The following is a 72,089-nucleotide window of genomic DNA, read 5'->3' as shown; positions in this document are numbered from 1 at the left end:
GGTCCCCGCTGTTTCAACCACTGAACTGAGAGTCATAAACTGTGCATGACCAAACTTTCGCAACGTTCAAGAATCCTCACCTCCCGTAAAGGGAAGCTCTGTTATGTTCAATTGTTATGCTATTTCAAAAATTTGTGTGTTTTCTGTTAACATGTATTATTGTTCTTGTTTTCCCAGTCCCGGAGTACTGGATTTAACCGGGGGGGAGTGCAGCACCCCAGAGTCCTGGTTGTTGCAGTGCTGTGGCTCCGCCACTACGGGGAGCTATGGTGCGTCTGATTGCACTAGGGAGTTTCTCTGATCAGGTACACTCACACCACACTTCACACTCCGGCCACCAGGGGGGGTGGTCCTATCTAGTAGGCCACTCCTCACAACTCTGGTAAAACTGGGGGTTGGACAGGAAGACAGGGAGAAGTAGCTGGGAAGAGCTAGTGAGAGGACCTGTCAGGGATGGGATCCTGGCAGACTCCTCAGAGCAGAACTAACCAGTAAACAACGGGAATACAGAAAAGGAGAAATACCAGAAGGGGTCTTGCTGTTAGACCGAGGCAACATCCTTCTGAGGCGCAAACAGTCGGTGGCCGGAACGCCGAGCAAGTAAGAGACTTTAAGTACATTGCAAACCACGGCAGGACAGCTAACTACAGGTTGGCTGTCTCACTTAACACCTAAGCAGACAACGGAGGCAGCTGTGGGAGAGGGGCGACTCTAGGGTCCCGGAAGAACTCCAGGCCTACCCCGTCATACGGGTGCGTCCTACCATATCAACTGGAGGACGGAGAAGGAACAGTAGAGACAGAAAGAAACAGTTGTGAGGACTATCCCGGGAGCTCAGCAGGGAAGAACTACAACACACAGCGCTAGAAGGTAGATACTGATTCCCACCTGTAAAGAGAGCTCCTGATGTGTCGTTGGACCGGCCGGTCTCTGAAAACCCAGTTAACAGCGCTCTGGACTGAGGTCTCCCACATCTTCCGTAAAGAGGTAAAGAGACTGCAACCTGGTGTCCTCGTTATTTACCGCGACCTGCACCCCACAACTGCACCGCTATACCACCGTTAACAGCACCTATTTGCAACGGACGTCCCCCACTGACAGACAGGGCCACGGACCGGGTCTAGCCACCGTGACAACCCCAGGACTGAGATCCCAGAGGCCCGGCTCCGGGTACCCCTCGGCCCTGCGGCGGTGTGGGGGCGCTCCGCAGTAGCATCATGATAAACATTAACTTCAAGATTGTCACCACCATGACAAACACTAGTTTCACGGCTGCTACCATCATGAGGAACATTTGCTTCATTTTTAGTATCATCATAAGGAACATTAGCTTTATGGTTGTTATCAACATGATGAATAAAACTGGCTGCAACCACCATGACGAAGAGTATCTTCATGGTTGCTAATATTATGAAATAGAAATTAACTTCATGATTTCTACCACAGTGATGAACATAAGCTTCACGTTTGGTACAACCATGGCAAATTGTAGCTTCATGATCTACTTGGTTGTTTCTGCCAATAGAAACTTCAGACTTTTCAATGAACCCCCAGGTATCTCATATTACTGTTGACCTGAAGCATTTTCACACCTTGTTTAGTTGTATCCTAGAATTCTCCTACAAATGACCCCCAAATATTTCTTAGATGTATCCTCCACTCCTGTTAAATAATATCCTTGAATGTTATTTTCAAAAATTAGATTCAGATGATTGAGCCTATTTTCTCAGCAGGAGTCCTCCTTGTTATTTTACCAATTATTTTCCATTTTCTTTTTTTCATGGTAGATCTATTTCAGGTTTGTTTGTGAAGATCACAAATGTTATCCTTCTAAAATCTTGCATTAGTTCTACTTGATTAATCTTTAATTACATAATTTACTTTTAAGTCAAACTTTTCAGAGTTTCTACATTTATTGAGTTTTCCTGAAACTTTGGTTGGATGGAAGGAAATGAAACCTCGTTGTTACCAGGTCATGATGTTATGACTTATTTGGGAAGGTGGAACTTCATAACTGTTACGTACGTTGTTGTGGAACCATTGTGCCACGGCCCGGGGAGAGCCTGGAGAGGCATAACTAAGCAAACACCTGGATCTTCACTAAAGCCCCTGATTGTGTGGTTAGACTTCAGCCCAAGTGGACACCAGGTGCTACTTCAGGACAGACCCTGGAGAGCTGTGGCAGCTGACCCCCAAAGGGGCAGGGAAGTAGGACTGGCCATGAACTGGATAGCAGGAGGGGTGCAGCTGGTAGAAAAAGCATGTACCAGATCAGGAATGGACAGCATGGGTTCAGGAACACAGGCCGGCCTCAGGTACAGGATCACAGGTGCAGGTTCAGTCTGGACTGGTGAGGGTAATGGTATAGGTGAAGAGAAGATGGATCAGGCTCAGGACTTGGTAGAAGGAGGATGGACTCAGGAACAGGATGCAGCAGGGTGGACAGGCACCAGTTCCCACAGGGCAGGCAGGGTAGGGCTAGGTTCGGACAGAGCACAAGTACAGTGATCTTACAACTTGGTAGCTGAAAAAAAACTGAATACTAAAGTTGCTAAGGCAACTCCCAATAAGGGAAGGTGCCTTAAAAATCAGATGTCTTACAGTTATTGACTGACGACGTTTCCTTTAAGAGGTAGAGTGCATTATCTACGCGCATTTCCAGGAGACCTTTGTGCTGTGAGAAGGTCTTGGGAGGAGGCAGATGGTGAGGGAGCCTGAATGGATAAGTGAACACACCAACTTTCGTGCAAGGAGGGGGAAGGGGATTTGTGCAAAGGTGCCTGCACTGTTCTTATACTAAGACATAGGTCAGGGAGAACAGCATGGACTGGAGGAGTTGATGCAGTGAATTTGGATATGCAGGACAACATGTGGAACAACCAGGATCAGTAGAGATGGATATGCTATATGGCATATGGATAAATGGAAAGAGATACAGACAGAAAGCTGAATATATAGACAGTACCTTGGAATAGCAAAGCCATGTTTACCGGCAGCAGCTTAGAAATGTAGAAATGTGTATACAGATATCTTGATGCAACAGAGCTGAATGTCTATAAGTATCTGGGAACAGCAGAGTTTATTGAACAATCAGGCACCTTGGAGTAGTAGAACCAAATGTGCGGACAGCACCTTGAAACAGCAGAGCTGTAACGACATCAGGAAGCAGAGCTGATTGCATAGAGAGATCTTGGAATAGCAGAGTTGTCAGCAGTAACGATGTTAAAACAGAGCCTTGTGTCTGGAAAGCACCACCTACAATCTCTACCTATCTGGCAGATAAAGGTCTCACCTCTACAACCTCTATTTATTGGGTAAATAAAGGTCTCATCTCTATGACCTCTATGGAGCGCCCCCATAGGGCAAGGGGTTACTCGGTACCAGGCCCTTCGATTCTCGGCGGGGATGTCAAGGGGGCTGACCCGGTCTGTGGCCCTGGTAACGTCCGTAGATAAAATGGTGGGGGAAAGGTCTTTAAAGGGATAATGTTCATGACGCCACCTGTGGTATTCGGTCAGGGTGACCGACGCTGCTTAGGGGTCCGCTGGGGTAATGAAATGGCAGCTAGATGATATACCTTCCCACAGGTGAAGTGTATCCCCAGGGCTTCCATTAGTGTAGATGGTGATGGTGGTTGATGTAAGGCGCAGTGAATAACGAGGACACGAGGTTGCAGTCTCTTTACCTTTACTGAAGGCTTCAGTGTCCACAGTCCAGGGCACCAGCTCACAGGGCAGGCAGAGTCCGGCCAGTCTGAAGGCAAATCCAGAGTCCCCTTATCCAGGTGGAATTCAATAGCCTTTCTCCAGCACCTGTGTGTTGTAGTACCTCCCTGCTGAGCTTCACGGTAAAGTCCTCACAACTATTGGAGATGTTGAGTCTCTTCCTCTCTGTCCCCCTGATGTATAGGATAGGACAAAACCCATATGACTGGTGGCCTGAGGCTTTTTATAGGGACCCTACGACTCCCCGGCCCCCACAAGTTGCCACCATGCCTCATGGGTATAAGGTCGGGCAGCTAACGTGGAATTAACTGTCCTGCCAGTCTCTGAAGTAAAGCATAGAGATCCTTACTCCCTCGGTATTCTGGCCACCGGGATTCTTGCGCCTCAGAAGGAGGCAGCCTTTTACAGGGCAGAACTCCCTCTGGTTTTCCTCTCCTTTTGCTATGACTTAATTTCTCACTCACTGCAAAACACTTCTCTTCTGATGTCTCTCTCTCTTAGGATGCTGCCGAATGTGGGGCAGGCGCAGTTCTGTTGACCCTCGTCCTCCGCAGACCGCAGTCTGGAGCTGACTGGAACCCACTCCAGCCAGCTTCTGCCAAACTCCATCGGGTTCTGACTAACTTCCTAACCAAACCACCAGTTTTACCTAACTGTGAGGAGTGCCCTAATAGATAGAAGCGTAGCTCCCCCTGGCAGCCTGAAGTGTGAAGTGTGTTGTGTGTGGTTTGTGATACCTGGACAGAAGATCTCCTTTATTGCCTCCAGATGTAATATCACTCCCCCTAGTGGAAGAACAACATTACTGCAACGACCAGGACTCTGGGGCCCTGCACACCCCTCCCGTTAAATCCAGTACTCCTGAACTGGGAAAAAGAAAACAACAATACATTAGCAAAAGACATGCAAACTTTTTGAAATGCTATAAAACAAATTAATATAACTATGCTTCCCTTTATGGGAGGTGAGAACACTTAAATGTTACAAACAAGAACATATTTACATTGTGCGTACATCTTTAAATTAAGTAAATAACAGTTGTTAACTAGCTATGAAACACAATTACCCGAACAGGTATACTATCTATTATCTACTAAATGCAAGGACCCTCTAAGGGTATACTATAAAACTTCAAAGTGCAAATCAACATTTTCTTCATTCTTCTACACATGCAGGACTATCTGTCTACCCCCACGGGCCTACTGCATTTTCTTCAGCTTACTCACATAAAACCTCAATTTTTATTTAAAGTACATCATTAAACATTTTCTATTCTTAGCTACATACTACAGTATCAACTATGTAAACATTATTACTATCTAACTACTCAAAGCAACATTATCACTCTTAGGCAAAGTGCAACAAGTAAACATTCCCTTTAAGGGTGAAACAAGTCTTTTTCTGAGGTAGTGTAAACAATCAAGATGCAAGTCAATCATCAACTATAAAACAGCAGGAACTTTCACGATGTCATCAGGAACAGTCTGTTATGGACCTGGTGGTTAGGAGCACCCGGAATGACCTGATGAGTAAACTAGTAATCGGAACAAGCTCTGGGAAAGTGGAAACTCTGCTGACCGCAAACTCTACTCCTATCACACACACTAGAAATAGCCGTGGAGCGTACCTAACTCTCCCTAGACGCCTCTTCACAGCCTAAGAGCTAACTACCCCTAAAGATAGAAATAGAAGCCTAACCTTGCCTCAGAGAAATTCCCCAAAGGTAAAGGCAGCCCCCCACATATATTGACTGTGAGTTAAGAGGAAAGTCACAAACACAGGAATGAAACAGGTTTAAGCAAAAGAGGCCAGACTTCACTAAATAGTCAGAGGATAGAAAAGGGAACTATGCGGTCAGCACAAAAGACTACAAAAAACCACGCAGAGTAAGCAAAAAGACTCCCCACACCGACTCACGGTGTGGAGGTGCCACTCTGCACCCCAGAGCTTCCAGCTAGCAAGGGAATATCATGATAGCAAGCTGGACTAGAAATTAGCAGTACTAAGAAATATATTCCGGAAGTAATAACAACAAATGAACTAGCAAAGACTTAGCTTCTGCTGGAGTAGACAGGTCCTCAGAGAAGTCCAAGAGAGATCTGAATCAATACTGATACATTGACAGCTGGCATGAAGCAACGATCTGAGTAGAGTTAAATAGGGAAGCCAGCCTAACAGTAAACGAGGTCAGCTGAGAAAGCAAACCTCAGAGACCAGCAGTTCCGCTCAAAGCCACCAGAGGGAGTCCAAGAGCAGAACTAACCAAAGTACCATTCATGACCACAGGAGGGAGTCCGAGAACGGAATTCACAACACAGTCTCTTCGAAAAGCTCTTTTTGTAAAACCAGTAGAGACCACCTTTAAGAAGGTGCAAACTATTTACAGGCAGTTTGTGAATCATTCACCGTCCATGATCCAAATGTTCTTTAAGGCAACGATAAAACTTGTGCAAAACAGGTGCAACCGAAACATAGGATCCCTTTAAACAGGGGACCCCTTTAAGAGTTAACCCTGGACGGGTTTAAACTTGAAAAAGAAAATGTTTTTAAGAACTATTTACATTCAATCAGTGTCTCGAGGCTTATTTGGATGGCTTCCAGGGCTTTACCTGGCACATAACCCTTCTTGGCCTGGGAAGGGTAGAATCCAGGGTCACACCTAGCGCGGGATAAACGCCATTGGTTTGTCTTTCGTGGATTGTCATATCATGCGCAGCGATGGAGGTCTGCGTAGCTTGAGTATGGGCATTTGCTGCAGCAGAGGTAGCGGCTGCTGCAAGATCAGTCACTGGAACGGGGTCAGCAGCTGTGGCAGGAGCAGTTGCGGGAGCGGGGTCGGTCACCGGGGCAGGGTTGTTCCTCATACCTGCTTCAGATGTGGTCCCTTCGGGGCCGGTCTGCTCTATCTCCGCTGGGGTCTGGAACGCTGGTTGCAGGGCCTTGTGCTGCGGTGTTGTCATCTCTGTTTGCAGCATCTTGCTTTCTGGCAGGGCCTTGCTTTCTGGCTTCGGAGCGCTGGAACTTCTTTCTTCCTCCGGACCAGATGAGGCTACCGACAGGCATCTGGTGAGGCTCCCGATGGAGGTCTTCTTCCACCCGGCCACAGCTTCCAGCTCCTGGCACACGAGCTGACAGGTGCGTTCTTCCTCATTCTTCCGCAGGAGGTCTGGATTCATTGTCGGTGAAGGGTGCAGTTCTTGCAGGCCCTGGCTGGGAGAGTCATCGTGCTCCATCCCACTCTCCTTGGTCCGCTCACCTCCCTCCGCCATGTTGGTTTTCGGCACCCCCTCTGTTATGACCCCAATGGCAGAGGGTCTCAAAAGTACATACCAAGTCTGCAAACACAAAAAACCAGCTCATAGGGCAGTGGTAACTGGGCTGACCATATATCTAATCCTAGCACCACAAATAGCAGCAGCCGGGGAACGTGCCTACATTGGTTCTAGACGTCTCGCGCCAGCCGGAGAACTAACTAACCCTAGAAGGGAAAAGATAGACCTTTCTTGCCTCCAGAGAAAAGACCCCAAAAGTTGGATACAAGCCCCCAACAAATAATAACGGTGAGGTAAGGAGAAAAGACAAACGTAAGAATGAACTAGATATTTAGCAAAGAGAGGCCCACTGACTAATAGCAGAATATAGTAAGATGACTTATATGGTCAGCAAAAACCCTATCAAAATTTCCACGCTGGATATTCAAGAACCCCCGAACCGTCTAACGGCCCGGGGGGAGAACACCAGCCCCCTAGAGCTTCCAGCAAAATCAGGAATCACATTTAGTACAAGCTGGACAAAAAATAAGAGCAAAGCAAATAACCAAAAAACAAGGAAGCAGGACTTAGCTTAATTTTGCAAGATCCAAGACCAGCAGACAGGAGCAAACAGAAAGGAACTGATTACAACGATGCCAGGCACTGGACTGAGAAACCAGGAAGTTTATATAGCAACACCCCTGGACTAACGACCCAGGTGGGTGCCAAACTGAGGAAAGACAATCCCAGAGTCATATCACTAGTGACCACAAGAGGGAGCCAAAAAAGTCTAATTCACAACACCCCTCCTTCCTCACATCACAGTCTTGGCAGGGGGCGGGCATATTTTTCGCGCCGCTCTGCTGGACTCGCCCACGATGGCACGCCCTTCTTCCTCTCCTGCGCTCTGTTGTGAACTATACTTTTTGGCTCCCTCTTGTGGTCACTAGTGATTTGGCACTTGGATTGTCTTTTACCAGGTTGGTGCTCACCTGCTTCGTTAGGCCTGGGGTGTTGCTATTTAAACTTCCTGGATTCTCAGTCCAGTGCCTGGCATCGTTGTAATCAGTTCACTTCTGTTTGCTCCTGTCTTCAGGTCCTGGTTCTTTGCAAGATAAGCTAAGTCCTGCTTTCGTACTCTTGATCATTTGCATTGTTCATATTTTTTGTTCAGCTTGTACAATATGTGATTCCTGTTATTGCTGGAAGCTGTAGGGGGGCTGATATTCTCCCCCCACACCATCAGTCGGTTTGGGGGTTCTTGGATATTCAGCGTGGATATTTTGCAGGGTTTTTTGCTGACCATATAAGTCTTCTTACTATATTCTGCTATTAGTCAGTGGGCCTCTCTTTGCTAAATCTAGTTCATTCTTACGTTTGTCTTTTCTTCTTACCTCACCGTTATTATTTGTTGGGGGCTTGTATTACTTTGGGGTCTTTTCTCTGGAGGCAAGAGAGGTCTTATTTTCCCTGATAGGGGTAGTTAGTTCTCCGGCTGGCGCGAGACGTCTAGGACCAACGTAGGCACGTTCCCCGGCTGCTGTTAGTGTTTGCGCTAGGATCAGGTATATGGTCAGCCTAGTTACCACTTCCCTATGAGCTGGTATTTATGTTTTGCAGACTTTGCTGTAATCTTTGAGGTCCCCTGCCATTGGGATCATAACAGTATGCCAGGCCCATAAATAGTTAATGCATTGCTGAAGTGGGATTAAAAGAAAAGAAGTTCTGAGTTTTTTTTTTTTTTTTCTTCCTCCCCTTTATCTCTGAGTGGCTTGAAGCTTTGCTGCAGACATGAATGTTCAGACCTTGATTACTAGTGTGGATCAGCTTGCTGCACGAGTGCAGAGCATTCAGGATTTTGTTGTTAGCAGTCCTATGTCTGAGCCTAAGATACCTATTCCTGAGCTGTTCTCTGGAGATCGATTTAAATTTAGGAATTTTAGGAATAATTGTAAATTGTTTCTATCTTTGAAACCTCGTTCGTCTGGAGATTCAGCTCAGCAAGTCAAAATTATTATCTCCTTCTTGCGTGGCGACCCTCAGGATTGGGCTTTCTCGTTAGCGCCAGGAGATCCTGCATTGGCGGATGTTGATGCGTTTTTTCTGGCGCTCGGATTGCTTTATGAGGAGCCTAATCTTGAAATTCAGGCAGAAAAAGCTCTACTGGCCATCTCTCAGGGCCAGGATGAAGCTGAGGTGTACTGCCAAAAATTTCGGAAATGGTCCGTGCTTACTCGATGGAATGAATGTGCTCTGGCCGCAAATTTCAGAAATGGCCTTTCTGAAGCCATTAAGAATGTGATGGTGGGTTTTACAATTCCTACAAGTCTGAATGATTCTATGGCGCTAGCTATTCAGATTGATCGGCATTTGCGGGAGCGCAAATCCGCTAAACCTCTGGCGGTGTTGTCTGAACAGACACCTGTCTCAATGCAATGCGATAGAATCCTGACTAGAACCGAACGACAAAATCATAGACGTCAGAATGAGCTGTGTTTTTACTGTGGTGATTCTACACATGTTATATCAGCATGCTCTAAACGCCTAACCAAGGTTGTCAGTCCTGTCACCATTGGTAATTTGCAGCCTAAATTTATTTTGTCTGTGACTTTAATTTGCTCATTGTCTTCCTACCCTGTTATGGCATTTGTGGATTCAGGTGCTGCCCTGAGTCTTATGGACTTGTCGTTTGCCAAGCGCTGCGGTTTTGTCCTGGAGCCTTTAAAGGTTCCGATTCCTCTCAGAGGAATTGATGCTACGCCACTGGCGGAAAATAAACCGCAGTATTGGACACAAGTGACCATGTGCATGACTCCTGAACATCGGGAGGTGATTCGTTTTCTTGTTCTGCATAAAATGAATGATTTGGTCGTTTTAGGTCTGCCATGGTTACAGACCCATAATCCTGTTTTGGATTGGAAGGCTATGTCTGTCTCAAGTTGGGGTTGTCAGGGAATTCATTGCGATTCTCCGCCGGTGTCTATTGCTACTTCTACTCCTTCAGAAGTTCCTGAGTATTTGTGTGACTATCAGGATGTATTCAGTGAGTCCAGGTCCAGTGCTCTTCCTCCTCATAGGGACTGTGACTGCGCTATAGATTTGATTCCTGGCAGTAAATTTCCTAAGGGACGATTATTTAATTTGTCTGTACCCGAGCATGCCGCGATGCGTTCTTATGTCAAGGAGTCTTTGGAGAAGGGGCATATTCGTCCATCCTCTTCCCCTCTCGGTGCGGGATTTTTTTTTGTGGCCAAGAAAGACGGGTCTTTGAGACCTTGTATAGACTATCGGCTTCTGAATAAAATCACTGTTAAGTTTCAGTATCCGTTGCCGCTATTGTCAGACTTGTTTGCTCGGATTAAGGGCGCCAAGTGGTTCACCAAAATAGATCTTCGTGGTGCGTACAACCTTGTGCGCATTAGGCAGGGAGATGAATGGAAAACTGCATTCAATACGCCCGAAGGTCATTTTGAATACTTGGTGATGCCCTTTGGGCTCTCTAATGCCCCTTCAGTGTTTCAGTCCTTTATGCATGATATCTTCCGGAAGTATCTGGATAAATTTTTGATTGTGTATCTTGATGATATTCTAGTTTTCTCGGATGATTGGGATTCTCATGTAAAGCAGGTCAGGATGGTGTTTCAGGTTTTGCGTGATAACGCTTTGTTTGTGAAGGGCTCAAAGTGTCTCTTTGGAGTGCAGAAGGTTTCCTTTTTGGGTTTTATTTTCTCCCCTTCTGCCGTGGAGATGGACCCAGTCAAGGTCCGAGCTATTCATGATTGGACTCAGCCCACGTCTGTTAAGAGTCTTCAGAAGTTCTTGGGGTTCGCTAATTTCTACCATCGCTTTATCGCTAATTTTTCTAGCGTTGTTAAACCTTTGATGGATATGACCAAGAAAGGTTCTGATGTGGCTAATTGGGCTCCTGCAGCCGTGGAGGCCTTCCAGGAGCTGAAGCGCCGGTTTACTTCGGCACCTGTTTTGTGCCAGCCTGATGTCTCACTTCCCTTTCAGGTTGAAGTGGATGCTTCTGAGATCGGTGCTGGGGCTGTTTTGTCGCAGAGAGGCTCTGGTTGTTCTGTGATGAGACCATGTGGCTTTTTCTCTAGGAAGTTTTCGCCTGCTGAGCGGAACTATGATGTTGGTAATCGGGAGTTGTTGGCCATGAAGTGGGCATTTGAGGAGTGGCGTCATTGGCTCGAGGGTGCTAAGCATCGTGTGGTGGTCTTGACTGATCACAAAAATCTGATGTATCTCGAGTCTGCTAAGCGCCTGAATCCTAGACAGGCTCTTTGGTCATTGTTTTTCTCTCGTTTTGACTTTGTGGTCTCATACCTGCCTGGTTCGAAGAATGTTAAGGCTGATGCTCTCTCTAGGAGCTTTGTGCCTGACTCTCCTGGAGTCTCGGAGCCAGCTGGTATTCTTAAAGAGGGAGTGATCGTGTCGGCCATATCTCCGGATTTGCGACGTGTGTTGCAGAGATTTCAGGCTGGTAGACCTGACTCGTGTCCACCCAACAGACTGTTTGTTCCTGATAAATGGACCAGCAGAGTCATTTCCGAGGTTCATTCCTCGGTGTTGGCAGGGCATCCGGGAATTTTTGGTACCCGAGATTTGGTGGCTAGGTCCTTTTGGTGGCCTTCCTTGTCACGGGATGTGCGGTCATTTGTGCAGTCCTGTGGGACTTGTGCTCGGGCTAAGCCTTGTTGTTCTCGTGCTAGCGGGTTGCTTTTGCCCTTGCCCATCCCGAAGAGGCCTTGGATGCACATTTCCATGGATTTCATTTCTGATCTTCCGGTGTCTCGGGGAATGTCTGTCATCTGGGTGGTGTGTGATCGTATTTCCAAGATGGTCCATTTGGTACCCTTGCCTAAGTTGCCTTCCTCTTCCGATCTGGTTCCTTTGTTTTTTCAGAATGTGGTTCGTTTACATGGCATTCCGGAGAATATCGTGTCCGACAGAGGATCCCAGTTTGTGTCCAGATTCTGGCGATCTTTTTGTGCTAAGATGGGCATTGATTTGTCGTTTTCATCTGCCTTCCATCCTCAGACTAATGGTCAAACGGAGCGAACTAATCAGACACTGGAGGCTTATTTGAGATGTTTTGTTTCTGCGGACCAGGATGATTGGGTGACCTTCTTGCCATTGGCGGAGTTTGCCCTTAATAATCGGGCTAGTTCCGCTACTTTGGTTTCGCCATTCTTCTGCAACTCTGGTTTTCATCCTCGTTTCTCCTCGGGTCATGTTGAGTCTTCTGACTGTCCTGGGGTGGATTCCGTGGTGGATAGGTTGCAGCGGATTTGTAATCATGTGGTGGAAAACTTGAAGTTGTCACAGGAGAAGGCTCAGCGTTTTGCCAACCGCCGCCGCGGTGTGGGCCCCCGACTTCGTGTTGGGGATTTGGTTTGGTTGTCTTCTCGGTATGTCCCTCTGAAGGTTTCCTCTCCTAAGTTTAAGCCTTGCTTTATTGGTCCTTATAAAATTTTGGAAGTTCTTAACCCGGTTTCTTTTTGTTTGGATCTTCCGGTGTCGTTTGCCATTCACAACGTGTTCCATAGGTCTTTGTTACGGCGGTACATTGTGCCTGTGGTTCCTGCTGTTGAGCCTCCTGCTCCGGTGTTGGTTGAGGGCGAGTTGGAGTACGTGGTGGAGAAGATCTTGGATTCTCGTCTCTCTAGATGGAGGCTCCAGTATTTGGTCAAATGGAAGGGCTATGGTCAGGAGGATAATTCCTGGGTGGCCGCCTCTGATGTTCATGCGGCCGATTTGGTTCGTGCCTTCCACGCTGCTCATCCTGGTCGCCCTGGTGGTCTTGGTGAGGGTTCGGTGACCCCTCCTTAAAGGGGGGGTACTGTTGTGAACTATACTTTTTGGCTCCCTCTTGTGGTCACTAGTGATTTGGCACTTGGATTGTCTTTTACCAGGTTGGTGCTCACCTGCTTCGTTAGGCCTGGGGTGTTGCTATTTAAACTTCCTGGATTCTCAGTCCAGTGCCTGGCATCGTTGTAATCAGTTCACTTCTGTTTGCTCCTGTCTTCAGGTCCTGGTTCTTTGCAAGATAAGCTAAGTCCTGCTTTCGTACTCTTGATCATTTGCATTGTTCATATTTTTTGTCCAGCTTGTACAATATGTGATTCCTGTTATTGCTGGAAGCTCTAGGGGGGCTGATATTCTCCCCCCACACCGTCAGTCGGTTTGGGGGTTCTTGGATATTCAGCGTGGATATTTTGCAGGGTTTTTTGCTGACCATATAAGTCTTCTTACTATATTCTGCTATTAGTCAGTGGGCCTCTCTTTGCTAAATCTAGTTCATTCTTACGTTTGTCTTTTCTTCTTACCTCACCGTTATTATTTGTTGGGGGCTTGTATTACTTTGGGGTCTTTTCTCTGGAGGCAAGAGAGGTCTTATTTTCCCTGATAGGGGTAGTTAGTTCTCCGGCTGGCGCGAGACGTCTAGGACCAACGTAGGCACGTTCCCCGGCTGCTGTTAGTGTTTGCGCTAGGATCAGGTATATGGTCAGCCTAGTTACCACTTCCCTATGAGCTGGTATTTATGTTTTGCAGACTTTGCTGTAATCTTTGAGGTCCCCTGCCATTGGGATCATAACAGCGCTCCTCGTGGCGCGGCAATGGTGGCAGTTTTGGTGGGAATTTTGGCGGTAAACGGCAATACACAGTCCTTAAGCAAATCACAGTTCCAACACAGTTCTGGCACAGTTCTTAGGCGCACATGACCCGATTTTCAGGCTTAAGTAGATCCTGTTCGTGACGCCAAAATTTGGAGCGCCCCCATAGGGCAAGGGGTTACTCGGTACCGGGTCCTTCGATTCTCGGCGGGGATTTCACGGTGGCTGACCCGGTCCGTGGCCCTAGTGACGTCTGTAGATAAAATGGTGGGGGAAAGGTCTTTAAAGGGATAATGTTCGTGACGCCACCTGTGGTATTCGGTCAGGGTGACCGATGCTGCTTAGGGGTCCGCTGGGGTGATGTAATGGCAGCTAGATGGTATACCTTCCCAAAGGTGAAGTGTATCCCCAGGGCTTCCCTTAGCCTTGATGTAAGGTGCATTGAATAACGAGGACACAAGGTTGCAGTCTCTTTACCTTTACTGAAGGCTTCAGTGTCCACAGTCCAGGGCACCAGCTCACAGGGCAGGCAGAGTCCGGCCAGTCTGAAGGCAAATCCAGAGTCCCCTTATCCAGGTGGAATTCAATAGCCTTCCTCTAGCGCCTGTGTGTTGTAGTACCTCCCTGCTAGGCTTCACTGTAAGGTCCTCACAACTATTGGAGATGTTAAGTCTCTTCCTCTCTGTCCCCCTGATGGATAGGATAGGACAAAACCCATATGACTGGTGGCCTGAGGCTTTTTATAGGGACCCTACGACGCCCTGGCCCCCACAAGTTGCCACCGTGCCTCCTGGGTATAAGGTCGGGCAGCTAACGTGGAATTAACTGTCCTGCCAGTCTCTGAAGTAAAGCATAGAGATCCTTACTCCCTCGGTATTCTGGCCACCGGGATTCTTGCGCCTCAGAAGGAGGCAGCCTTTTACAGGGCAGAACTCCCTCTGGTTTTCCTCTCCTTTTGCTATGACTTCGTTTCTCACTCACTGCAAAACACTTCTCTTCTGATGTCTCTCTCTTAGGATGCTGCCGCACGTGGGGCAGGCGGAGCTTCGTGGACCCTCGTCCTCCGCAGACCGCAGTCTGGAGCTGACTGGAACCCACTCCAGCCAGCTTCTGCCAAACTCCGTTGGGTTCTGACTAACTTCCTAACCAAACCACCAGTTTTACCTAACTGTGAGGAGTGCCCTAATAGATAGAAGCGTAGCTCCCCCTGGCGGCCTGGAGTGTGAAGTGTGTTGTGTGTGGTTTGTGATACCTGGACAGGAGATCTCCTTTATTGCCTCCAGACGTAATATCACTCCCCCTAGTGGAAGAACAACATTACTGCAACGACCAGGACTCTGGGGCGCTGCATCTACTTAATCTGCAGATGAACTTTTCTCCTCAATGACATCTACCTATCAGGTCGATGACGGTTTCACATCTATGACCTGTACTTACTGAGTAGATGAATGTCTAACTTCAATTACCTCTACGTATTAGGTCTAACCCCTGCAACCTGTAATTATTGAATATGATGAAGATTTTACCTCTATGACCTTTAATCAGGTAGATGAAATTCTCACTTCTATAGCTCTACCTTGTGAAGATGAAGGTCTCACCTCTAAACCTCTACTTACTGGATAGATGAAGGTCTCGCTTCATAAAGCTCTACCTATCGGGTAGATGAAAGTCTGACTTCTATGACATCTCCTTATCAGGTAGATGGAATTCTCACCTCTACAACCTCTACCTATCAGGTAAATGAAGGTCTCACATCTATGACCTCTACTTATCGGATAGATGAAGGTCTCACCTCTACATCCTCTACCTATAGAGTAAATGAAGGTCTGACCTCTACTTATCAAATAAGATGGAAGTCTCACCTCTATTTATTGGTTAAGATGGAGGTCTCCTATCTACCACCTCTACTTGTCAGATAAGATGAAGGTCTCCCCTCTATTACCGTTACTTATTGAATAAGATGGAGGTCTTATCTCTATATTCTCTACCTATCGAGTAGATGATGGTCTGACCTCTATTCATCAGATAAGATGGAAGTCTCACCTCTATAACCTCTACTTATCTGTTTAGATGGAGGTCTCCTATCTATGACTTATACTTGTCAGATAAGATTAATGTCTCCCATCTATCACCTCTACTCTTCAGATAAGATGAAGGTCTGACCTCTATGACTTCTGCTTGTCAGATAAGATGAAGGTCTCCATTCTATTACCTTTACTCATTAAATAAGATGGAGGTCTTACCTTTTTGTCTTCTACCTATCCGGTAGATGAAGGTCTGAACTCTACTTATCAGTTAAGATGGAGGTCACACCTCTATGACCTCTACTTGTCAGATAAGATGGAAGTCGCACCTTCACAACATCTACTTACTGGGTAGTTGAAGTTCTCACCTATGTAACCTCTACTGATTGGGTAGATGAAAATCTCACAGCTATGACCTCTATTTATCAAATAAGATTAAGGTCTCATCTCTATGACCTCTACTTGTCAAATAAGATGAAGTTCTCACCTCTATGACTTCTACTTGTCACATAAGATGGAGGTCTCACGTCTATGACCTCTACTTAGCACATAAGATGGACACCACATCTCTATGACCTCTCATTAAAGGATAAGATGAAGGTCTCACCTCTATGGCTTCTACTTAATAGGTAGATGAAAGTTTCACCTCTACGACCACTACTTGTGAGATAAATAAAACTCTCACCTCCACAACATCTACTTACTGTATAGTTGAAGTTCTCACCTATTTGACCTCTACCTATTATTATTATTTATTATTATGGCACCATTTATCCATGATCCTTTACATGTTAAAAGGGTATACATAATAAAAAACAATGTATTGGGTAGATGAATGTCTCACTTCTATGACTGCTACGTATTGGATAATATGAAGGTCTCACCTCTATTACCTCTACTTATCAGATAAGATGGAGGTCTCACCTCTATGTCTTCTACCTATAGAGTAGATGAAGGTCTGACTGCTAATTATCAGATAAAATGGAAGTTTCACCTCTATGACCTCTACTTTTAGGATAAGATGAAGATTTAACCCTCTATGACCTCAACTTGTCAGGTAAGATGTAAGTCTCACCTATATGACCTCTATTTATCGAATAAGATGAAGGTCTCACATCTATGACCTCTATTTATCGAACAAGATGAATGTCTCACCTCTATGACTTCTACTTATCAATTAAGATGAAAGTCTCACTGCTATGACCTCTACTTATCGAATAAGATGAAGGTCTCACATCTATGACCTCTACTTATCGAATAAGATGAAGGTCTCACCTCTATGACCTCTACTTATCAGATAAGATGGAGATCTCATCTCTATGTCCTCTACCTATTGGGTAGAAGAAGGTCTGATCGCTAATTTTGAGATAAGAGAAGTTTCACCTCTATAACCTCTACTTATAGGATAAGATGAAGGTTTCAACCTCTACTTATGGGGTACATGGAGGTCTATTACCTTTACTTATCAGATAAGATAGAGGTCTTACCTCTATGAGCTTTACTTATAGGATAAGTTGAAGGTCTCACCTCTACATCCTCTTGCTATCGGGTAGATGAAGGTCGGACCTCTACTTATCAGATAAAATGGAAGTCTCACTTCTATGAACTCTACTTATTGGATAAGATGAAGGTCACACCTCTATGACCTCTACTTATTGGATAGATTAAAGTTTCACCTCTATGACCTCAACTTGTCAGATAAGATGAAGGTCCCACTTCTATGATCTATACTTATTGGATAAGATGAAGGTTTCCCCTCTATGACCTCTACTTATGGGTAGATGAGGCCTCATCTCTATTACTACTTAGAGGATAACATGGAGGTCTCATCTCTATGACCTCTACTTAACAGGTAGATGAATGTCTCACCTCTAGGATCACTAATTGTCAGATAAGATGAAAGTCACACCTCTATGACATCTACTTGTCAGATAAGATGAAGGTCCCACTTCTATGACCTCTACTTCTGGATAAGATGAATGTTTCACCTCTGTGACCTCAACTTAACAGGTAGATGAAAGTCTCACTGCTACAACCACTACTTGTCAAGTAAATGAAAGTCTCACCTCCACAAAATCTACTTACTGTGTAGTTGAAGTTCTTACGTATTTGACCGATTGGGTAGATAAAAGTCTCACCTTTATGACCTCTACTTATTGAATAAGATGAGGTTTTCATCTCTATGACCTCTACTTATCAGATAAGATGGAAGTCTCACCTCTATAACCTATACTTATAGGATAAGATGGAAGTGTCACCTCTATGACCTCTACTTATCGGATAAGATGAAGGTCTCATCTCTATGACCTCTACTTACAGGATTAGGCCGGAGACACACTGGTGCGAGATACGGCCGAGTCTCGCTGGTTAAAAGCAAGCTGTGGCACCTGCACTCCGGAGCTGAGCGTGCAGCTGCATAGCAATACATGGAGCTGCACGCTCCGCTCCGGAGTGCCGGTGCCACAGCTTGCTTTTAACCAGCGAGACTCGGCCGTATCTCGCACCAGTGTGTCTCCGGCCTAAGATGGAAAGTCGCATCTCTACCTATACTCATGCAGTTGGGAAGTTTTGGAAAATATGAGTTTAAGAATCAGCTATGGTCATAGCACAATTTTTACCTGGTGGCTTTCTGACCCTATTATCTCGAAAGGTGGTGGTTTAGGCAATAATGTGGGTCTTAACGGACAATGCCAGGTCAATGCTCTTGTGTCACTGCACCAGTTTGTGAAATATGGCACCACTCTACAACAATAGAGAATTCATACATAATACAAGACTATTGATAAATCAATAGAAAGTAACCATTGAAGCAGCTGACGACATCTCTGCCAAGGTGGTGTCATGTCCATGTTCTGTACACACGTGAAAGGTTTTGATCTTCTCAGATCGGCTTACATTTCCTTAATAGAGGGGCCTCTGGGATTCAGGTTGTGAGGCTCAATAACAAAAGAGCATCCAAGTCACTGGAGCTGCAGTGTAGCTCCATAATGATGGCTGCCCTTTACCTCGTGCCGGCTGCTTCACCGCACTGATTGAGAAAAGGTCACTGTCTTGTTGAGTGGATCAGGATGTATAGAGTGAACGCGAAACGCATAAAGAGAGGATCACACAGGTCCACAGATAAGGACGGTAGTGTCTGAGTGCCATGCATAAAACACAGGAAATGCTACAGTATATATGTACAGCCGGTATAACCTAGGCATCTCCTGTATATAATTATATATGTACAGCTGGTATAACCTGGGCATCTTCTGTATATAGCAATATATGTACAGCTGGTATAACCTGGGTATCTCTTGTGTGTAATTGTACATGTCCAGATGGTATAACCTGGGTATCTCCTGTATATAATTATATATGTACAGCTGGTATAACCTGGGCATCTCCTGTATATTATTATATATGTACAGCTGGTATAACCTGGGTATCACCTGTATATAATTATATATGTACAGCTGGTATAACCTGGGCATCTTCTGTATATAACTATATATGTACAGCTGGTATAACCTGGGCATCTTCTGTATATAACTATATAGGTACCGCTGGTATAACCTGGGCATCTCCTGTATATAATTATATATGTACAGCTGGTATAAACTAGACATCTCCTGTATATAATTATTTATGTACAGCTGGTATAACCTGGGCTTCTCCTGTATATAATTATATATGTATAGTTGGTATAACCTGGGCATCTCCTGTATATAATTATATATGTACAGCTGGTGTAACCTAGGCATCTCCTGTATATAATTATATATGTACAGCTGGTATAACCTAGACATCTCCTGTATATAATTATACATGTACAACTGGTATAACCTGGACATCTCCTGTATATAATTATATATGTACAGCCGGTATAACCTGGGCATCTCCTGTATATAATTATATATGTACAGCCGGTATAACCTGGGCATCTCCTGTATATAATTATATATGTACAGCTGGTATAACCTGGGCATCTCCTGTATATAATTATATATGTACAGCTGGTATAACCTGGGCATCTCCTGTATATAATTATATATGTACAGCTGGTATAACCTGGGCATCTTCTGTATATAACAATATATGTACAGCTGGTATAACCTGGGTATCTCTTGTGTGTAATTGTACATGTACAGATGGTATAACCTGGGTATCTCCTGTATATAATTATATATGTACAGCTGGTATAACCTGGGCATCTTCTGTATATAACTATATATGTACAGCTGGTATAACCTGGGCATCTCCTGTATATAATTATATATGTACAGCTGGTATAACCTGGGCATCTCTTGTATATAATTATATATGTACAGCTGGTATAACCTGGGCATCTTCTGTATATAACTATATATGTACAGCTGGTATAACCTGGGCATCTTTTGTATATAACTATATAGGTACAGCTGGTATAACCTGGGTATCTCCTGCATATAATTATATATGTACAGCTGATATAACCTGGGTATCTCCAGTATATAATGATACATGTACAGCCTATATAACCTGGGCCTCTCCTGTATATAATTATATACAGTATGTACAGCTGGTATAACCTGGGTATCTCCAGTATACGTACAGCCGGTACAACATAGGTAGTGATTGTGATGCAGGGATATACTGTGCACCTTGCTAATTTTGCCTATAAGTGGCTTTTATTCCTACGTTATATACACCCGGAGATGTCGCTGAGCTGAGATTTTGCCGCTCGTCGTTATCTCCTGGTATAAATAAAGAAGATTAATCTGGAGGAAAACTGGGAAGCGATAAAACAAGCCGGGGATAATGTTATTTGATTATGCATTGTACCGGAGCCGCACAACTCCAAGAGGGAACCGCAGATTTATTGAAGAACGTTCTTCATTCTGGTTTAGCCCAAATAACCTGTCGGCACCGACTCCGCGCATCAACGGAAAAACCAATCATCTTAATATGTTGACTCGCTCAATTAACAAAAAGCTGGAATGAAGAACGATCATGATTGTCTGCAGCAAAGGTAGCAATTATGTATTGTAATAAATCCGCGCCAAGTCTGCGCCTGCCGCATTCCACCGCCCATAGATCATCTCCCGCGAACATCGGCTGCTTGGAATCATTTATCTCCTGATAAGGTAATAATGGCCATTAACCAGAAACAATCAGCATTTCTAAGACGTCTTCAGAAAACATTCTTTCCACAGGTCGTATATTGTGCTGTAATTATCCCCCATCCGGTAATTAATTTAAAGGGATTGTTCAGAGGCCGATCCTACTAATTACGAAGGGTTCACTCATCCTAAGACCACCAATATTCATTTTATTCATTTTTTTCCCACAGACACCATAAAGAATAATGGAAAATATCTGATATTTGATATATTATTGTTTCTCTTGCACAAAAGTGTAGCCTTTGGCTCACTGGTAGTGTTTCTGCCTTTCATACTACAAGTTGGGAATTATATATATATAGAGAGAGAGAGAGAGAGAGAGAGAGAGAGAGAGAGAGAGGTGTCCACGTAGCTCAATGATATGCTGGGATGTCCTTTCACTTCACTGTCGGTTTTTGAAGAGAGAATCTACAAAAGGCAGCGAGAGAACATAGAACATTCACTGATTGGACAGTGACAAAGGGCTGTAGATTTTGTATCTATCCCCTCTATAACTTTCCCCATTTATACACATGCACATTTATATACACATTACACACATTTATGCACACATTTCAATAGCATTGGGTCTGTTAAAAAGAGTGCTATTGAGTAGTTTGTATCCTGTGCTCACTGGTAGTGTTTCTGCCTTTCATACTACAAGTTGGGAATTATATATCTACTAGATGTTTCCAGCCAGCTAACGCTCGGCACTCTCATTGCTATCTAATTAACGCTGCAGGTGATTAAACTAAAGTAAATTTGTAAAGTTGTAAAGCGCTGCGGAATATGTTGGCGCTATATAAATAAAAATTATTATTATTATTATTATTATTATTATTATTAAGTAAATAATGACAACATTCAATAGCGCTTACGCAGGTGGTAATTTTACTTAAAATTAAGTTAATAACAATAGTGTTGTGATGTGTTGGGGGAGGGATTATGTGTTGTGAGGTGGTATGGGGCGGGATTATGTGTGGTAATGGGGTGGGGGGGTGGGATTATGTGTGGTAATAGCGTGGGGGGGCGGGATTATGTGTGGCAATGGGGTTGGGGGCGGGATTATGTGTGGTAATGGGGTGGGGGGGCTGGATTATGTGTGGTAATGGGGTGGGGGGCGGGATAATGTGTGGTAATGGGGTGGGGGGCGGGATTATGTATGGTGATGTGGTGGGGGGCGGGATTATGTGTGGTGATGTGGTGGGGGGCGGGATTATGTGTGGTAATGTGGTGGGGGGCAGGATGATCTGTGGTAATGTGGTGGGGTGGCGGGATTATGTATGGTGATGTGGGGGGCGGGATTATGTGTGGTGATGTGGTGGGGGGCGGGATTATGTGTGATAATGTGGTTGGGGCGGGATTATGAGTGGTAATGTGGTGGGGGGCAGGATTATGTGTGGTAATGTGGGGGGGAGATTATGTGTGGTGATGTGGTGGGGGGCGGGATTATGTGTGATAATGTGGTTGGGGGCGGGATTATGTGTGGTAATCTGGTGGGGGGCGGGATTATGTGTGGTAATGTGGTGGGGGGGCAGGATTATGTGTGGTAATGTGGTGGGGGAACGGGATTATGTGTGGTAATGTGGTGGGGGCAGGATTATCTGTGGTAATGTGGTGGGGGCAGGATTATGTGTGGTAATGTGGTGGGGTGGCGGGATTATGTGCGGTGATGTGGTGGTGGGCGGGATTATGTGTGGTGATGTGTTGAAGTGGCAGGATTATGTGTGGTGATGTGGTGGGGGGCGGGATTATGTGTGGTGATGTGGTGGGGGGAGGGATTATGTGTGGTGATGTGGGGGGCAGGATTATGTGTAGTAATGTGGTGGGGTGGCAGGATTATGTGTGGTGATGTGGTGGGGGGTGGGATTATGTGTGGTAATGTGGTGGGGGCAGGATTATCTGTGGTAATGCGGTGGGGTGGCGGGATTATGTGCGGTGATGTGGTGGGGGGCGGGATTATGTGTGGTGATGTGTTGAAGTGGCGGGATTATGTGTGGTGATGTGGTGGGGGGGCAGGATTATGTGGTAATGTGGGGGAACGGGATTATGTGTGCTAATGTGGTGGGGGGCGGGATTGTGTGGTGATGTGGGGGGCAGGATTATGTGTAGTAATGTGGTGGGGAGGCAGGATTATGTGTGGTGATGTGGTGGGGGGCAGGATTATGTATGGTAATGTGGTGGGGGGCGGGATTATCTGTGGTAATGTGGTGGGGGCAGGATTATGTGTGGTAATGTGGTGGGGGGCGGGATTATGTGTGGTGATGTGGTGGGGGGCGGGATTATGTGTGGTGATGTGTTGAAGTGGCGGGATTATGTGTGGTGATGTGGTGGGGGGCGGGATTATGTGTGGTAATGGGGTGGAGGGGCAGGATTATCTGTGGTGATGTGTTGGGGGCGGGATTATGTGTGGTGATGTGTTGAAGGGGCGGGATTATGTTTGGTGATGTGGTGGGGGGCGGGATTTGTGGGGGGGCGAGATTGTGGTGCGTATTGTGTGTGGCAATGTGGTGGGGCGGGATTGTGTGTGGTAATGGGGTGGGGGGCAGGATTATGTGTGGTAATGGGGTGGAGGGGCGGGATTATGTGTGGTGATGTGTTGGGGGCGGGATTATGTGTGGTGATGTGTTGAAGGGGCGGGATTATGTGTGGTGATGTGGTGGGGGGCGGGATTATGTTTGATGATGTGGTGGGGGGCGGGATTTGTGGGGGGGCGAGATTGTGGTGCGTATTGTGTGTGGTAATGTGGTGGGGCGGGATTGTGTGTGGTATTGGGGTGGGGGGCAGGATTATGTGTAGTGATGTGGTGGGGGGTGGGATTATGTGTGGTAATGTGGTGGGGGCAGGATTATCTGTGGTAATGTGGTGGGGGCAGGATTATGTGTGGTAATGTGGTGGGGTGGCGGGATTATGTGCGGTGATGTGGTGGGGGGCGGGATTATGTGTGGTGATGTGTTGAAGTGGCGGGATTATGTGTGGTGATGTGGTGGGGGGTGGGATTATGTGTGGTAATGGGGTGGAGGGGCGGGATTATGTGTGGTGATGTGTTGGGGGCGGGATTATGTGTGGTGATGTGTTGAAGGGGCGGATTATGTGTGGTGATGTGGTGGGGGGCGGGATTATGTGTGGTAATGTGGTGGGGCGGGATTGTGTGTGGTAATGGGGTGGGGGGCAGGATTATGTGTGGTGATGTGTGTGGCGCGGAGTTACTGTGCAGGGGGCGGGATTAGCGAGTAATCACGATGCCTCTTATATATATAGATTGAGGCATCCACTTAGCCCAATGATGTTCTAGGATGTCCGTTCACATCACTATCCAATATTTGGGGAGTATCTACAAGAGAACATAGAATAATCACTCTTTGGACAGTGGAAAGAGTTGAAAAATATATATGTGCCCCCTCCGTAACTTCCCCCATTTATACACATCCACATTACACACATTTATACACACGTCAGTAGCATTGTATTTGTAAAAATAATATATATTGAGTAGCTTGTAGCCTGTGGATCACTGGTAGTGTTTCTGCCTCTCATACTACAAAGTGAGAATTGAATGTAAAGAATCATCCAATTCGCACAGTGATTGTTGTCGGGCATTGTGCCTTATTAAAATCTCTGCCTGTATAAAGAGAGAGATGCGGATTGGATTAATTCCTGAACCATTAGAACCCCTTGGATTAGGAGGGGAAAGATAGAAAGTGGCGATCCTAACCGTTCAAAGAAAGTGCAAAAGGGGTGATACTGTACTCAGACTTCCCATGTTAAAGAAAATCTTTAATCTGAGGGCAGAATAATCTAGGGGCAGACACCCTGATTCCAGGGTGGTGTTGCTTTACCAGTGTGTTATCAGCAGGAGATTATCCCTTCTTTCTACTGCTACTGATTTCGGGGGATATCTCCCCTAACCTTGGTCTACCATCCCCCAACCCCTCCCCCACCTCACATCAAAACCTTACTAACTTGATTAACATTAGCTGTACTCCTTCATTTCCCTCTTTTAATTGTGCCCTCTGGAATTCACGGTCTGTGTTCAATAACCTTCCTTTCCTGAACAACTACTTTATGACCAACTCTCTTAATCTGTTGGCCCTCACTGAAACCTGGATTCAGGATTCTGACACTGTCTCCCCTGCTGCCATTTCTCATGCGGTTTACACTTTCCCATTCCCGCGAGGCCTGCAAACAGACTTGGTGGTGGAGTCGGCATACTCCTGTCCCCACAATGCACTTTTCCAGGTTATCCCCCAGTTCCATCACTCTCATTCCCTTCTTTTGGGGTCACACCACATCATATATCAGCCCCCAGGCTCACCCACCCACTTCCTTGACCAATTCTATGCCTGGCTGCCGCACTTCACGTCCTCAGAGCTCCCAACCCTTATCCTGGGAGACGTCAATATACCCATTTACAGTCCCACTACCACATCTGCATCCCAGCTTCTATCACTAACCACTTCTCTAGGCCTCTCACAGCTCTCAACCTCTGAGACACACAAAGACGGTAACACCCTTGACCTGGTCTTTGGCTGTGTTCCATCTCTGACCTAGATAACTCACCTCTTCCCCACTCCGACCACAACATTCTCTCCTTCGAGCTCACAATCCCTTGCCCAACCCAGCACACTCCTACCTACCACACATTCAGAAATCTACAAGCCATTAACCCTCACACACTTTCAGACTCCTTACACTCATCACTGTCCCCAATCTCCTCTTTTTCCTGTCCTGATCTGGCTGTACATCACTACAACGACACTCTCAAAAGCCCCCTGGACCTATTAGCGCCCCTCACCCTCAGAACCTCCAAACACAGAGTAAAACAGCCCTGGCTCACATCGCAAACTTAAATTCTCAAGCGATTCTCTAGGAGTGCTGAACGCTTATAGAGGAAAACCCGCACACCAGAAGACTTCATCCACTTCAAATTTATGTTAAGAACCTATAACTCTGTCCTTCACATCACCAAACAGACCTGATCTCCTCATTATCTAACAACCCAAACAAACTCTTGACACCTTTTACTCCCTCCTCAGTCTGAAAACACAGGCCCCTGTCACAGACATCTGTGCTGATGACCTGGCCTACCACTTTATAAAGAAAGTAGAGAATATCCATCAGGAAATCCACTCCCAGCCACCTGGTGCCATGACTCCCATCCCTCCCCACATCTCCTCTGGTTCACTCTCCACATTTGATCCCATCACAGAAGAAGAAGGCTCCTCTCTTCTTCTCATCCTACTACATACACTATTGACCCTCTTCCCTCACATCTCCTCCAGCCTCTCTCTCCAGTCATCACTACCCACCTAACTACAATCTTCAATCTGTCTTTCTCCTCTGGCATTTTCCCCTCCTCCTTCAAACACTCTATCATTACTCCATTATTAAAGAAACCTGCTCTCGACCCAAATAACAAATAACTACAGACCAGTCTCCAATCTCCCCTTCATCTCTAAACTCTTGGAGTGCCTGGTCTACTCCTGACTTACCTGTTACCTCACTCTCTCCTAGATCCATCACAGTCCAGCTTCCGCCCCTACATTCTACAGAAACTGCACTCATCAGTGACCAATGACCTTCTGACAACAAAATGTAATGGTGACCACTCTCTGCTCATTCTTCTTGACCTCTCTGCAGCTTTCGACACTGTTGACCACCCTCTCCTACTCTCTAGGCTCCAGTCACTAGGCATTAAGGACACTGCCCTCTCCTGGTTCTCTATCTATCTTTCTGACCGCTCCTTCAGTGTAGCGTTCGCTGGCTCCACTTCTTCTCCTCCTTCTCTCACTGTTGGGGCCCTCAGGGCTCAGTCCTTGGCCGTTTTCTCTTGTCTCTCTACACGGCCCCAATTGGATGGACCATCAGCAGATTTGGCTTTCAGTACCATCTTTATGTTGATAACACACAACTATACATGTCATCCCCTGACCTTACCTCCTCAGTACTACAGAACGCCACTGTCTGTCTGCAGTTTCCAACATCATGTCCACTCTCTATCTGAAACTCAACCTCTCCAAAACTGAACTTCTTCTGCTCCTGCCATCTACTAACCTCCCTAAATCTGACATTTCCCTCTCCGTGGGTGGCACCATAATAACACCCCGGCAGCAGGCACGCTGTCTGGGTGGTATGTTTGACACCAATCTCTCCTTCACCTCCCATATACATAACATCTCTAGAATCCACCCTTTCCTCACCATGGAAGCAATAAAGACCCTCACTGTTGCCCTGATCCACTCCTGCCTGGACTACTGTCATGCTCTATTAATTGGCCTCTCCCTTACTCGAGTTTCCCCTCTCTAGACCCATCCTTAATGCAGCAGCCAGGGTTGTCCATCTGGCTAATCGGTACTCGGATGTGTCCACTCTTTGCCAGTCATTGGACTCTACATTGCGGCCCCCCTACATTTCCTCCCTCATATCTGTTTATCGGCCTACTCACTCGTTATGCTCCATAAGCGACTTTTGACTAACATCTGCACTAAGCCGTACCTCCCACTCCCGGCTTGAAGACTTCCCCCAAGTTGCACCAATCCTCTGGAATGCTCTACCCCAAGAAATTAGATCTATCTACAACTTACACAGTTTTAGGTGCTCCCTCAAAACACATCTGTTCTATCAAACTCTACCGCAGCAAATAGCACCACACATACTGGCTGATGACTACCTCATGCAGCCTTTATCTATCCCCCATTCCCTCAAGACAGCTGGACCACCATTGTAAATAAGACCCTGTACTTTGTCTCCCCCACCTCATTGTAGATTGTAAGCTCTTACGGGCAGGGTCGTCGAATTTTGCTTTAATTATTGCATTATCTTTATGTTTGTTATTTATGACTTGTATATGAATTGTTAAACTAAAGATTATTATTATTATTATTATTATTATTATTATTATTATTATTAATAACTATTTGTTGCGTGCCAGGAAGTCCAGAATATAGATTGTCAAATTGATGAGATACAAAATGACAGTTGGTGCTTATAAGATTCTATGGAGAAAGGAAGGGGGAGGAGCCAGACAGGAACATTCCGCTGGAACGGCAGTTAGAATTCAAACTGTAAACATCGGACGTTCCGTCTCCTCGCTAGCAGAAAAAAAATAATGGGATGTTACATTGCGTTTCCAGCCCTGTGTAAGGGGTTAATAGCGGCAGGAAATTCTCAATTGAGCTCTTTGCAGCCAAATTCTTGTTCATTAAAAAAGTTTAATAATATGCATTTTTTTTTTCTAATAGACCCTGTGTTTGCAGCCGCGCCGGGGTCCATGGGGATTGAGAAGCTTTCATTAGCAAGAGATTGGCTGCGAAGAACTAAACACACTGCTTTCTGTATCCATAGCAACAGACGAAGGGAGGAGGGGGACGAAGCGATGTTTCGGAGAACGGGACTAAGAGTTAGGTAAGAACAGGGGCGGGGGGATATTAGAAGAAAATGGAAGTCAGGGGCTTCCAGAAACAATGGGCTCAATGCAGACAAAATTATAGATGTAGGGAAGGGAAATTAGCGAGAAGCGGTTTTTGGCTGTGGGTCTGGATCTAGTCGCTGCCTCCATTCCTAAAGTACAGACACCAAAAACTGCACCTGATCCTGGAGGGAATATGAATTCCCAGAGAAAAGTGCTGGTGCCGTGTATCAATAGTCAGCCCTTCTTCCCAACGTGAGGGCCGCGGTCAGGAGTCGTACATGATCTCAAGGCTTTGGTCTGTTCCTTCTCGCTACTTCTTAGGAAATAGTTCAGCAGAAAAGATAGTCACTAGCAGCAGCGAAACTAGAGTCCCATGGACCCCCGTGTAAAATTGTTTGCCCCCCTTGTAATAATGTCCCAGATTTTGGCCCCTTCCTATAATATTGTCTACAATCCTGGGTCCTCCATTCTGGGCCCCCTCTTGGTGTAATGTCCACAGCCTGGGCCCTTTTCAGTAATAATGTCCCTCATTCTGGTATAATGTCCCCGATCATGGCCCCTTCCCGTAATAATATCCACAAATCTGTGTCCCCTTCCTATAATAATGTTCATAAAGTCCTCCATCCTGAACCTTTTCCAGGTATAAAGTCCCACAACCTGAGTCTTTTCCTGGTATAATTTCCTCCATTCCGAGACCCTTCCTGGAGTAATGTCCTCCATCCTGAGCCTTTTCCTGGAATAATGTCCCCCATCCTGGGACCCTTCCTGGTATAATGTCCCCCACCCAGATCTCAACCCTATAGAAAACCTTTGGAGGGAGTTGAAAGTCTGTGTTGCCCATCGACAGGCCCAAAACATCACTGCTCTAGAGGAGATCTGCATGGAGGAATGGGCCAACATACCACAAACAGTGTGTGCCAACCTTGTGAAGACTTACAGAAAACTTTTGACCTCTGTCATTGCCAACAAAGGATAGATTACAAAGTATTGAGATGAACTATTCTTAATGACCAAATACTTATTTTCCACCATAATTTGCAAAATAAATCTTGCCAAATCAGACAAAGTGATTTTCTAGATTTGTTTCTCATTTTGACTCTCATAGTTATGGCCTACCTATGATGTCAATTACAGGCCTCTCTTATCTTCTCATCTTTTTAAGTGGGAGAACTTGCACAATTGGTGGCAGACTACATATTTTTTTCCCAACTGTACTCCATCAATAAAGGGGGGGTGTGAGCATGGCTGACCCCTAAAGACTGTTGACAGCTAGGTACAGTTAGGGCTAGGTTAGGTTAGGGCTAGGTTAGGTTAGGAATAGAAAAAGCACAAAAATTGAGCTTGACTTAAGTTGGTACACATGCAGCACATAAACGCATGTTCACATTGGCCATAAAACATGTAAAAACTACAAGAGAAAAAAAATGAGAAAAAACCCTGCTGTAAATAAATAAAATGCAAAAAGTGCATCTAAATAACACAGAATTTTAAGTAATACTGTTTTTGATCAAAAATAAAATAAAATCTATCCCACCACGACAAGGTCACCCTGATCGAGACAGTCCTTTTCTGAGTAAGGTTTTTAATATTAGACAGAGTAGGACTGCCCGATCAGGGTCACCTTGTCTTGGTGGGATGGCTTTTATGCTATTTTTGATCAACAACAGTATTACTAAAACTCTGTTATTTCGATGCACTTTTTGCTTTTTACTTATTTACAGTAGGAATAAGTTAGGTTAGGGATAGGTTAAGTTAGGGATAGGTAATTTTAGGGTTATCTTAAGTTAGGGATAATTTAGGATAATGTAGGTTTAGGGCTAGGTTAGGCCTAGGTTAGATTAGGGCTTGGTTAGGTTAGGGCTAGGTTAGGTTAGAGATAATTTAGGATAGGGCTAGTTAGATTTGGGCTAGATTAGATTAGGGCTAGGTTAGATTGGGGGCTAGGTTAGGTTATGGCTAGGTTAAGTTAGGGCTAGGTTAGGTTAGGGCTAGGGTAGACTAGGGCTAGGTTAGATTAGGGCTTGGTTAGGTTAGGGCTAAGTTAGACTAGGGCTAGGTTAGATTAGGGCTAGGTTAGACTAGGGCTATGTTAGGTTAGAGCTATGTTAGGTTAGGGCTAGGTTAGATTAGGGCTAGGTTAGATAAGAGCTAGGTTAGGTTAGGGCTAGGTTAGGGATAGGTTAGGTTACAGCTAGGTTAGGTCAGGGCTAGGTTAGGCCTAGGTTACATCAGGGCTAGGTTAGGTGAAATTAGGGCTAGGTTAGGTTAGGTTACGGCTATGTTAGGTAAGGGCTAGGTTAGGTTAGGGCTAGGTTAGGTCAGGCTAGAATAGGTTAAATTAGGGCTAGGTTAGGTTACAGCTATGTTAGGTCAGGGCTAGGTTAGGTAATGGCTAGGGTAGGATATGGCTAGGTTAGGTCAGGCTAGAATAGATTAAATTAGGGATAGATTAGATTATGGTTAGGTTACGGCTAGGTTAGGTCAGGGCTAGGTTAGGGCTAAGTTAGATTAGGGCTAGTTTAGGTTAGGGCTAAGTTGACAATAGATCCCTATGTTGATGGTCATGTTTATTACAAGGCCTAAACATACAAGTTTTGTATGTTCTGCACTACACCTGCAAGTGTCCAGTGTGCATTCCCTTCATGTCAATTATTGATGGAGCATACTCAGTTGACCTATTTTACCCTTGAAGGGAACACCTTCTTGACACTTAGCAAGTTACTAGCATGACCATCAAGTGAGCTGTGTGCACACTGCGATATCCCTCACTGCATCTACTGGAATTAGCAGGATTTTAAGGGAATTAGAGCTACTGACAGACCCCATTTCATATATGCTGAGTCTCAATGTCAGAAGGGAGCCAGTAAAGCTTAATATAAAACTGTATTTCCCAACATCATTTCTGAACACATAAACTTCATCTTGCATCTCGTTACCAACATCACATGTAACCAGTGAAGCACCAGGGGAATTATCTAAAGCACCTGCCTCACCTGAACAGGTGTCTGGATGAAACCATCACCTAGAAAGGGGGACTGTTGAGGGGAGATTTAAAAAACACAATCTCTATGCAAAAATAAATCATTTCTGTTAACCTTAGAAAATTGGATCCACTTCAAAAATTCATAAATAGAATGAAATATCCTAAAATATCATCAGAAGGGAACATACATCACATACGTGGTGCACAGGACCCCCGGGGTGAGACAGGAGCCGCCCCAAGCCACACCCCCAGGTATCAGGATCATCAGTTTTATTGTACATCCGGAGAAGGTGGAAGGTCGATAGTCTGATCCAACGGAGTCCAGTAAGTAGCATGGCGGGGACGGTAGTAGAGCGAACCTGATATCAGCACCATGGACAGCAGCGATCATAGACCATAGTGGATCTAACCTGATATCAGCACCATGGACAGCAGGGATCATAGACTATAGTAGATCTAACCTGATATCAGCACCATGGACAGCAGAGATCATAGACTGTAGTATAGCTAACCTGATATCAGCACCATGGACAGCAGGGATCATAGAATATAGTAGATCTAACGTGATATCAGCACCATGGACAACAGGGATCATAGACTGTATTATATCTAACCAGATATCAGCACCATGGACAGCAGGGATCATAGACTATAGTAGATCTAACGTGATATCAGCACCATGGACAGCAGGGATCATAGACTAGAGTAAGACATACTGGAAGAACCAGAGTCCCAATCGGCACAAAGTATTTCAGGAGAGGAATGTGCTGGTCTTGAAAACAGTCAAAGATTTGACATTATTAGCATTATTTTCAGCTGTATTTTTCCAGCAGCACAGAGTATTTTAGCATAGATGTGTGCTGATGTTTGTGTGTGGGGCATAGTCATGTGCCCACTCTGTGATGGTTGTGAACAGTAGCGCAGGATCAGTATATCTGAAGATGATGCAACAATTAAGGTGAAGACCCTCAATATCTCGCTATGCTAGTCTGCACGTCCCCCAGCAGACGCCATATTATGCCTGGGTCCCAGGAAGCTGCAGGAAGCTCATACTTTCTCCATGGCTTCCCAGCTGGAGGAGTTGTCGGGGCGAAGCTGTGGGTGATGATTCCTGCACACACTGTACGTACTTTGCTGCTTACACATGTAACCAAAGGGGGTTCCTCTGCACCGGTATGTGGGTCCCCTGCTGGGCTAACCCCAGGCTACAGCAAATTACCGGACACTTCCTGAGAATACACATCCGAAAATAACTACATCAAAGCCAAAGGCAGGAAAGTATGTGCACCCGCTGATACATAGGACAAGCGCAATACCCAGCATGCACCGCACAATGTCGAGATACATAGTGAGTGCAGCTCTGGAGTATAATACAGGATGTAACTCAGGATCAGTAATGTAATGTATGTACACAGTGACTGCACCAGCAGAATAGTGAGTGCAGCTCTGGGGTATAATACAGGAGGTAACTCAGGATCAGTAATGTAATGTATGTACACAGTGACTGCACCAGCAGAATAGTGAGTGCAGCTCTGGGGTATAATACAGGATGTAACGCAGGATCGGTAATGTAATGTATGTACACAGTGACTGCACCAGCAGAATAGTGAGTGCAGCTCTGGAGAATAATACAGGATGTAACTCAGGATCAGTAATGTAATGTATGTACACAGTGACTGCACCAGCAGAATAGCGAGTGCAGCTCTGGGGTATAATACAGGAGGTAACTCAGGATCAGCAATGTAATGTATGTACACAGTGACTGTACCAGCAGAATAGTGAGTGCAGCTCTGGGGTATAATACAGGAGGTAACTCAGGATCAGTAATGTAATGTATGTACACAGTGACTGCACCAGCAGAATAGTGAGTGCAGCTCTGGGGTATAATACAGTATGTAACTCAGGATCAGTAATGTAATGTATGTACACAGTGACTGCACCAGCAGAATAGTGAGCACAGCTCTGGGGTATAATACTGGATGTAACTCAGGATCAGCAATGTAATGTATGTACACAGTGACTGTACCAGCAGAATAGTGAGTGCAGCTCTGGGGTATAATACAGGATGTAACTCAGGATCAGTAATGTAATGTATGTACACAGTGACTGTACCAGCAGAATAGTGAGTGCAGCTCTGGGGTATAATACAGTATGTAACTCAGGATCAGTAATGTAATGTATGTACACAGTGACTGCACCAGCAGAATAGTGAGCACAGCTCTGGGGTATAATACTGGATGTAACTCAGGATCAGCAATGTAATGTATGTACACAGTGACTGTACCAGCAGAATAGTGAGTGCAGCTCTGGGGTATAATACAGGATGTAACTCAGGATCAGCAATGTAATGTATGTACACAGTGACTGCACCAGCAGAATAGTGAGTGCAGCTCTGGGGTATAATACAGGAGGTAACTCAGGATCAGTAATGTAATGTATGTACACAGTGACTGCACCAGCAGAATAGTGAGTGCAGCTCTGGGGTATAATACAGTATGTAACTCAGGATCAGTAATGTAATGTATGTACACAGTGACTGCACCAGCAGAATAGTGAGTGCAGCTCTGGAGTATAATAGAGGATGTAACTCAGGATCAGTAATGTAATGTATGTGCACAGTGACTGCACCAGCAGAATAGTGAGTGCAGCTCTGGGGTATAATAGAGGATGTAAATCAGGATCAGAAGAATATATTGTCTATATTTGGGGTGACACAATTTTGTGGTGACCGCAGTGACTGCGCGTATCTTCTGCAGACCCCACAGTGGAGGCGTTATCCACAGTGTCGTTATCCACTGGGCGTCACTGAGGAGTAATGTGGTCATCAGTTTTCCATGTTGTGATTTTTATCAGGTCATTGTCAGAATCCAATAATGTAGAACTGCATAAAACTAAGGCACTAAGACCTCCCTAATACTACTGATAGCAAAAGTATAAGCCCCCCTCCACAGCAGGGTCCCTGACAATTAATATCGGAGTTAATTGGTGTTTAATTGAGATCAATTAGTGGCATTCGCTCTGTAATGTGTAATAATTAGCAGATTCCCGTTTTTGCAGAATGACCACTTCGTGTTCCCTTTGTCGTCCTCGCTGACAGACCGAGCTTCTCCTGTTGCCCTCACAAATAACGTATGACTCCCACTTCAGAGGGTTACAATCACACAGTAATTAGCGCTTGTATAATTACAGGTCATTAGGAATATCAGGTGTGATGAAAAAAATTACACTTTGCAGATTATAAAAATGACATTTTTAGCTGGTGCTGAAGAGCAGTAATATGGGATGGTAGTACCAGTGGTGAGACAATGAAGCAGATGCCGGGGCAGATGTGATATCAGGAGCCCTGCTGGGTTAGTGAAGGAGCTGGGAGAAGACTCCTGGTGGTCTTACAATTACCAGGGACAAGGTACAGGGGCTTGATGTTGCACCTCCATACCTGAACGTCTGAATCCAAATCCTTCTCATCATTACTCAGGTTTGGGAGTAATCTTCTTAAGGCCGTCCATCGCTTTGGTTCAGGGAGAATGCAATGAGTAGAAAGGTGGATGCAAGATGTGGGACACCAGGAGAAAAAACTACTGGGGGCCACAAGAAATAAATATTGGCCCAGCATGAACTGGGCTTCAGAATATGGGAGCCCAAATGCAAGAACTATAAGAGAACTGGAAAATTACTAGACGCTAGGGCTAAGGCACCAGCTACTAAGGTAAAGAACCTCTAGATACCAGGACTAAGGTACTGGATACTGAGGCACAGAACCTCTAGACACCAGGACTAAGGCACCAGATACTGATGCACAGAACATCTAGATACAGGACTAAGGCACTGGATACTGGGGCACAAAACCTCTAGACACCAGGACTAAGGGACCAGATACTGAGGCACTGAACCTCTAGATACCAGGACTAAGGCATGGGATACTGGGGTACAAAACCTCTATATACCAGGACTAAGGCACCAGATACTGAGGCAACGAACCTCTACACACCAGGGCTGAAGCACCAGATACTGAGGCATCGAACCTCTACACACCAGGGCTGAGGCACCAGATACTGAGGCATTGAACCTCTTGACACCAGGACTAAGGTACCAGATATAGAGGCATCAAACCTCTAAACATGCAGGAGTAATTGCAAAACCATTAGATTTCCTGCACTAAGGCATAAGATAATGAAGCACAAAACCACTAGACACCAGAACTAAGGAACCAGATACAACCACAATTAGGCGTTCTGTGACAGTAGATACCAAAGACTGAGGCTCCAAATCATGACCCAGCAGGAACTGTCATATTAATTGACTGAACACCAGGGACGGGGACACTAAATTATAGCATGTATGGAACTACACTGCATGATAGTGGACACCAGGGATGAGGAACTGAAATCATGACCCAACAGTAATTTGAGACCACAGAACACCAGAGACTGACACTGTCCTAGATGGGCACCAACAGCTGAAAAACCAAACCATCATGGACCAGGGGCAGTGACCCAAAGCCAAGAGGCAGATATAGGTCCAGCTGGGGCACTGACCCGTCCATCTCATATCTCTACCACCAGGACACTGGAAGATAGAATCATAGAAAGGTAGAGTTGGAAGGGACCTCCTGGGTCATCTGATCCAACCCCCTTCTCAAAGCAGGATTCACTAAATCATCCCAGACAGATGTCTGTCCAGCCTCTGTTTGAAAACTTCCATGGAAGGACATTTTGGATTTCCAGTAAATGAGGTGATCTTGATAATTTCCAAACATTTCTAAACATGGAACTAAGGACCAGACTGTCCAGGGAGGACTTCATCCATCTTCTGCCTTCAGCCCGAGTCCCGAGGGTACAAAACGCCTCTGGCAAATCCATCATGTTCTCCTCATGTCCCTCAGGCAGTTCCTAATACTTCACCGGCCTTAACGAAGATTTACTCAAGAACACAATCACCATCTTAATACAATGTGTCCTCACCACTTCCGATACATTTCTAGAAACCGTCATCCCCGACACAGACAAATCCCGAATTAACACCTATGAGTGTTCCTATTAATTCAGATGAGGTCTTAGATGTGACGGTGTCTCAGGAGGACGGCCAATGTCTGGAGAAGATGAGTTCTTTCCCCGTATAATTACCTTCCTGGGAGCGTGGGAGAAAATCCTGTCAAAATACAGCGCTCAACGCTCAGACTAAGAAGGAAGGAACCGAGAGGCGCCATGATGTTGGTAGAAGGGAACATCGAGTCCTCACGAAAAGGATCCAGGTCTCATCTATTATCAATGTAATGGGAAATAAGTGAAAAATATTCAGGTTTCAAGATTAAATACAATTTAATTAGGAAAGAAGAATTTACATACAGTACAGTATATATATGTAAATGAGGGCAAACCCACTTATATACAAAGAGGATAGGACAACAGAAAAGGGAAAATAAAACATCACTAAAAAGTTTATATAAAAACAAATACCGGTAGTCTAATCTGTCACTACCGCAAATCACACAAAATATCAAATTCTAAAAATAAATTAAATTAAATGTTCTAATAAGATGTGGTACGGTGACGGTGTGATATGGTGTGTGGGGCATCATTCTGTCTATGTTCATATTTGTACTAGTTTTAGGAGTGTTGTCTTGTTCCTCTGTATCATTCTGTGTGTTCCCTGTTTCGTCTAGAGTCTTAATTACCTTACAAAAGGTCCGATATGGGAATTAGCTCAGTTACTTTCTGCAGCCTGAATGTGCCCATGCCTCTTGATGAACCTCTGCTAACTCTTCCTGACTGTCCAGTCATGACCACTCTGCTTTCGAAATTCTGCAAATCACGCCTTGATCTCTGAGGCACCATTCCCAGGTCTGGGGGGTCTGAAAACCCTCCAACCAGTCTGTGGGAGGCTGAGGAGGACATAAAGAACAGTAAGATAGCTCCTTTGTGGGATGCTAATGCTAAGGCCAGCACCCCACAGAGACTTGGAGAAACTCGGATTACCCTGGAAAATACGGCTGGAGGAGCCTATATGGAGAAGTATCTGGAGCCATATCAATCTCTAAGTGTAGGATTCAGATGTTCATCTCATAGTAGCTATAATATTGTACATAGGAGCAGTATTATAGTAGTGTGAGGCAGTGACCGGTGTCACATGTGAGGGTCGCTGTGTGTTCCCCCCAGGATGCGCATGGAGGTGCATTGAGGCCATGGGAGTGCATTGCAGTCACAGGTGTAGCTGTGATTGCAATGCAGAATAAGAGTGAATATTGGTCCTGGACAAGCTATTTGTCCAGGGCATATTTAAGAAAATCTGCTGGGCTTTTGTTTTAAAATGGATTACAGGATGGTAGTGTGGCAGTCCGTTACCTTCCTGGCTGGGTTTTCCATGTGGTCAGGGTCGGACTGGCCGACTGGAGAACCAGAGGATTCAACGGTGGGCCCAGGCACTGACACCTGCTGGCATACTGGCCAGCAGCTGTCTAGGACCCCCACTACTCCGAGGGCCCCTAGCCAGTGGCGTATCACTAATAGCAGCACACCCAGCAGATATGGGGCCCCTGAGTCAAGGGTCCTGCCCTATGCCAGCTGAGCAACAGCTGGAGACAGGAGCCTGTCCCTGCTGCTAAAGAGAAATGAATATTCACACTTCCCCATGACCCCTTGTGCGTGCAGAGGAGTGAGTAATCATTTCACTTTAATAGCGGGCAGTGTTAGCCACAGGTTGAGGCTAAACCTGCCCACATGTAAAGCTGTTGGGGCTGCAGGGTGGCTAACCCTGAAGGCATTCGGTGGGCAGGGAGCGATCCCTGCAGCTTGGCAGCAGAGCAAAGCTGCAGGTATCCAATGCTATCCTGCTTCCTGCACGCTGCCCGGCATTTCCTGTCTGACACAGCGCGGCTAGTAACATCATCATTCGCGCGGCTGTTTCAGAGAGAAAGCTGCCAGCGACAAAGATGCTGCCGGGAGGTGCGGCGACTGTGGGGAATGTGCAGACAGGTGAATGGTGCTGTGTGTCTGTCTGCCTGTCTGTCTGCCTGCGTGCGTATATGTGATGCAGTGCTGTGTGTGTGTATGTGGTGTGGTACTGTGTGTGCGGTGCTATGTGTGTATTGGAGATTGGCAATGATGTGGGTGATGGAGAGAGCAGTGATGGGGGTGGTGGAGGAGGAGGCAATAATGGAGGTGGTGGAATGGGCAATGATTGGTTGGTGGGGGAGAAGGCAATGATGGTTGTGGTGGAAAAGACAATGATGGTAGTGGTGGAAAGGACAATGGATGTTGTGGGGGAGGAGGCAATGATTGGGGTGGTGGAATGGGCAATGACGGGGTGGTGGGGTGAAAGCAACGATGGAGGTGGTGGAAAGGAAAATGATGATAGTGGTGGAAAGCACAATGGTGGTGAGGGAGGAGGCAATAATGGAGGTTGTGAAGAGGACAATGATGGAGGTGGAGGAGGACTGCATCATACCCTATGAGGGGAGCTGCATTATACCCTTAGAAGGGGCTGCGTTATAATTTGAGGGGGATACATTATATTCTGTGGGTAGGGCTGCAACATATTCTGTGTGGGGCTGCATTATTCTCTCAGGGGGCTAGATTATATTCTGGGGGGCTGCATCATGCTATATAAGGGGGGCTGCATTATACTCTATGAGGGTGCTACATTATATTCTATGGGGAGGGCTGCATTATACATTATGAGGGGGTTGCATTATATTTTGTGGTGTGCTGCATTATACCCTATGAGGGGGCTGTACTATATTCTATCAGGGGGCTGCATTATATTCAGTGTTAGTGTCAGTCTGGAGTTTGCAGGAGTGCAGAGCAAGAGGCTCTGCAGAGCTCCATCTGTGTGAGGCAACACAGGCAAGCAGAGCCAAACAGCCGAGGCAGCTGAAGGGACAGGCGCCAACAGAGTAAACAGCGGTGCAAATGCCCAAAGCAACTGGTCTCGGAAGTGGACTGGGGTGTTTATTGCCTGCAATCCAGAAGATATGGTTCCCGGCTGCGATCCGGAGAATATTGTGTACTGTGTATTGCTGTGAGTTGAACATTAAAGAGACATTTTGTTTTGAACTTTCCTGGGTCACTGCATCATCACTGCATAATATGCTACCGCTGCACTACATTAGTAATATTCTTGTACATAGGGGCAGTATTATAGTAGTTATATTCTTGTACATAGGGGCAGTATTACAGTAGTTATTATCTTCTACATAGGGGCAGTATTATAGTAGTTTATTCCTGTACATAGGGTCAGTATTATAGTAGTTATATTATTGTACATAGGGGCAGTATTACAGTAGCTATATTCTTGCACATAGGGGTAGTATTATAATAGTTATATTCTTGTACATAGGGGGCTGTATAATACTAGTTATATTCTAGTACATAGGAGGCAGTATTATAGTAGTTATATTCTTGTACATAGGAGCAGTATTATAGTAGATTATTCCTGTACATAGGGTCAGTATTATAGTAGTTCTATTCTTGTACATAGGGTCAGTATTATAGTAGTTATATTCTTGTACATAGGGGGCAGTATTATAGTAGTTATATACTCGTACATAGGGGCAGTATTATAGTAGTTATATTCTTGTACATAGGGGCAGTATTATAGTAGTTACAGTATATTCTTGTACATAGGAGCAGTATTATAGTAGTTATATACTTATACATAGAGGGCAGTATTATAGTAGTTATATTCTTGTGCATAGGGAGCAGTATTATAGTAGTTATATACTTATACATAGAGGGCAGTATTATAGTAGTTATATTCTTGTACATAGGGGCAGTATTATAGTAGTTATATTCTTGTATATAGAGGCAGTATTATAGTAGTTATATTCTTGTACATAGGGGCAGTATTATAGTAATTATATTCTTGTACATAGGGGCAGTATTATAGTAGTTATATTCTTGTACATAGGAGCAGTATTATAGTAGTTATATTCTTGTACATAGGAGCAGTATTATAGTAGTTATATTCTTGTACATAGGGGCAGTATTATAGTAATTATATTCTTGCACATAGGGGCAGTATTATAGTAGTTATATTCTTGTACATAGGAGCAGTATTATAGTAGGTATATTCTTGTACATAGGGGCAGTATTATAGTAGTTATATTCTTGTACATAGGGGCAGAATTATAGTAGTTATATTCTTGTACATAGGAGCAATATTATAGTAGGTATATTCTTGTACATAGGGGCAGCTGTTGTGAATTCTATTTTTGGGCTCCCTCTAGTGGTCACAAGCGGTACTGTGTAGTGTTGTCTTTCTGAAGGTGGCTACATCAGCTGGTTCGTTATCCTTGGTTGGTTTCCTATTTAGCTCACCTGGAGACTCAGTTCCTTGCCTGCTATCAATGTATTCAGTGCTCTTCAGATTCCTTGTGTCTACCTTGCTCCCAGTCTCTCCAAGACAAGCTAATTTTTTGTTTGATCATTTTATGATTATCAGTGTTCATTATGCTTTTAGTCCAGCTCGCTAAAATGTGATTTTCTCGCTTGCTGGTTGCTCTAGGAGACTGAGTTTCTCCCCCCACACCGTTAGTTGGTGTGGGGGTTCTTGAAATCTCAGAGTGGATATTTTGTAAGGGTTTTTTACTGACCGCATAGATTCCCTTTTCTATTTTCTGCTATGTAGTATTAGTGGGCCTCATTTGCTGAATCTGCTTTCACCCCTGTGTATGTGCCTTCCTCTTACCTCACCGTTATTATCTGTTGGGGGCTTCTATATCTTTGGGGATTATTTCTCTGGAGGCAAGAGAGGTCTTTTCTTTCTCTCTAGGGGTAGTTAGTTCCTCAGGCTGGCTCGAGACGTCTAGGATTTTTAGGCACGTTCACCGGCTATTTCTAGTGTGTTTGGATAGGTTCAGATTTGCGGTCAGTCCAGTTTGCCACCTCCCTAGAGCTTGTCCTATGTTTGTTACTTAGCTGGAGTAATTTGTGATCCTCAACCACTAAGGATCATAACAGTATAGCAGGCCAAAAAGTGTTTAATGCATCGCAGAAGTGGGATAAAAAGAAGACCTGAGTACATTTTTTTTTTTTTTCCTCCCGCTTTTCCTTTGCTGCAGTCTGTTTAGCTTCTTTCATCCCCTTGAACTCTTGGTGGTTTTGAGCTCAGCTGCAGACATGAATGTTCAGACTCTGACTTCTAGTGTGGATCATCTTACTGCACGGGTGCAAAGTATTCAGGATTTTGTTATTCATAGCCCTATGTCAGAACCAAAGATACCCATTCCTGAGTTGTTTTCTGGAGATAGATCTAGGTTTCTAAATTTTAAGAATAATTGTAAGTTATTTCTATCTCTGAGACCTCGTTCCTCTGGTGATTCCGCTCAGCAAGTTAAAATTGTTATCTCCTTGTTGCGTGGCGACCCTCAAGATTGGGCTTTCTCTCTGGCGCCAGGAGATCCTGCATTGCTTAATGTAGATGCATTTTTTCTGGCTCTTGGACTGCTTTATGAGGAGCCTAATCTTGAGAATCAGGCAGAAAAAGCGTTGCTGGCTATCTCTCAGGGTCAGGATGAAGCAGAGGTGTATTGTCAAAAATTTCGGAAATGGTCGGTGCTTACTCAATGGAATGAGTGTGCCCTGGCTGCAAATTTCAGAGAAGGTCTTTCTGAGGCCGTTAAGAATGTTATGGTGGGGTTTCCCACCCCTGCAAGTCTGAGTGATTCTATGGCTTTAGCCATTCAGGTTGATTGGCGTTTGCGGGAGCGCAAATCTGCTCATCCTTTGGCGGTATTTTCCGAACAGAGACCTGAGTCTATGCAATGTGACCGAACTCTGACCAGAATTGAGCGACAAAGTCATAGACGTCAAAATGGGTTGTGCTTTTACTGTGGTGATTCTACTCATGTTATCTCAGCATGCTCTAAACACTTAAAAAAAAAATCTAAACCTGTCACCATTGGTACTATACAGCCTAAATTTATTTTGTCTGTTACTTTGATTTGTTCTTTGTCGTCCTACCCGGTTATGGCTTTTGTGGATTCGGGTGCTGCCCTGAATCTGATGGATTTGTCTGCCAAGCGCTGTGGTTTTGTCCTGGAGCCTTTGGAATTTCCTATTCCTCTGAGGGGAATTGATGCTACGCCATTGGCTGAGAATAAGCCTCAGTATTGGACGCAAATGACCATGTGCATGACTCCCGTACATCAGGAGGTGATTCGCTTTCTTGTTCTGCATAATTTGCATGATGTTGTCGTTTTGGGTCTGCCATGGCTGCAAGCTCATAATCCAGTTTTAGATTGGAAAGCTATGTCTGTGTCAAGTTGGGGTTGTCAGGGAATTCATGGCGATACTCCGTTGGTGTCTATTGCTTCTTCCAGTCCTTCTGAGGTCCCTGAGTTTTTGTCTGACTACCAGGATGTATTTGATAAGCCCAGGTCCTGTGCCCTGCCTCCTCATAGGGATTCTGACTGTGCTATAAATTTAATTCCTGGTAGTAAATTCCCTAAGGGATGACTTTTTAATTTGTCTATACCAGAGCATGCCGCGATGCGGAGTTATATAAAGGAGTCTCTGGAGAAGGGACATATTCGCCCATCCTCTTCCCCTCTTGGTGCAGGTTTTTTTTTTGTGGCCAAGAAGGACGGTTCTTTGAGACCTTGTATAGATTATCGTCTTCTGAATAAAATCACAGTCAAATTTCAGTATCCTTTGCCACTATTGTCTGATTTGTTTGCTCGGATTAAGGGTGCCAGTTGGTTCACCAAGATAGATCTCCGTGGTGCGTATAACCTTGTGCGCATTAAGCAGGGAGATGAATGGAAAACAGCATTTAATACGCCCGAAGGCCATTTTGAGTACTTGGTGATGCCTTTTGGACTCTCTAATGCTCCTTCTGTGTTTCAGTCCTTCATGCATGACATCTTCCGAGAATATCTGGATAAATTTATGATTGTTTATCTGGATGACATTTTGGTCTTTTCTGATGATTGGGAGTCCCATGTGAAGCAGGTCAGGATGGTGTTTCAGGTCCTGCGTGCTAATGCTTTATTTGTGAAGGGCTCAAAATGCCTCTTCGGAGTACAGAAGGTCTCCTCTTTGGGTTTTATTTTTTCTCCTTCTACTGTGGAGATGGACCCAGTCAAGGTCCAGGCTATTCATGACTGGACTCAGCCCACGTCTGTTAAGAGTCTTCAGAAGTTCTTGGGTTTTGCTAATTTTTACCGTCGTTTCATCGCTAATTTTTCCAGCGTGGTTAAACCTTTGATGGATTTGACCAAGAAGGGTTCTGATGTGACTAATTGGTCTCCTGCGGCCGTGGAGGCCTTTCGGGAGCTGAAGCACCGGTTTTCTTCAGCTCCAGTCTTATGTCAGCCAGATGTCTCTCTCCCCTTCCAGGTCGAGGTTGATGCTTCTGAGATTGGAGCAGGGGCTGTTTTGTCGCAGAGAAGCTCTGATGGCTCTGTGATGAAGCCATGTGCTTTCTTTTCAAGAAAGTTTTCGCCTGCCGAGCGGAATTATGATGTTGGTAATCGGGAGTTGTTGGCTATGAAGTGGGCATTTGAGGAGTGGCGACATTGGCTCGAAGGAGCTAAACATCGTGTGGTGGTCTTGACTGATCACAAAAATCTGATTTACCTTGAATCTGCCAAGCGCCTGAATCCTAGACAGGCTCGTTGGTCGTTGTTTTTCTCCCGTTTCAACTTCGTGGTCTCATACCTGCCTGGTTCGAAGAACGTGAAAGCTGATGCACTTTCTAGGAGCTTTGTGCCTGACTCTCCGGGAGTTTCTGAGCCGGCTGGTATTCTCAGAGAGGGAGTGATTTTGTCTGCCATTTCCCCAGATTTGCGACGAGTGCTGCAGAAATTTCAGGCGGATAGACCTGACCGTTGTCCACCAGAGAGACTGTTTGTCCCGGATAGATGGACCAGCAGAGTTATTTCTGAGGTTCATTCTTCGGTGTTGGCGGGTCATCCTGGGATTTTTGGTACCAGAGATTTGGTGGCTAGGTCCTTCTGGTGGCCTTCCTTGTCGCGGGATGTGCGTTCCTTTGTACAGTCTTGTGGGATTTGTGCTCGGGCTAAGCCTTGCTGTTCTCGTGCCAGGGTTTGCTTTTGCCTTTGCCTGTTCCGAAAAGGCCTTGGACGCACATTTCCATGGATTTTATTTCGGATCTTCCAGTATCTCAGAAAATGTCTGTCATCTGGGTGGTGTGTGATCGTTTTTCCAAGATGGTCCATTTGGTGCCCTTGCCTAAGTTGCCTTCTTCCTCCGATTTGGTTCCTCTATTTTTTCAGAATGTGGTTCGCCTGCACGGCATTCCTGAAAATATTGTGTCTGATAGAGGATCCCAGTTTGTGTCCAGGTTTTGGCGGACTTTTTGTGCTAAGATGGGCATTGATTTGTCTTTTTCGTCGGCCTTCCATCCTCAGACTAATGGCCAAACCGAGCGAACTAATCAGACGTTGGAAACTTATTTGAGATGTTTTGTTTCTGCTGATCAGGATGATTGGGTGACCTTTTTGCCATTGGCCGAGTTTGCCCTTAATAATCGGGCTAGTTCTGCTACTTTGGTTTCGCCTTTTTTCTGCAATTCTGGTTTCCATCCTCGTTTTTCCTCGGGTCAGGTTGAGCCTTCTGACTGTCCTGGGGTGGATTCTGTGGTGGATAGGTTGCAGCAGATTTGGAACCATGTGGTGGACAATTTGAGGTTGTCACAGGAGAAGGCTCAGCGCTTTGCCAACCGCCGCCGCGGTGTGGGTCCCCGACTTCGTGTTGGGGATTTGGTGTGGCTGTCTTCTCGGTATGTTCCTATGAAGGTCTCCTCTCCTAAATTTAAGCCTCGCTTCATCGGTCCTTATAAGATCTTGGAAATCCTTAACCCGGTGTCTTTTCGTTTGGATCTCCCAGCATCGTTTGCCATTCATAATGTGTTCCATAGGTCTTTGTTGCGGAGGTATGTGGTACCTGTGGTTCCTTCTGTTGAGCCTCCTGCTCCGGTGCTGGTCGAGGGCGAATTGGAGTACGTGGTGGAGAAGATTTTGGATTCTCGTATCTCTAGACGGAGGCTTCAGTATTTGGTTAAGTGGAAGGGCTATGGTCAGGAGGATAATTCCTGGGTTGTCGCCTCTGATGTTCATGCGGCCGATTTGGTTCGTGCCTTCCACGCGGCTCATCCTGATCGCCCTGGGGGTCTTGATGAGGGTTTGGTGACCCCTCCTCAAGGGGGGGGTACTGTTGTGAATTCTATTTTTGGGCTTCCTCTAGTGGTCACAAGCGGTACTGTGTAGTGTTGTCTTTCTGCAGGTGGCTGCATCAGCTGGTTCGTTATCCTTGGTTGGTTTCCTATTTAGCTCACCTGGAGACTCAGTTCCTTGCCTGCTATCAATGTATTCAGTGCTCTTCAGATTCCTTGTGTCTACCTTGCTCCCAGTCTCTCCAAGACAAGCTAAGTTTTTGTTTGATCATTTTTTGATTATCAGTGTTCATTATGTTTTTAGTCCAGCTCGCTAAAATGTGATTTTCTCTCTTGCTGGTTGCTCTAGGGGACTGAGTTTCTCCCCCCACACCGTTAGTTGGTGTGGGGGTTCTTGAAATCTCAGAGTGGATATTTTGTAAGGGTTTTTTACTGACCGCATAGATTCCCTTTTCTATTTTCTGCTATCTAGTATTAGTGGGCCTCATTTGCTGAATCTGCTTTCACCCCTGTGTATGTGCCTTCCTCTTACCTCACCGTTATTATCTGTTGGGGGCTTCTATATCTTTGGGGATTATTTCTCTGGAGGCAAGAGAGGTCTTTTCTTTCTCTCTAGGGGTAGTTAGTTCCTCAGGCTGGCTCGAGACGTCTAGGATTTTTAGGCACGTTCACCGGCTACTTCTAGTGTGTTTGGATAGGTTCAGGTTTGCGGTCAGTCCAGTTTGCCACCTCCCTAGAGCTTGTCCTATGTTTGTTACTTAGCTGGAGTAATTTGTGATCCTCAAACACTAAGGATCATAACAGGCAGCATTATAGTAGTTATATTCTTGTACATAGGGACAGTATTATAGTAGTTATATTCTTGTACATAGGGGCAGTATTATAGTAGTTATATTCTTGTACATAGGGACAGTATTATAGTAGTTATATTCTTGTACATAGGGGCAGTATTATAGTAGTTATATTCTTGCACATAGGAGCATTATTATAGTAGTTATATTCTTGTATATAGGGGCAGTATTATAGTAGCTATATTCTTGTGCATAGGGGCAGTATTATAGTAATTATATTTTTGTACATAGGGGCAGTATTATAGTAGTTATATTCTTATACATAGGAGCAGTATTATAGTAGTTGTATTCTTGTACATAGGGGGCAGTATTATAGTAGTTATATTCTTGTACATAGGGGCAGTATTATAGTAGCTACAGTATATTCTTATACATAGGAGCAGTATTATAGTAGTTATATTCTTATACATAGGAGCAGTATTATAGTAGTTGTATTCTTGTACATAGGGGGCAGTATTATAGTAGTTATATTCTTGTACATAGGAGCAGTATTATAGTAGTTATATTCTTGTACATAGGGACAGTATTATAGTAATTATATTCTTGTACATAGGGGCAGTATTATAGTAGTTATATTCTTGCACATAGGAGCATTATTATAGTAGTTATATTCTTGTATATAGGGGCAGTATTATAGTAGCTATATTCTTGTGCATAGGGGCAGTATTATAGTAATTATATTTTTGTACATAGGGGCAGTATTATAGTAGTTATATTCTTGTACATAGGGGCAGTATTATAGTAGTTATATTCTTGTACATAGGGGCAGTATTATAGTAGCTACAGTATATTCTTATACATAGGAGCAGTATTATAGTAGTTATATTCTTATACATAGGAGCAGTATTATAGTAGTTGTATTCTTGTACATAGGGGGCAGTATTATAGTAGTTATATTCTTGTACATAGGAGCAGTATTATAGTAGTTATATTCTTATACATAGGAGCAGTATTATAGTAGTTATATTCTTGTACATAGGGGCAGTATTATAGTAGTTATATTCTTGTACATAGGGGGCAGTATTATAGTAGTTATATTCTTGTACATAGGAACAGTATTATAGTAGTTATATTCTTATACATAGGAGCAGTATTATAGTAGTTATATTCTGCATCAAGCAGCATACATAGGGGTGTATACTTCCACTGTTGTATTCTGTATTATGGCGCTACACATTTAGATATATTTGTAAACTGTAGCCTTTTGATAACAGGGAAGTGCCGTACAAAGTATACCTAATATTAAAGGGGATTGAAGGGTAATATGAAACGGAATAATTGGTTTCTGAGAGGAAATATGCTTATATATCTAGTTTGATACCCCTAGCTCAATACAAATGTACATAAACATGCTGAGTTACATCTAGAGAGAGCGCAAGCGCAATAACCTATGGGTGGTACAGTGAGATCTGATGTTCATATGACCGGGAGCGCCGTAACTATCCACAGAGTACACCCTGGTAACTCCAATGATATACCAGGGGAAAAGGTAATAGGGGCGCGCACATGTACCGTCAGAAAGCACCATGGTCAGTACCTGTGATCAGCTGACCGGGTGTCCGGTATTGTTTTGAGAACGTACGCGCAATAGTAAACTAGTACTGACCAGGACCTGTGGTCACATGGTCTGTATGGTCGTCATTGCGCTTGCGCAAGTTCCAGCAAATAATGAACGTTTCACGGTTGGTACCTGTGATCAGCTGACCGCATGTCCTGTATTAATTCTAGAACGCACGCGCATAAGCAAAATAGCACCGACCAGGACCTGAAGTCACATGGTCAGTAAGATCGTCACAACGCTTGCGCAAAGTCCAGCAAATAATGAAGGAAACCGTCAAGAACGTGTAACGCTCAGTAACTTAGATGAGCTGACGGGATCTTTTTTCTATTCAGAACGCATGCGCAGTAGTAAACTAGCGCCGACCAGGACCTTTGGTCACATGGTACGGTTACTATGGTACCTGCACAAGCTGTAGAAAAAGAAAAAGAAAAAGGAAAATATGTAGAAACAGATAAAAAAGAGTACGCTGGAAGGTATGAGAGAAGTAAGTGAAAATAAGGGGTATGAAATAAATGTATTGAAAACATAAGATTAAGCATAAAGAAAGAAATATATTTCTTCTTGGAATAAAAGGAGGAAGTGATGTCAGGCGCGAAATTTTAGCACTACCCTCCAACCCATCTCCCCTCTCTATATAATGGCAGCTAACATTGAACAGGTGAGAGACCATTTCTTCTTATACACAGGATCTCGGCATACAGAGAGGTCATACCCTGCCACTGCAGGTGACTTCGTCCGTTTTTCTTTAGCCCTGATAAACTTCCCCTGATGAACCCCCCAAACGGGTGGGGAAACGCGTAGGGAAGACACACACTTTTTTTCAGGGTGGCTATATTTACCAGGGGCACCGAAAAATAGACTCACACTTGGGTACTGCCCTTGTAAGGGCGGGAGCTAATTGGGCACGACAGGGTAAAGAGGCCCCCGTGTTCCCAACTCCCCCCTATGTCGTTTGTTTGGTCTTGATGTCCTTTCTCCCCATCATCTGGTCTCATGGTATATGGAGCAGAATTCCGAGGGCCAGCTAACAATTTGGGTGAGATTGTGCCATTTTTTATCTAGTGCACTGTTAATCACGAGCACTTTATGTACACAATTTCTATTTATATTTTTATTTTAGGTGTATTAATAAATGCTAAGTTTTAACTAGGATTTAAAGGGCTGACTTTGCTGTATTTGTTAGTTATATTCTTGTACATAGGAGCAGTATTATAGTAGTTGTATTCTTGTACATAGGGGGCAGTATTATAGAAGTTATATTCTTGTACATAGGAGCAGAATTATAGTAGTTATATTCTTATACATAGGAGCAGTATTATAGTAGTTATATTCTTGTACATAGGGGCAGTATTATAGTAGTTGTATTCTTGTACATAGGGGGCAGTATTATAGAAGTTATATTCTTGTACATAGGAACAGTATTATAGTAGTTATATTCTTGTACATAGGGGGCAGTATTATAGTAGTTATATTCCTGTACATAGGGAGCAGTATTATAGTAGTAATATTCTTGTACATAGGAGCAGTATTATAGTAGTTATATTCTTGTACATAGGGGGCAGTATTATAGTAGTAATATTCTTGTACATAGGAGCAGTATTATAGTAGTTATATTCTTGTACATAGGGGCAGTATTATAGTAGTTATATTCTTGTACATAGGGGCAGTATTATAGTAGTTATATTCTTGTACATAGGAGCAGTATTATAGTAGTTATATTCTTGTACATAGGAGCAGTATTATAGTAGTTATATTCTTGTACATAGGAGCAGTATTATAGTAGTTATATTCTTGTACATAGGGGGCAGTATTATAGCAGTTATATTCTTGTACATAGGGGGCAGTATTATAGTAGTTATATTTTTGTACATAGGAGCAGTATTATAGTAGTTATATTCTTGTACATAGGAGCAGTATTATAGTAGTTATATTCTTGTACATAGGGGGCAGTATTATAGCAGTTATATTCTTGTACATAGGGGGCAGTATTATAGTAGTTATATTTTTGTACATAGGGGGCAGTATTATAGTAGTTATATTCCTGTACATAGGGGCAGTATTATAGTAGTTATATTCTTGTACATAGGAGCAGTATTATTGTAGTTATATTCTTGTACATAGGGGGCAGTATTATAGTAGTTATATTCTAGTACATATTATACCAATATAGAAATATATCTACTGTTTCATGTTACATAGTATGAATTTCACTTTGCGTGTGTCTCATCCACCTTTTCTTATGTTGTCCTCTACTCCTCAGATTCCATGGGCGGCTTCCTCGTGACGCTGATGACACTACTATTAGTAACCTGCAATAATGGACAGTTGAGGACTAACATTTGTCATCCAGGATGCAGTTGCGTTTCATCTTCCATTAATTGTTGTGAATCCGAGGAATATTTTCAGATTCCTGTTATTGCTTTTGATAACATTACTAAGATAAGTTTTAGTAGCTGTCCACGCTTCATTATTTCTAAGCAAAGCATCTGGAATCTGAAGTCCCTGGAAGAGATAGCTCTGAGAAGGACAGCTGTGTCTTACATTGACGCTCAAGCCTTTGGTGACCTTCCGATGTTGAAGAATCTAATTCTGAATGAGTTAAATCTTAGCATGTCCAATCTCCATCCATTGGCCTTCAATGACCTTCCCATTCAGTTGCTGGACTTAAAGGGAAACTGCTTACACTTAATTCCCTCCAAGATGTTCCAGGGTCTTCAGAACCTTCGGATTCTAGACCTTTCAAAGAACAACATTGCCACGATTCAGGACTTGGCTTTCGAGACCTTTCCAATGTTAACTGTCATAAATCTAGACTCCAACAGCTTGATCTCCATCACTCCTCTCTGGTTTAAGTCCTTCAGTAACTGTTCTACTTCTTTACGGATCAGCGTGATGGGAAATAACCTCACTAATGAATGCAGTTTCAGAGGAATTGAGTTGACTGAAAATCAGTGGTTTATGAAGTCTTTATTTCCCAATGACTCATTGGCTGCCTCTATGAACCCCGTGCCTCAATGCACTGTGCCCATGTTCAGGGAGACCTTTCAGGAGATATATGTTAAGGAAGACTCTTCAATAACCCTTCCATGTTCTGCTACTGGAGTACCAAGACCAGTGTTGACTTGGCTACTGCCAACAGGGTTGGAAGTCAACTTGGCCACCTCTACTTTCTCCATTCGCAATGGGAAACTGATTATAACAACCATCAAGCCTGGTGACTCTGGTATCTATGCCTGCGTGGCCAAGAATAGTGAGGGATCATCAGTGTCCCTAGTCAAGGTCTCAGTGCTATCTAATGCTTTGATGTCTTTGACGCCGACCTTGATGGTTACCGTTACTCCTAAGAAGAAAGCATCGTTCGTTTTGCTGATTGTTTTCATCTTACTGCTATTGTCTGTCTTGTTCTTCGTCTTGGGATATGTTTCACAGTTGGTTTACAAGCTGGCAAAGAAGCAAAACAGTGATGACTTTGAGTTCAGCCGTTTTGTGGACACTCCCAACATCCTACCTGTCCCTGAGAACCCTCAGCCCATGCCACATGTATAAATCCACGTGGGTTGTAGACCCTAAACCTGCAGTCCTAAATAATGCTGTTGACAAGGTCTAAAATTGTCTGCTTATGGCAACCTTATTCCAAGAGTAACAAGAAAATAAACTAAAGTGTACCAAAAATCCTCATAAAAATACATTTACCTCTAAGCACTCTGGTAAGTGTGGCACTGTAGAGGAATAGGGCTCTACTTTAAATAGGGATGTATGATAAGATTTTGTCTCCAGTCACCACTAGGGGGAGCTCCCAGGATATAGAGATACATAATGAGATTCTATCTGCAGTCACCACTAGGGGGAGCTCCCTGTATATAGAGATACATGATAAGATCCTGTCTGCAGCCACCACTAGGGGGAGCTCCCTGTATACAGAGATACATGATAAGATCCTGTCTGCAGCCACCACTAGGGAAAGCTCTCTGTATACAGAGATACATGATAAGATCCTGTCTGCAGCCACCACTAGGGGGAGCTCCCTGTATACAGAGATACATGATAAGATCCTGTCTGCAGCACCACTAGGGGGAGCTTCCTGTATACAGAGATACATGATAAGATCCTGTCGGCAGCCACCACTAGGGGGAGCTCCCTGTATACAGAGATATATGATAAGATCCTGTCTGCAGTCACCACTAGGGAGAGCTCCCTGTATACAGAGATACATGATAAGATCCTGTCTGCAGCCACCACTAGGGGGAGCTTCTTGTATACAGAGATACATGATAAGATCATGTCTGCAGCCACCACTAGGGGGAGCTCCCTGTATACAGAGATACATGGTAAGATCCTGCCTACAGTACCACTAGGGGGAGCTCCCTGTATACAGAGATACATGATAAGATCCTGTCTGCAGCCACCACTAGGGGGAGCTTCCTGTATACAGAGATACATGATAAGATCCTGTCTGCAGCCACCAATAGGGGGAGCTCCCTGTATACAGAGATACATGATAAGATCCTGTCTGCAGCCACCACTAGGGGGAGCTCCCTGTATACAGAGATACATGATAAGATCCTGTCTGCAGCCACCACTAGGGGGAGCTCCCTGTATACAGAGATACATGATAAGATCCTGTCGACAGCCACCACTAGGGGGAGCCACCTGTATACAGAGATACATGATAAGATCCTGTCTGCAGTCAACACTAGGGGGAGCTCCCTGTATACAGAGATACATGATAAGATCCTGTCTGCAGTCACCACTAGGGGGAGCTCCCTGTATACAGAGATACATGATAATATCCTGTCTGCAGTCACCACTAGGGGGAGCTCCCTGTACACAGATGTCACGATATGGTATGAAATATCAAGTTAGTTTTCTTGCTAGCCTGCGGGGGCTAAACCCCCCCCCCTCTCTCTGGTTCTCTTTGCTTCCCTGTGAGTTTCTGAATCTAAGGCAGAAGGGGGTTTTATGGCTGTGCCATAAATTCCAGGCTCTGAAGAAAGTTACTCGCCCCCTCCCAACTGCTCTAGCTGGAACTGCTAGAGAAGATTCCAGAATCATGGAAGTCTTTTGTTCCATTTTTGTAAGATATTAGGCAGACGATGTAAGATAGGAAAATGGTAGATATATCTTCTTATTCTCCCTCGGTGGATCTACGCATCACTCTAAACACGGGCGTCTAACTCCATTGGGTGAAGAAGTAGGGATTGCTCTGTAAATAATAGGACATATTTGCTCTCATTAGAAAGCCCACGGTAATCTGAGATGAATGCTGGGTTTGTTACGACTATGATAGGTTCAGTAGCGGAATTACAAGTCTTAGAAAGATTTAGCTTATACTTAGTCAGAATGTAGAGAGAGGAGGGTCTGGATAAGCCAGCCTTTCTGTGATGTCACTAACTGCAGGTTTTAAGTTTGTGGCAGGATCCCCCGCTGAGTCTTCTTGTGATTTTCCTGAGAGCCCTGAGCACGTCCAATGAGCTGGGACGTATGGTTGCCTGCAATGCAATGATCTGAGAAATGTGAGTGTTATCTTTTCTTCATTTAATCCTTTTATTTTCATAATTACCTTGTTCATATTTGCAATTGTCTCATTTGTAACATCTTTGTAAAATATTTGATAAAGCATTGCCTACATTTTGTGGGGTATATTATTTCATGCCAGTTTTTCCTCCCTGCTCTAAAAACGTACCCTGTCTCTTGAAGGGAAATTACGCTACTGTTTTGGGTTAGCTTCGGACCCGTTTAATCGAAGCTGGTGGCAGCATACCGTGCAGGCCTTTGGGTGTCACTGTAGCGACTGCGGCTTGATAATTATTGTTCCTGCCTGAGCGGGAGTAGTTATCGCGACGCTGCAGCGTGCCCAATAGCCAGTACAAAGCAGGCAGCCTTTCTGGTGACTATTTACCCTAGGTGCAGTATCTAATCTGACCTGAGGGTAAGGGGGGCGCCAGAGAGCTGCACGTGTTAAGTGGAACTGTAAGCGGGATATACACAAATCCCAGCAGTTCATGGTATACTGAAGAGCAGTGGGATACCTAAAATAAGCCCCTGCTGTAAACTAAGAGGTCAATAACCTGGTGAGTGGTTTTTTTTATCACATTGTGGCAGTGGAGGGATAACTAAGATAAGCCCCCCTGCACAAGTGATAGCCGTCTGTTGGCCTAAAGTCACCCCAATCCGTGACATATTGGTGGCAGTGGTCAGGAATCCCTGTGGATTTCGTGACAAACTGCTGGCCGCGGCTAAGGGATCTTGACAGTCACGGTGTGAATCGTGACAACAGAGATACATGATAAGATACTGTCTGCAGCCACCACTAGGGGGAGCTCTTTGTATACAGAGATACATGATAAGATCCTGTCTGCAGTCACCACTAGGGGAGCTCCCTGTATACAGAGATACATGATACGATCCTGTCTGCAGCCACCACTAGGGGGAGCTCCCTGTATACAGAGATACATGATAAGATTCAGTCTGCAGTCACCACTAGGGGGAGCTCCCTGTATACAGAGATACATGATAAGATCCTGTCTGCAGCCACCACTGGAGGGAGCTTCCTGTATACAAAGATACATGATAAGATCCTGTCTGCAGCCACCACTAGGGGGAGCTCCCTGTATACAGAGATACATGATAAGATTCAGTCTGCAGTCACCACTAGGGGGAGCTCCCTGTATACAGAGATACATGATAAGATCCTGTCTGCAGCACCACTAGAGGGAGCTTCCTGTATACAAAGATACATGATAAGATCCTGTCGGCAGCCACCACTAGGGGGAGCTCCCTGTATACAGAGATACATGATAAGATCCTGTCTGCAGTCACCACTAGGGGGAGCTCCCTGTATACAGAGATACATGATAAGATCCTGTCTGCAGCCACCACTAGGGGGAGCTTCCTGTATACAGAGATACATGATGAGATCCTGTCTGCAGCCACCACTAGGGGGAGCTCCCTGTATACAGAGATACATGGTAAGATCCTGCCTACAGTACCACTAGGGGGAGCTCCCTGTATACAGAGATACATGATAAGATCCTGTCTGCAGCCACCACTAGGGGGAGCTCCCTGTATACAGAGATACGTGATAAGATCCTGTCTGCAGCCACCACTAGGGGGAGCTCCCTGTATACAGAGATACATGATAAGATCCTGTCTGCAGCCACCACTAGGGGGAGCTCCCTGTATACAGAGATACATGATAAGATCCTGTCGACAGCCACCACTAGGGGGAGCTCCTTGTATACAGAGATACATGATAAGATCCTGTCTGCAGTCACCACTAGGGGGAGCTCCCTGTATACAGAGATACATGATAAGATCCTGTCTGCAGTCACCACTAGGGGGAGCTCCCTGTATACAGAGATACATGATAAGATCCTGTCTGCAGTCACCACTAGGGGGTGCTCCCTGTACACAGAGATACATGATAAGATCCTGTCTGCAGCCACCACTAGGGGGAGCTCCCTGTATACAGAGATACATGATAAGATCCTGTCTGCAGTCACCACTAGGGGAGCTCCCTGTATCCAGAGATACATGATAAGATCCTGTCTGCAGCCACCACTAGGGGGAGCTTCCTGTGTTCAGAGATACATGATAAGATCCTGTCTGCAGCCACCACTAGGGGGAGCTCCCTGTATACATGATAAGATCCTGTCTGCAGCCACCACTAGGGGAAGCTCCCTGTATACTGAGATACATGGTAAGATCCTGCCTACAGTACCACTAGGGGGAGCTCCCTGTATACAGAGATACATGATAAGATCCTGTCTGCAGCCACCACTAGCGGGAGCTCCCTGTATACATGATAAGATCCTTTCTGCAGCCACCACTAGGGGGAGCTCCCTGTATACAGAGATACATGATAAGATCCTGTCTGCAGCCACCACTAGGGGGAGCTCCCTGTATACAGAGATACATGATAAGATCCTGTCTGCAGCCACCACTAGGGGGAGCTCCCTGTATACAGAGATACATGATAAGATCCTGTCGACAGCCACCACTAGGGGGAGCTCCCTGTATACAGAGATACATGATAAGATCCTGTCTGCAGTCACCACTAGGGGGAGCTCCATGTATACAGAGATACATGATAAGATCCTGTCTGCAGTCACCACTAGGGGGAGCTCCCTGTATACAGAGATACATGATAATATCCTGTCTGCAGTCACCACTAGGGGGTGCTCCCTGTACACAGAGATACATGATAAGATACTGTCTGCAGCCACCACTAGGGGGAGCTCCCTGTATACAGAGATACATGATAAGATCCTGTCTGCAGTCACCACTAGGGGAGCTCCCTGTATACAGAGATACATGATAAGATCCTGTCTGCAGCCAGCACTAGGGGGGCTCCCTGTATACAGAGATACATGATAAGAACCTGTCTGCAGCCACCACTAGGGGGAGCTTCCTGTATACAGAGATACATGGTAAGATCCTGCCTACAGTACCACTAGGGGGAGCTCCCTGTATACAGAGATACATGATAAGATCCTCTCTGCAGCCACCACTAGGGGGAGCTCCCTGTATACAGAGATACATGATAATATCCTGTCTGCTGTCACCACTAGGAGGAGCTCGCTGTATACAGAGATGCATGATAAGATCCTGTCTGCAGCCACCACTAGGGGGAGCTCCCTGTATACAGAGATACATGATAAGATCCTGTCTGCAGTCACCACTAGGGGGAGCTCCCTGTATACAGAGATACATGATGAGATCCTGTCTGCAGTCACAACTAGGGGGAGCTCCCTGTATACAGAGATACATGATGAGATCCTGTCTGCAGTCACCACTAGGGGGAGCTCCCTGTATACAGAGATACATGATAAGATCCTGTCTGCAGTCACAACTAGGGGGAGCTCCCTGTATACAGAGATACATGATGAGATCCTGTCTGCAGCCACCACTAGGGGGAGTTCCCTGTATACAGAGATACATGATGAGATCCTGTCTGCAGTCACAACTAGGGGGAGCTCCCTGTATACAGAGATACATGATGAGATCCTGTCTGCAGTCACAACTAGGGGGAGCTCCCTGTATACAGAGATACATGATAATATCCTGTCTGCAGTCACCACTAGGGGGAGTTCCCTGTATACAGAGATACATGATGAGATCCTGTCTGCAGTCACAACTAGGGGGAGCTCCCTGTATACAGAGATACATGATGAGATCCTGTCTGCAGTCACAACTAGGGGGAGCTCCCTGTATACAGACATACATGATAAGATCCTGTCTGCCGTCACCACTAGGGGGAGCTCCCTGTACACAGAGATACATGATAAGATCCTGTCTGCAGCCACCACTAGGGGGAGCTCCCTGTATACAGAGATACATGATAAGATCCTGTCTGCAGTTACCACTAGCGGGAGCTCCCTGTATACAGATATACATGATAAGATCCTGTCTGCAGCCACCACTAGGGGGAGCTCCCTGTATACAGAGATACATGGTGAGATCCTGTCTGCAGCCAACACTAGGGGGAGCTCCCTGTATACAGAGATACATGATGAGAGCCTGTCTGCAGTCACAACTAGGGGGAGCTCCCTGTATACAAAGATTTGATGGCTTTTCTACAGTGAGGATATTTAGATTTTTTTTTCATTCTCCAATTCCCAGTGTGTGTCCACTTGATATGGATTGATCTTTACAGTCCCTATGCATAGCACAGTATTGTGTTCACATATATCTATTATTAATCTCTACTATTGTATGTGATGCTCATTATAGCGGAAGTGCAGATGTTTGTGTGTGAATCATTCTAAATGCAGCGCTGGCACTTTAATAGTCCGAATAATGAAGATGATACGTTATGTTGCTCCCTGAATTATTAAAGTTCCTCTGTTTGTGCAGCTTCTTTCTGTTCTAAGCATAGTAGAAAGGTGAAGTGTCCCCAGCCCGGGGTGCAGGCGACTTATTATAATGCACAGTGCTTCTCGGAGAGGAGTCCATACAGCCGAGAGTGTATTAGCACTAAGGCTGATTTCACACGTCAGTGTCTCTGGTACGTGTAGTGACAGTTTCCTCACGTACCGGAGACACTGACACATGTAGACCCATTCAAATTAGTGGGTCTATGCAGATGCCAGCGTGTTTGACGAACAGTGTGTCCGTGTGCAAAACACACAGACATGTCCTTTTTTATCCCTACTCAAGGCCCGCCAAACATCCCGCACACGGAGAACAGTGTACACTGTCCTTCGTGCACACAGATGGCCGCGGGGAAAGCAGCGCTACTGTAAGACACTGTCCCCTTGCGTGTGGTGCTGAAGCCAGCTTTCATCCATTGTTCCCCTGGCTGCATGAACTCAAATGATTTTCCCATGCTGAAGAGTTCATTTGAGTTCATGCTGCCAGGGGGCGCAGCTTCGGTGACCTCACTGAAGCTCCGCTCCCTGCATTTCACTCATTCCCCAGTCGTTTACAGCTGGGAGCGGTCGCATTGGCAGCGCTCCTGGTTGTAAACTGTACATTCTCCTAGATATGGATTACTGCGTGGGACTGACTGTATGGTGGACAGGTATGGGTATATTGTTTGTTATTTTTTTTAAGATTTATTACAGGAGATCGAGGGCTTCGCTTGGAATGGCAGAAGAATAAAGATGGAAAAACTGTGTGTATTGTTTTATTTAATTAAAATACATTATTCTTACTGTGTGTGTGTGTGGTATTTATTAACCCTTTAACAACTGTAGGATTAGTAAAGGATAGGTGTCTTATTGACACCTCCACATTACTAAGCTGACTTAATGTCACCTTACAATAGGAAGGTGACGTTAACCCCTCATTACCCCATATGCCAATGCTACAGGGCAGTGGGAAGAACTTGGCAAAGCTCCAGAATTGGGGCATCTAATAGTTGCGCCTTTTCTGGGCAGCTGCGGGCTGTTTTTTTTAGGCCAGTGGGGTCCATATCCATGGCCCCTTACCAGCCTCAGAATAGCAGCCCGCACCTGTTAGTTTTGCCAGGTTGGTTGTAAAATATAGGGGGTCCCCACGTCGTGTTTTCTTTCATCCCTTCTCCCCGGCTTGCGCTGCTTGCTGGCCGAGCAGGCGAGGACGGAAGACAGCGGACTTCTGCACCACAAGCAGGGGACATCACTTATTGTAGCGCTGCTTCCCGGCGGCCGTCCATGTGGCTGCTGCACGTGTGCCACATGGATGTATCACACAGACACACGGACACGGATATCTCCGGTACCATGTTTACTGGTACCGGAAATATCAGGATGTGTGAAACCGGCCTAAGCAACGCTTTATGGGAGGTGGTAAAACAGGACAGAATATTTTGGGAAACTAATTTATCAGGATTATTATCTGGGATTTTAGGACAGAGCAGCAGTGTTAAAAATCAGGATGGTGAATGGGGAGAGTTACAGAGTCAGGATCCCATAGGGGAATGGAGCGCCCACATGGCGCCATGGGGTACTCAGTACCTGGTCCTTCGGTTCTCAGGGGGATGTCACGGTGGCTGACCCGGTCCGTGGCCCTTGGGACGTCCGTGTTAAAGGTGAAAGGTCTTTAAATGGAATGTTCGTGACGGCACCTGTGGTATTCGGTCAGGGTGACCAACTCTGCTTTAAGGGGTCCGCTGGGGTGATGTTATGGCAGCTAGATGGTATACCTTCCCACAGGTGAAGTGTGTCCCCAGGGCTTCCCAGTGTGTAGATGGTGGATGGTGAGAGGCGCGGTGAAGAAGGAGGACACAAGGTTACAGTCTCTTTACCTTTTACTGAAGGTTTCAGCATCCACAGTCCAGAGCACAGACCACAGGGCAGGCAGAGTCCGGCCAGTTTGGAGGCAAGTCCAGAGTCCCCATAACCAGGTAGAAATCAGTAGCCTTCCTCTAGCGCCGTGTTGTAGTACCTTACTGCTAAGCTTCTCATAAGGTTCTCACAACTGTTGAAGATGTTACAGATGTTATGTCTCTGTCCCCCAGATGGATAGGACAAACCCGTATGACCGGTGGCTTGAGGTGTTTTACAGGGACTCTATCATGCCCCAGCCTCTAAGGGGTGCCACCTTGCCTCCTGAGTGTAGGGGCGGACAGGTAACGTGAAATTAGCTGTCCTGACGGTCTCTGGAGCAAGGCATAAAGGACTGTTGCTCCCTCGGTGATCCGGCTACCGGGATCCTGCGCCTCAGAAGGAGGCAGCCTGTGTAGGGCAGAACTCCTCTGATATCCACTCCTTTGCTACGACTTCTTCACCCTCTCTACAATACAGTTCTCCTTCAGTGTCTCTTTCTAGAAGCTGCCGCACGTAGGGCAGGCACAGCTCCGTGTCCTTCTGTCTCGACCTCTGACAGGATCCCACCCCTATCCGGGACCAACTACCTGAGCGAAGCTCAGCCAGCAACTAACTAACTTCCTCCCCTGGCAACCAGTTTTACTTAAGTGTGAGGAGTGCCCTAATAAATAGGAGCAGAGCTCCCCCTGGTGGCCTTGGAGTACGAAATGTGTTGCATGTTTGTGATACCTGGATTCAGTAGTCCTTCTTTGCCTCCAAATGTAACATCACCTTCCCCTAGAGGAGAATGATATTACTGAAACAACCAGGACCCTGAGGCGCTGCAGGGACAATATGGGAGCAAGTCAAGCCATATGTCCACAGAGAGAGAACATCAGAGCTTGTCAGGGCTAACAGTCCATAGAGGGAGGACATCGGAGCAAGTCAGGACTGACAGTCCATAGAAAGAGAACATCAGAGAATGTCAGGGCTAACAATCCATAGAGAGAGAACATCAGAGCGTGTCAGGGCCAACAATCTATAGAGAGAGAACATCAGAGTGTGTCAGGGCTAACAGTCCATAGAGAGAGAACATCAGAGCATGTCAGGGCTAACAGTCCATAGAGAGAGAACATCAGAGCGTGTCAGGGCTAACAATCCATAGAGAGAGAACATCAGAGCGTGTCAGGGCTAACAATCTATAGAGAGAGAACATCAGAGTGTGTCAGGGCTAACAGTCCATAGAGAGAGAACATCAGAGCATGTCAGGGCTAACAGTCCATAGAGGGAGGACATCGGAGCGAGTCAGAGCTAACAGTCCATAGAGAGAGAACATCAGAGCATGTCAGGGCTAACAGTCCATAGAGAGAGAACATCAGAGCGTGTCAGGACTAACAGTCCATAGAGGGAGGACATCGGAGCGAGTCAGGGCTAACAATCCATAGAGAGAGAACATCAGAGCACGTTAGGGCTATCCGTCCATAGAGGGAGGACATCGGAGCGTGTCAGGGCTAACTGTCCATAGAGGGAGGACATCGGAGCAAGTCAAGGTTAACAATCCATAGAGAGAGAACATCAGAACATGTCAGGGCTAACCGTCCATAGAGGGAGGACATCGGAGCGAGTCAAGGTTAACAGTAGTCATAGAGACAGAACATCAGAGCGTGTCAGGGCTAACAGTCCATAGAGGGAGGACATCGGAGTGAGTAAGGGCTAACAATCCACAGAGGGAGAACATCAGAGCGTGTCAGGGCTAACAGTCCATAGAGAGAGGATATCAGAGCAAGTCAGGGTTAACTGTCCATAGAGGGAGGATATCGGAGTGAGTCAAGGTTAAATGTAGTCATAGAGAGAGAACATCAGAGCGTGTCAGGGCTAACAGTCCATAGAGGGAGGACATCGGAGCGAGTCAGGGCAAACAATCCATAGAGAGAGAACATCAGAGCATGTCAGGGCTAACAGTCCATAGAGGGAGGACATCGGAGCGAGTCAGGGCTAACAATCCATAGAGAGAGAACATCAGAGCGTGTCAGGGCTAACAGTCCATAGAGGGAGGGCATCGGAGCGAGTAAGGGCTAACAGTCCATAGAGGGAGGGCATCGGAGCGAGTCAAGGTTAACTGTAGTCATAGAGAGAATATCATAGCGTGTCAGGGCTAACAATCCATAGAGGGAGGACATGGCAGTTAGTCAGGGGTAAAAGTCTATAGAGGGAGAACATCAGAGTGAGTCAGTTCTAACAATCCATAGAGGGAGGACATGGCAGGGCTAAATGTTAGTAGAGGGAGAACATGGGATTTAGTCAGGGCTAACAATCCATAGAGTGAGAACATGGGAGCGATTCAGGGCTAACAGTACATACAAGGAGGACATGGCAGTTAGTCAGGGCTAAATGTTCATAGAGGAAGAACACGGGAGCGAGTCAGGGCTAAATGTTCATAGAGGGAGAACATGGGATATAGTCAGGGCTAACAGTCCATAGAAGGAGGACATGGCAGTTAGTCAGGGCTAAATGTTCATAGAGGGAGAACATGGGAGTTAGTCAGGGCTAACAGTCTATAGAGGGAGGACATCAGAGCAAGTCAAGGCTAACAGTCTTAAGACAAAGAACATGGGATTAAGTCAGGGCTAACAGTCCGTAGAGGGAGAAAATAGTAGCTATTGAGGGCTAACAGTCCATAAAGGAAGATCATGATCATGAGACTGAATCAGGGCTAACAATCCATAGAGGGAGAACTGTCATGATCTCAATGGCAAGAGAACATAGCATAAGCATATATAAGAACTAGCTCTTGGAAGATGGGAACTGAGCTGACCATGAACTAAACCTAACGCACAACTAGCAGTGGCCGGGTAGCATGCCTACGTTGATTCTAGATGCCCAGCCCAGCCGGAGGACTAAATAAAGCTAGCAGAGGAAAATATTAGTCCTAGCTCACCTCTAGAGAAATACCCCGAAAGGAGACAGAGGCCCCCCACATGTATTGGCGGTGAGTTGAGATGAAATAACAAACGTAGTATGAAAATAGGTTTAGCAAATTTGAGGTCCACTTACTACATAGCAGAAGACAGAAAGGACACTTTCATGGTCAGCTGAAAACCCTATCAAAAACACCATCCAGAAATTACTTTAAAACTCTGGCATTAACTCATAACACCAGAGTGGCAATTCCCGTTCACAAGAGCTTTCCAGACACAGTAACGAAACTACAGCTGTGAACTGGAACAAAATGCAAAAACAAACATGGACAAGAGTCCAACTTATCTAGTAGTTGTCTAGGAGCAGGAACAAGCACAGAGAGGCTTCTGATAACATTGTTGACCGGCAAGCAACTAACAGAGCAGCAAGGTTATATAGCGACTCCCACATCTTGATGGGAACAGGTGAACAGAGAAGATGAAGACACCAGTTCAATTCCACCAGTAGCCACCGGGGGAGCCCAGAATCCAAATTCACAACAGTACCCCCCCCTCAAGGAGGGGGCACCGAACCCTCACCAGAACCACCAGGGCGATCAGGATGGGCCCTATGAAAGGCACGAACCAGATCGGAGGCATGAACATCAGATGCATTCACCCAAGAATTATCCTCCTGGCCGTATCCCTTCCACTTGACCAGATACTGGAGTCTCCGTCTGGAAACACGAGAGTCCAAGATTTTCTCCACAACGTACTCCAACTCACCCTCAACCAACACCGGAGCAGGAGGCTCAACGGAAGGCACAACCGGTACCTCATACCTGCGCAATAATGACCGATGAAAAACGTTATGAATAGAAAAGGATGCAGGGAGGTCCAAACGGAAGGAAACAGGGTTAAGAATCTCCAATATCTTATACGGGCCGATAAACCGAGGCTTAAACTTAGGAGAAGAGACCCTCATAGGGACAAAACGAGAAGACAACCACACCAAATCCCCAACAGAAAGCCGAGGACCAACACGACGGTGGCGGTTGGCAAAAAGCTGAGTCTTCTCCTGGGACAACCTCAAATTGTCCACCACCTGCCCCCAGATCTGATGCAATCTCTCCACCACAGCATCCACTCCAGGACAATCCGAAGATTCCACCTGACCAGAGGAAAATCGAGGATGAAACCCCGAATTACAGAAAAACGGGGACACCAAAGTGGCAGAGCTGGCCCGATTATTGAGAGCGAACTCCGCCAATGGCAAAAAAGCAACCCAATCATCCTGGTCAGCAGACACAAAACACCTCAGATATGTCTCCAGGGTCTGATTAATCCGCTCGGTCTGGCCATTCGTCTGAGGATGGAAAGCGGACGAAAAAGATAAATCTATGCCCATCCTAGCACAGAATGCCCGCCAAAATCTAGACACGAATTGGGTCCCTCTGTCAGAAACGATATTCTCAGGAATACCATGCAAACGAACAACATTTTGAAAAAACAGAGGAACCAACTCGGAAGAAGAAGGTAACTTGGGCAGAGGAACCAAATGGACCATCTTAGAAAAACGGTCACACACCACCCAGATGACAGACATCTTCTGAGAAACAGGCAGATCTGAAATAAAATCCATCGAGATGTGCGTCCAAGGCCTCTTAGGAATAGGCAAGGGCAACAATAATCCACTAGCCCGAGAACAACAAGGCTTGGCCCGAGCACAAACGTCACAAGACTGCACAAAGCCTCGCACATCTCGTGACAGGGAAGGCCACCAGAAGGACCTTGCCACCAAATCCCTGGTACCAAAAATGCCAGGATGACCTGCCAACGCAGAAGAATGAACCTCAGAGATGACTCTACTGGTCCAATCATCAGGAACAAACAGTTTATCAGGTGGGCAACGATCAGGTCTCTCCGCCTGAAACTCCTGCAAGGCCCGCCGCAGGTCTGGAGAAACGGCTGACAATACCACTCCATCCTTAAGGATACCTGTGGGCTCAGAGTTACCAGGCGAGTCAGGCTCAAAACTCCTAGAAAGGGCATCCGCCTTAACATTCTTAGAACCCGGTAGGTATGACACCACAAAATTAAACCGAGAGAAAAATAATGACCAGCGCGCCTGTCTAGGATTCAGGCGCCTGGCGGTCTCAAGATAAATCAAATTTTTGTGGTCAGTCAATACCACCACCTGATGTCTGGCCCCCTCAAGCCAATGGCGCCACTCCTCAAAAGCCCACTTCATGGCCAAAAGCTCCCGATTCCCAACATCATAATTCCGCTCAGCGGGCGAAAATTTACGGGAAAAGAAGGCACAAGGCCTCATCACGGAGCAGTCAGAACTTTTCTGCGACAACACTGCCCCAGCTCCGATCTCAGAAGCGTCGACCTCAACCTGAAAAGGTAGAGCAACATCAGGCTGACGCAACACAGGGGCAGAGGAAAAACGGCGCTTAAGCTCCCGAAAGGCCTCCACAGCATCAGGGGACCAATCAGCAACATCAGCACCCTTTTTAGTCAAATCGGTCAATGGCTTAGCAATATCCGAAAAACCAGCAATAAATCGACGATAAAAGTTAGCAAAGCCCAAAAATTTCTGAAGACTCTTAAGAGAAGAGGGCTGCGTCCAATCACAAATAGCTTGAACCTTGACAGGATCCATTTCAATGGAAGAGGGGGAAAAAATATATCCCAAAAAGGAAATCCTCTGTACCCCAAAAACACACTTAGAACCCTTCACACACAAAGAATTAGACCGCAAAACCTGAAAAACCCTCCTGACTTGCTGGACATGAGAGTCCCAGTCATCCGAAAAAATCAGAATATCATCCAGATACACAATCATAAATTTATCCAAATAATCGCGAAAAATATCATGCATAAAGGACTGGAAAACTGACGGAGCATTAGAAAGACCAAAAGGCATCACTAAATACTCAAAGTGGCCCTCGGGCGTATTAAATGCGGTTTTCCACTCATCCCCCTGCCTGATTCGCACCAAATTATACGCCCCACGAAGGTCAATCTTAGAGAACCACTTGGCCCCCTTTATGCGAGCAAACAAATCAGTCAGCAACGGCAATGGGTATTGATATTTAACAGTGATTTTATTCAAAAGCCGATAATCAATACATGGTCTCAAAGAGCCGTCTTTTTTTGACACAAAGAAAAAACCGGCTCCTAAGGGAGATGACGATGGACGAATATGTCCCTTTTCCAAGGACTCCTTTATATATTCTCGCATAGCAGCATGTTCAGGCACAGACAGATTAAACAAACGACCCTTTGGGTATTTACTACCCGGGATTAAATCTATGGCACAATCGCACTCTCGGTGCGGAGGTAACGAACCAAGCTTGGATTCTTCAAAGACGTCACGATAGTCAGACAGGAACTCAGGAATTTCAGAGGGAATGGATGATGAAATGGAAACCACAGGTACATCCCCATGAGCCCCCTTACATCCCCAGCTCAACACAGACATAGCTCTCCAGTCGAGGACTGGGTTGTGAGATTGCAGCCAAGGCAATCCTAGCACCAAATCATCATGTAGATTATACAGCACCAGAAAGCGAATAATCTCCTGGTGATCCGGATTAATACGCATAGTTACTTGTGTCCAGTATTGTGGTTTATTATTAGCCAATGGGGTGGAGTCAATCCCCTTCAGAGGAATAAGAGTCTCCAAAGGCTCTAAATCATACCCACAGCGTTTGGCAAAGGACCAATCCATAAGACTCAAAGCGGCGCCAGAGTCGACATAGGCGTCCGTGGTAATAGATGACAAAGAGCAAATCAGGGTCACAGATAGAATAAATTTAGACGGTAAGGTGCAAATGGAAACAGATTTACCAAGCTTTTTAGTGCGTTTAGAGCATGCTGATATAACATGAGTAGAATCACCACAATAGAAACACAACCCATTTTTCCGTCTAAAATTCTGCCGCTCGCTTCGGGACAGAATTCTATCACACTGCATACTCTCTGGCGACTTCTCAGTGGACACCGCCAGATGGTGCACTGGTTTGCGCTCCCGCAAACGCCTATCGATCTGAATAGCCATTGTCATGGACTCATTCAGACCCGCAGGCACAGGGAACCCCACCATAACATCCTTAATGGCATCAGAGAGACCCTCTCTGAAAGTCGCCGCCAGGGCGCACTCATTCCACTGAGTAAGCACAGACCATTTACGGAATCTTTGGCAGTAAATTTCCGCTTCATCTTGCCCCTGAGATAGGGACATCAAAGTTTTTTCTGCCTGAAGCTCCAAATGAGGTTCGTCATAAAGCAACCCCAAGGCCAGAAAAAACGCATCCACATTGAGCAACGCAGGATCCCCTGGTGTCAATGAAAAAGCCCAGTCTTGAGGGTCGCCCCGGAGCAAGGAAATCACAATCCTGACCTGCTGTGCAGGGTCTCCGGCAGAGCGAGATTTCAGGGACAAAAATAATTTGCAATTATTTCGAAAATTCTGAAACCCGGATCTATTCCCCGAGAAAAATTCCGGCAAAGGAATTCTCGGCTCAGATACAGGTGCATGACAAACAAAATCTTGCAAATTTTGTACCTTCGTGGCGAGATTATTCAAACCTGCAATTACACTCTGAAGATCCATTACAAACAGGTGGACACAGAGCCATTCAAGGGTTAAGAGGAGGTAAGAAGCAGCTAGACAGCAATTAAGGGCTAGGCAGCAAAACTCTGAGGGGAAAAAAAAAAAAAAAAAATTTCCCTTCAACACTTCTTTTTCTCCTGCTTCAGCCCAAACAATTAACACTTTGCGGGCCGGTCAAACTGTCATGATCTCAATGGCAAGAGAACATAGCATAAGCATATATAAGAACTAGCTCTTGGAAGATGGGAACTGAGCTGACCATGAACTAAACCTAACGCACAACTAGCAGTGGCCGGGTAGCATGCCTACGTTGATTCTAGATGCCCAGCCCAGCCGGAGGACTAAATAAAGCTAGCAGAGGAAAATATTAGTCCTAGCTCACCTCTAGAGAAATACCCCGAAAGGAGACAGAGGCCCCCCACATGTATTGGCGGTGAGTTGAGATGAAATAACAAACGTAGTATGAAAATAGGTTTAGCAAATTTGAGGTCCACTTACTACATAGCAGAAGACAGAAAGGACACTTTCATGGTCAGCTGAAAACCCTATCAAAAACACCATCCAGAAATTACTTTAAAACTCTGGCATTAACTCATAACACCAGAGTGGCAATTCCCGTTCACAAGAGCTTTCCAGACACAGTAACGAAACTACAGCTGTGAACTGGAACAAAATGCAAAAACAAACATGGACAAGAGTCCAACTTATCTAGTAGTTGTCTAGGAGCAGGAACAAGCACAGAGAGGCTTCTGATAACATTGTTGACCGGCAAGCAACTAACAGAGCAGCAAGGTTATATAGCGACTCCCACATCTTGATGGGAACAGGTGAACAGAGAAGATGAAGACACCAGTTCAATTCCACCAGTAGCCACCGGGGGAGCCCAGAATCCAAATTCACAACAGAGAACATGGGAGTTAGTCAGGGCTAACAGTCCATAGAGGGAGAACATGAGAGTTAGTCAGAGTTAACAGTCCATAGAGGGAGAACATGAGAGTTAGTCAGGGTTAACAGTCCATAGAGGGAGAACATGGGAGTTAGTCAGGGTTAACAGTCTATAGAGGGAGAACATGGGAGTTAGTCAGGGTTAACAGTCCATAGATGTAGAACATGGGAGTTAGTCAGGGTTAACAGTCCATAGATGTAGAACATGGGAGTTAGTCAGGGTTAACAGTCCATAGATGTAGAACATGGGAGTTAGTCAGGGTTAACAGTCCATAGATGTAGAACATGGGAGTTAGTCAGGGTTAACAGTCCATAGATGTAGAACATGGGAGTTAGTCAGGGTTAACAGTCCATAGATGTAGAACATGGGAGTTAGTCAGGGTTAACAGTCCATAGATGTAGAACATGGGAGTTAGTCAGGGTTAACAGTCCATAGATGTAGAACATGGGAGTTAGTCAGGGTTAACAGTCCATAGAGGGAGAACATGGGAGTTAGTCAGGGTTAACAGTCCATAGATGTAGAACATGGGAGTTAGTCAGGGCTAACAGTCCATAGATGTAGAACATGGGAGTTAGTCAGGGTTAACAGTCTATAGAGGGAGAACATGAGAGTTAGTCAGGGTTAACAGTCCATAGATGTAGAACATGAGAGTTAGTCAGGGTTAACAGTCCATAGAGGGAGAACATGAGAGTTAGTCAGGGTTAACAGTCCATAGATGTAGAACATGGGAGTTAGTCAGGGCTAACAGTCCATAGATGTAGAACATGGGAGTTAGTCAGGGTTAACAGTCCATAGAGGGAGAACATGGGAGTTAGTCAGGGTTAACAGTCCATAGATGTAGAACATGAGAGTTAGTCAGGGTTAACAGTCCATAGAGGGAGAACATGAGAGTTAGTCAGGGTTAACAGTCCATAGATGTAGAACATGGGAGTTAGTCAGGGTTAACAGTCTATAGAGGGAGAACATGGGAGCTGAGTGAGTCAGGGCTAACAGTCAATAGAAGCAGAACTTGGCAGTTAGTCAGGGATAACAGTCCATGCAGGGAGAATTTGGGAGAGAGTCAGGGCTAACTATAAAGAGAGAGAGAATGATTAGGAAAAGCTCATTGGGCTTCATGTTCACTATGTCCTGCTGATTCACTCCAGGCTTCTTAAGGATATCATCCTCCAATGACCAGATTCATAGTCATCAGAAAGCATAAAAGATTTCAGTTCTCCTGCCCCTATTCTTACATAATCCACCTATTGGTTCCATGTATGCTTAATATGTAAATAACTAAAGGAATTCTATATTTAAAAACATAAAAGCTCATTTTAAATGATTGCATTTCCATGGTTGGCCACTAGATGTCAGTGTCAAGCAATAATAGCTTGCCTTCCAGCCTGTTGGAAAGATATAAAGTGGCATCCCTTTTTTACTGCTGGTTCACCAAGAGCAAGCAACAGATATAAATTAATTATCATCATAAGAAGAACTACCACAGCAACAGGCACAACTATAGCCCTTTATTCTAAACCTGTTTTGTATTAAAGGGGATCTAAGTGCCACCAATTCGGTTACCAGTTCTTAAGGCTACCAAGAATACACCGCATAGTGGCCATTTTTGGGTACTGCAATTTGGACCCCATTCATTTCATTGGGAGCTGTGCTGCAAATACCAAGGAAAATGGCCACTGGCAAGCACAGTACCTGCAGACAGCTGATCCTGCAGGAGACCCCCACCAATCAGATATTAATGATCCTACGGATAATAAATGTATCCATCCTCGACAACCCCCAATATTGCCTTGCGCAGGCGTGTACTCCGGAGGACAGAGAATGAACTTCAATCCAATATTGCAGCCAGCATGCAGCCAGCGGGTAAGGAAAGGGTGAATCAAACACCCGAAAACCCCGCCCATATGACCCAAAACCGCTCCCGCCAAATTCAGGTGACAGGTTCCCTTTAACAGAAAGTGTTCACTTGCTGCAGAGAAGGGGTTAAAAACATGTATCCGCTTACAGCAGAGAGATGGTTAACGGCGAGTGCTGACATGCAGCAGTGAGTGGGTTAACAGCACGTGTTCGTTTCCTGAATGGAGAAAGTTAGCATCAGTGTTCATGTGCAGCAGAGAGAGGGTTAACAGAGAGGGTTCATGTGCAGCAGAAAGAGGACTAACAGAGAGGGTTCATGTGCAGCAGAGAGAGGGCTAACAGAGAGGGTTCATGTGCAGCAGAGAGAGGGCTAACAGAGAGGGTTCATGTGCAGCAGAGAGAGGGCTAACAGAGAGGGTTCATGTGCAGCAGAGAGAGGGCTAACAGAGAGGGTTCATGTGCAGCAGAAAGAGGACTAACAGAGAGGGTTCATGTGCAGCAGAGAGAGGGCTAACAGAGAGGGTTCATGTGCAGCAGAGAGAGGGCTAACAGAGAGGGTTCATGTGCAGCAGAGAGAGGGCTAACAGAGAGGGTTCATGTGCAGCAGAGAGAGGGCTAACAGAGAGGATTCATGTGCAGCAGAGAGAGGGCTAACAGAGAGGGTTCATGTGCAGCAGAGAGAGGGCTAACAGAGAGGGTTCATGTGCAGCAGAGAGAGGGCTAACAGAGAGGGTTCATGTGCAGCAGAGAGAGGGCTAACAGAGAGGGTTCATGTGCAGCAGAGAGAGGGCTAACAGAGAGGATTCATGTGCAGCAGAGAGAGGGCTAACAGAGAGGGTTCATGTGCAGCAGAGAGAGGGCTAACAGAGAGGATTCATGTGCAGCAGAGAGAGGGCTAACAGAGAGGGTTCATGTGCAGCAGAGAGAGGGCTAACAGAGAGGGTTCATGTGCAGCAGAGGGCTAACAGAGAGGGTTCATGTGCAGCAAAGAGAGGGCTAACAGAGAGGGTTCATGTGCAGCAGAGAGAGGGCTAACAGAGAGGATTCATGTGCAGCAAAGAGAGAGGGCTAACAGAGAGGGTTCATGTGCAGCAAAGAGAGGGCTAACAGAGAGGGTTCATGTGCAGCAGAGAGAGGGCTAACAGAGAGGGTTCATGTGCAGCAGAGAGAGGGCTAACAGAGAGGGTTCATGTGCAGCAGAGAGAGGGCTAACAGAGAGGGTTCGTGTGCAGCAGAGAGAGGGCTAACAGAGAGGGTTCATGTGCAGCAGAGGGCTAACAGAGAGGGTTCATGTGCAGCAAAGAGAGGGCTAACAGAGAGGGTTCATGTGCAGCAGAGAGAGGGCTAACAGAGAGGATTCATGTGCAGCAAAGAGAGAGGGCTAACAGAGAGGGTTCATGTGCAGCAAAGAGAGGGCTAACAGAGAGGGTTCATGTGCAGCAAAGAGAGGGCTAACAGAGAGGGTTCATGTGCAGCAGAGAGAGGGCTAACAGAGAGGGTTCATGTGCAGCAGAGAGAGGGCTAACAGAGAGGGTTCATGTGCAGCAGAGAGAGGGCTAACAGAGAGGGTTCATGTGCAGCAGAGAGAGGGCTAACAGAGAGGGATCATGTGCAGCAGAGGGCTAACAGAGAGGGTTCATGTGCAGCAAAGAGAGGGCTAACAGAGAGGGTTCATGTGCAGCAGAGAGAGGGCTAACAGAGAGGATTCATGTGCAGCAAAGAGAGAGGGCTAACAGAGAGGGTTCATGTGCAGCAAAGAGAGGGCTAACAGAGAGGGTTCATGTGCAGCAGAGAGAGGGCTAACAGAGAGGGTTCATGTGCAGCAGAGGGCTAACAGAGAGGGTTCATGTGCAGCAGAGAGAGGGCTAACAGAGAGGGTTCATGTGCAGCAGAGAGAGGGCTAACAGAGAGGGTTCATGTGCAGCAGAGAGAGGGCTAACAGAGAGGGTTCATGTGCAGCAGAGAGAGGGCTAAAAGAGGGTTCATGTGCAGCAGAGAGAGGGCTAACAGAGAGGGTTCATGTGCAGCAGAGAGAGGGCTAACAGAGAGGGATCATGTGCAGCAGAGAGAGGGCTAACAGAGAGGGTTCATGTGCAGCAGAGAGAGGGCTAACAGAGAGGGTTCATGTGCAGCAGAGAGAGGGCTAACAGAGAGGGATCATGTGCAGCAGAGGGCTAACAGAGAGGGTTCATGTGCAGCAGAGAGAGGGCTAACAGAGAGGGTTCATGTGCAGCAGAGAGAGGGCTAACAGAGAGGGTTCATGTGCAGCAGAGAGAGGGCTAACAGAGAGGGTTCATGTGCAGCAAAGAGAGGGCTAACAGAGAGGGTTCATGTGCAGCAGAGAGAGGGCTAAC

At 45.5% G+C, this 72,089-nt stretch overlaps 1 protein-coding gene across 2 annotated transcripts; it reads left to right on the top strand.

Annotated features, from left to right (window-relative positions):
• The first annotated feature begins 27,796 nt into the window (after positions 1–27,796).
• LOC143769356 (uncharacterized) lies at positions 27,797–51,345 on the top strand. 2 transcript variants are annotated; one of them, XM_077257837.1, is made up of 4 exons: positions 27,797–27,885; positions 27,988–28,150; positions 31,258–31,464; positions 49,946–51,345. In XM_077257837.1, the coding sequence occupies exon 4, from the start codon at positions 49,951–49,953 to the stop codon at positions 51,229–51,231; it is 1,281 nt and encodes a 426-aa protein (XP_077113952.1). In that variant the 5' UTR covers positions 27,797–27,885; positions 27,988–28,150; positions 31,258–31,464; positions 49,946–49,950; the 3' UTR covers positions 51,232–51,345. The 2 variants fall into 2 exon arrangements, with proteins under 2 accessions (XP_077113952.1, XP_077113951.1); XM_077257836.1 differs by lacking the exon at positions 31,258–31,464.
• Positions 51,346–72,089: the final 20,744 nt, after the last annotated feature.

Source organism: Ranitomeya variabilis, chromosome 4 (genome assembly GCF_051348905.1).
Source record: "Ranitomeya variabilis isolate aRanVar5 chromosome 4, aRanVar5.hap1, whole genome shotgun sequence".
NCBI lineage: Eukaryota > Metazoa > Chordata > Amphibia > Anura > Dendrobatidae > Ranitomeya > Ranitomeya variabilis.
This window is presented reverse-complemented; position numbering and strand designations above follow the sequence as displayed.

Bases quoted from the DNA above. Each gene is read 5' to 3' on its own strand.
- LOC143769356 (XM_077257836.1), top strand. From the start codon at position 49,951: ATGGGCGGCTTCCTCGTGACGCTGATGACACTACTATTAGTAACCTGC.